The sequence below is a fragment of the Haliotis asinina genome, chromosome 2 (assembly GCF_037392515.1).
Source record: "Haliotis asinina isolate JCU_RB_2024 chromosome 2, JCU_Hal_asi_v2, whole genome shotgun sequence".
Lineage (NCBI taxonomy): Eukaryota > Metazoa > Mollusca > Gastropoda > Lepetellida > Haliotidae > Haliotis > Haliotis asinina.
The window spans coordinates 63756855-63822333 of record NC_090281.1 but is presented as its reverse complement, the minus strand read 5'-3'; the positions used below and the strand labels follow the sequence as shown (position 1 = coordinate 63822333).

General features: G+C 38.6%; 1 protein-coding gene across 2 annotated transcripts; it reads left to right on the top strand.

Moving 5' to 3' along the window:
* The first annotated feature begins 11105 nt into the window (after window positions 1-11105).
* Window positions 11106-64602, top strand: LOC137274118 (cubilin-like). Of its 2 annotated transcripts, none has more exons than XM_067807120.1 (20): window positions 11106-11375; window positions 15281-15359; window positions 15577-15710; window positions 15901-16050; window positions 16541-16625; window positions 16882-17024; window positions 18738-18884; window positions 19323-19404; window positions 19616-19737; window positions 23310-23453; window positions 23741-23828; window positions 24158-24279; window positions 24661-24846; window positions 26301-26403; window positions 27005-27126; window positions 27289-27441; window positions 29152-29227; window positions 30270-30394; window positions 30781-30939; window positions 31624-32543. In XM_067807120.1, exons 1-20 carry the CDS (start codon window positions 11273-11275, stop codon window positions 32013-32015), a joined length of 2715 nt encoding a protein of 904 aa, XP_067663221.1. In that variant the 5' UTR covers window positions 11106-11272; the 3' UTR covers window positions 32016-32543. The 2 variants fall into 2 exon arrangements, with proteins under 2 accessions (XP_067663221.1, XP_067663222.1); XM_067807121.1 differs by lacking the exons at window positions 30270-30394; window positions 30781-30939; window positions 31624-32543 and adding exons at window positions 59403-59527; window positions 60136-60294; window positions 61534-64602 and having other exon boundaries at window positions 11176-11375.
* The last annotated feature ends 877 nt before the right edge of the window (window positions 64603-65479 follow it).

Sequence of the window (65479 nt, the reverse complement as noted above, 5' to 3'; positions counted from 1 at the left end):
ATATAGAGGTGCAAAAGAATTAACGTATCAGCTATGTTCACAACACACTGAAATATTGAAATTTATTGACGACGCTAGGTGTTCGCAGAAAGGGCAAACATGTCCTCGCAAAAATTGCCCCAAAATGAAAATGTCAAAGTCGAGTAATGTAGGTGTTCTAACTGTTAACATATTGATATTATATGCTCCTGCTCCGAGTTATACACAATTTGTTGACTTCCATCATAACTTTTGTTGGGTTTTTTTGTTTGTTTGTTTGTTTTTGTTGTTGTTTTGTCGTTTTTTGTTTTGTTTTGTTTTTTCTGTCTTTTTTGTTTGTTTGTTTGTTTGTTTTGGAATAGGTCACTAAATCTATTTACGTTTCCATATGAATACAAGGGTAACGCTATTTCCAGGACATTATCATTTGCAGAAGCCCGAGGTCTATCAGAGTCTGTGCAACTGACAATACCCTGAACTAACCGTTACCGTTATTATGGCTAATACCGATAAGCTTTTGAGGAAATAAAAAAGCACACAACGGCATCGGTTTTGAAGCAATAACAACAATCGACGGAGGTCACTGAGGTCACCTTTCACAAATATGGAAACGTCATAGAGTGAAACAGGTGAAGTCACTACTAAGAGTGACAGCATTCGACTTTCACATTTACACATACTACCAACCGTCATTTGTTCAGTGCTAAACAACCTTGTGAGTTCCAGTCGATATTTTCATTGTTGTGTGTTGTAATTTATAGTACAATTGTTATGGTTGGCACAGGCATTAAAGTGGATAACTGCTCAGGTATATGTGACGAATGTGAGTCAGAAATATTGAATCAAGTTCAAACAAGGTACATCTAGAACTGATCTACTTATGACGTCGCCCAACAACAGACTTGATAATGATCCGTCGCCACAGATTTTGCGGGCATTATCAAGTGGCCCGCTCCTTTGGTGACAACGCGAGGGCGTTTTAATGATAAATCTGTCCATTCTGGCAATAACAGAAGTTCGTCTGTGTGGTACGAAGTTGATCAGTGGGGTAGATGCATCAGAGCGCAAATAAGCAGAAAGCGTGATTCTCATCATTTCAGGACACAAAACGGTAAAAAACGTCTGTTTGTATGCCATATATTTGATATCGTTTGACCACTGAAATTGATATATGGCGTTTTAGAATACTCTCACAACACTGTTTCACACGGCTCACAGTACATTTGCAGAGCATGGTTTCGATAATATGTTCTTTGTACAACGAACACGAGTGCCCGGTCGTGATATTGCTGGAATATTGCTAAAAGCTAAAACCAAACCCACTCTCCCACTCCATATCCACAAACGTTTATGCCACATAGGCAATTGAATACATCCTCGAATTCATCTAAACTGTCTACGAATGATACCAGCACTTAACCAGGTGAAGATGCAGCTTCGCAACAACCATTTGCTGATTCAAACGATGCAGGGATGGTAGCAGCTACCGCTCGAAATATCACAGTAACATAACCAGAAAGGGCACCTGCACCTGGTCCTGACTATCAAGCCTCTGAACAATCAGCAACAGACACAAAAATCAATCCCGAAACACACTGAAGGAGGCCACAGGAGGCGTTGTGCGCACAGGATTTCGAAGAGGTAAGAAATAAAAAAAACATTATTTTAAAAACGACGAGATACCAACGCTGGAACGGATTGATTTACGTGCGTGTATGCGAGTATCCATAACGATTTCTCACGCTCGTGACGAAATACACTGAAACAATTCGGCATTAAAATGCATTAATGTACAACACCATCGAACGTACGCGTGCTTTAGGCATGTGTTCAGTTTCATGGCATTATAATTCAGGCTGTCGAGGTCTAACGTATCCGAATGTGCAGGAAAAATCTGTCATTCCTTTCAAAACATGAATACCATAACAACGCGTTCTTGCACTCTTATCCTAACAATACCCTTAACTGTGAAACTCTGTCACTAATGCATACGTCTATGAGGTTTGTGATTTATAATGAGTGCTCGTGCGTTCCACAAAGATGGCAAACGTATAACACCTGGACACTTATGGCTGCGCTCACCATGTCGGTGTCGTGTCATACAACTGAAATACTGCTAAAATGGCTTTACTTTAAACAACTTCGATCACTTTGCCCTCTCACTTTCGGTTGAAAAGATTTAATCGTTGTGTTTACAAACAAAACTTTGTCTATTTTTTTGTTCTTGAATTCGCCGTCTGTAAGTACATGTGATATTTCATAATTTACATTTTATTGCAGATACTAACGAATACCAGTTTCTAAATTCTTAGGGGGATTCAAATGCTAAAAACAATCAACACTATTGGACATAACGTGTCGTCTGATTCCCCATATCCCAAATTACAACTTCACATTACATACTTAGAGCCGGTGATTTACCCTGCATACCTTTATCATCTAAAACATATAATGATTGTTGTCTGATCCAATCAAATTCATTTCTAACATCTACAAACGGAAATGAAAAAAACGGTGCTTTGACTTTTCAAAACGTTTGACAAAACGGTTGTAAAATAAAAACTCATATTATCTTCTGTTGAGCACTTATTCATAAACCATTAGCCCCTGAAGACCCGGTGGATCTGGTTGGTCTTCCAATGCTTGTCGTATGGGGACGACTTAGGTTATTGGGTGGTTTAGGCTCGCTGTGGTTGGCACATGTCACCGTATTCCAGTTACGTATATTGAAGCTCCTGATGTCAGTCCCCGGATTGTGTAGTTCAGACTTGATTGTTTACTGATCGCCATCATATAGCTGGGCTACTGCGTAATCCGGTGTCAACAAAAACAAACAAAACCCGAAGCCGTGATGATTGTAACTCTTTTAACTTCATGATATAGACTACAAGTCAGTGAATATTCTCAATGAAAATTTAGAAGCGAGGAAATTTCCAGCCAGAACATGCAGCTGCGAAATGTAAACAGAAGTGAGCTTCAAGTTTGCAGAGGAAGACATCGTTGCATATTCATTATCACTTTTGTGTTGGCTATTGGCCGAAACAAGTGTATTTTATCACAAAATGCAACTCATCCATGCAGATCAATGCATTGGTCGGGAATAAATAACACCTTTATCACATGGAATATTTGTATTTTTAAACATCATATATGCTAGTTCTGTGACAATGGGTTTTGAATTAACAATTCTAACCCACACAAGCAGGTGATTCATATAATGAGCATCGATCTTTACAGATGGGTTATGACACTGCCATGCTTGACCGTCTTGCTAAAGAGAGATAATTACATTTGATGTTTCCGAACAACCATAACCAACAAAAGAGACAAATCTGCATGTTCCTTTGTCCGTTCGTTCGTTAACATACCCAGTGTAACGCAGTATCCGAACTCGCACAACTACCCGAACTCGCACCCCTATGTTATCAAACGGCAGTAATCAGTTATAGGGAAAACCTGTATGACTCACAAACCAAGCATTGCGCAATTTCCCAGAATATGTGCACTAACATAATACGTCACACTTACAGAGATTTTCTTTACCTTGCCCTTCCTCCTTTGTTACCAGTTAATCCTGTTTCTATGTATCCTGGTACCAGTTATACTCTATGGTAATGAAATTCAGTAGAGTACAACCCCTCAAGAAACGAGTATATAGTACAACATATAGATATTAGCAACAATGACTGAATCATGTCTGTGCTGACCCACAAAATACCACTGTTTACCATTTTAGATGCGTGTTTCCTTTGTCAGGTGTCTTTAGCGGCTATCATCTTGACGTCGATGTAGGTCACGTCCGTATACGCGTATTGCAGTCTATTAAATGTTCTTTTCATTGGAGCCTTCCCTGACCAATAGTGTGCACGTAAAGGAAGTACTTAAACAAGTTGTAGAGCTATATTGTGAGATGATTTACTAATGTCGACTTTGCATGAGAGCTCTCGACGTCGGCAGGATGTCATTATGAACATACCTTGTTTCGTTGGAATATGTGTGTTGTTTTATGGACCGCTGGTCTCAGGTGTATTCATTCTGGCATACATTCAATATCTTACCTGACAACATCGATTATTTTTCTTTTGGTCAAACTTCGATGTCTTGTCAATCGAAATACTATAGGATCTACATATAGTATACAAAACTGCACCTACGACAATTACAAGTGACAGAATTTTTAAATGATAGACAGACAAGGCACATGTATTTTACATTTGAGACTGTCCCAGGAAATATATCATATATGGTAGCTTTCTTTGTTCAATGACAAACAAGAGAGTGGAGCAACGGCCTGTCGCCTATCTCAACAGGATGGCGGTCACGATATTGCGCAATGTTAACGCCTTGCTGGTGTCGGTGAAGAAAAGCGATAACTATCCGCCACCGGAATTTTGCTTCATTCGTTTGTTTAACCTGTAAGTCACCGGTATTGGTATGTGCGATATGTTATGCGCTAAGGCGTCCGGTCCGTCGAGCAAGTTATTCATACAATTTCTCTGTATTAGACACAAATGGAAAAAAAAACATACTGCAGAACAATGATTTCACGAGGAGAAAACGTCATGATTTAGGACAGATAATTTGTTTTCTTAAATTATACTTTTTTAAAAGAAGGGAATCTGAAGTGTAAATTTAGATGGAAAAAATAAGCGTTAACAATTTTTTCAAAGGTGCAATCTGTTGAACGCATCATCACTTCTCGTAGTCACCACCGTAACCACACTGCTGGGGATGCACGGGCAGAACGTAGTTACTGTATCATTGTCACGGTTTTCCACAAATCACTGTAGACCGTTATTCTGACACTTATCTTGCATCAAACATTTTTAGTGTTTTCTTCTGGTCGGGTGTTGTTTTTTCGAAAATGAAAATCATGCACATGCAAATCTCACGTTGTATACCAATTATCCTTCAAGAAAGATCACTGTACAACAACTATGGTCATAAGGAAGTGCGAGTAGTGATACACTCACAAAACATTCACTGTCATCAACACTGAATGACTGATACATCTCCCATTTTTGTTCAACCGTAAAGGACAAGGTATGATAGAGGCCCTTATTGGCCCACAACATGTCATGATTATCAAAATTTTACATGTTAATTTTAGCATAAAAAGGGCTAAATTAATTGTTGACGTTACCTCCAATAGCATTTTTATGTTTTTAGTGTTGTTAGTTTTCCTCTTTTGAAGACTTCAAAGTTGACATATTTTACAATATCTTCTAGAAACCTACATTTTCTGATTTTCAGAGTGATAGAAAAGTGTGAGCAAAAGCGTGACCCATCCCAATTTTTTCACCACATATGAAGCGAGTAAAATAGAATGTACACCTAAAAAATTGTAGTGGGTCACGCTTTTGCTCACATCAAAATCTTTAAAAAAGTACATTTTTTCGGTTTATGAAATTGCCCCATACAACATCTAAAAAAATAAACATTGACATAAACTAACATCATTAAAAACAATCCATCACATTTACACATCTGTGCCATGATAGATTATATTTTGAATGGTTTTGTGCTCTAAAATACACATATCAAACATCGTTATTAAAATTTTCAATATCATAAGGCACTCACAAGGCAGATTTATGAGAGGTAAACGTTGGTGTTTGGTTGTTGGTCTCTGCTAGAAAAGTAAGAAGATGTCAGCAGATTTTCAAAATATGATCAAGCAGTACTGTAAAGGTGAAAATGTTTGTTATTATGTAAGAATTTGATCATAGTTTTTCTGTCATCTGTGTATCTAACACCTTATGTCACCTGCCACTGTCAAAATAACACTCATTCAACAGGATTGCCATGTATAAACATATGCATTTTCCAAGAACTTATGTACCTTGATGTTTCCAATGACATATTAGATTTCATTTAACCAAAATGACTACACTTAACTGTATGAGAAGGATGTTTTAGCTAGAATAAGAACATTGTATCAAGGTCTAGCAGGTGATGAACTCAAGCAGACGTCAAGTCATACATAGTTGTAAAGTGTAATATATAAGCTTAAATTCACACAGGAAGGCAAAGGAATATGTAGCCTAATGGGTGCAATAGTGGACTATAGGTTTCTTTTGTTATAAGACATGCAGGTTCAAATCCATGTAACTTTTCTTTCTTTTTTTCAAAGTTTGTTTATCAAGCCTACAATGTTTAACTAAACTGTTTCACGTCAAATCCAAATATTGTATTTTTTTTCTTAAGTTTGGTAATCTATGTTACAACACTGGTGAAACAAGCTTTAATTAACATCATGTAAATCTTTTCTTAAGACACTGACCATTCACCTTTTCAAGTCGGTCTAGTTGCCTTTGTTCCCAATATTTTAAATTCATATTTTATACATTTTGATCTACTTTAGGTTTATACACTTTTGAATACTGCGGTTCTTGAGAGTGAATCAGATACTGAGATTGATGACTGTGTGAATGAAGAGTAATAGTGGATGTTTTATATCTTTAAAGTGGATAAGTAGTGAATAATTACTCTGTGAAGTCTTTTGAATACTGACATTACCATGTGCATGGTGTTAATATGAACCTGCACTGACAATGAAATTTCACCCGAAATGGGCCCCTTTGAGGTCAAGACCTGTGATTTTTAGTGCAACATGGTTGGCTATTGTAATAACATATGATGATTGAGATGGTAACTGTATATTTGCTAAAACTGGTTGTAAATGCTGACTTGTACCACTTATTTGTTAGAATGAAGCTGTGCCCAAAATGAAGCTTCACCCAAAACAGGCCCCTGTGATTCTTAGTGCAACACGATTGGTATCATGCTTACATGTTGTACAATGGACCCATTGATTACATTTGCAAAGATTGCTCTGAATAATGACTGAGTTTTGGGGACACAATTTGCCAGTAATTGAATTAACAATGTTTTGCAACCCTAATTGGGCCCCTTGAAGTTCAAACATTATGACTGACATTGACATGTTTTTCAGCATGACTACCTGTCGTAAAACTGCTGTAATATGTATGTAAATAAAATAACAGTTGTAAATAAGCCATTATGACACACTGATATTTCAGACTTCTTGTTATTTTTCATGGGAACTGATAAAACCCATTTTGGGCCCCTATGCAGAAAAATTACAGCTCAGAACATATAAAATATAGCGTTTTTATGCAAAGCTAGCTTGTCTCTAGACAAATAACATGTTTTCAGCCAATTCTGTTAGTGGGCCAAAAACCACCCTTATCATACCTTGTCCTTTAGTATGAAGTTCTACTTTTGTTAAGAGTACGGAAAAGACAGCAATAGAATTTTCTCAAAGAAGAAATGAAATTATCGGAATTTCAGCTAGACTGATATTGTTATAGTGTTTGATCATGCTATATTTGTATGTGAAAAGCGTTGTATAATATGCGATTAAATACAGCATTGTCAACATCGTGCACAATTTAGGCATAGCCAAAAACAAACTGGAAATGAATGTGTCTCAGTTTAGTGGATCAATGCCTCAGAGGTCCGTTTTCTGTTTACCCAGTCCAAACCGTGAAGAATATGATAGGAATCACCCATTTCTACTGTTTAGACTCTCGGTGTAGTTGTCGCTCAGGTAACAAATTATTAAGGACAATCCCCAAATACTAGTACAACATTCTTAAACTCTGTCAGAAACAGATATAAACAAGAATTCATAAACAGTCTGTGTATACTCACCCTTTTATATATGTCAGAATGTGCAGGACCAAACCGTCAAAGATCTGTAGTCCCTAAACCGCCACGCCTAGATATGCCGGTCTATATCAGTAAGCACGCCTACTCGGCCTACTGGACTAACGCCTGTCTCGTCCATAATTTGGGGGTAAAGTAATGTCATGATAGTCTTACGTGGAAACTGCCAATTATACATTTGTAATACAATTTGCCAGATGGCCGCAAGTATCCAGATTACCATTATGTTTGATTTATGAAATATTTATGGCCAGATCCTATTTTCTCACCAGTTGCTAAGACAATGTATACAGTTGGAGACATATATCGCAACAACTATTATCTTAACCTTCATGTAGCCATTCGTAAATAAGTTTCAAGGTTTTCTTTTTTATGATTACTAGTATTTTGATCCATCCGGTACACCATATATTTGTTTTAGATTTCAATGTGCTATGACCAAAGATGAGCACCAATGGTATCCGTCATTGTGCAAATATCAAAAGTTTTCACTAAACTGCTCCTGTAGCTCAGGAACTTGAACAATCGAGTGATTATGTTTATGATAGCAAATATGGGTCTGCTCGAATGCACGAATAATTTGTCGTGAAGTGCATGTAATTTTTGTATCAGTGAAGCAATACATAAATGTCAAATATGACCAACACTATAGGAAAAGCTTGATGCGTGTCTTTAGTTTGATTTCATGGCATTATAATTTGTGCGGTCGAAATCTAACATTTCCGATGACTAAGAACAGGCTGTAATCAGTTTCAAAACAAACATACAGCATATGATAACTCCATGTCCTAGCACTCTAACCCTAACACATCTTCTAAACGGTGAAAGTCTATCATTACTCAAAAAATCAATGCGGCTTGTGTGTTTTACACGTACATGTGCGAGTGCTTGTGCGTTTGACGAAGGTGACATTCTCGAATCAAATTCATCTCGAAAATCTATGAACACAAATGAAGAACGGTGTCTTCATTTCACAAAAGAATTTTGGGAGGAGATTAAAAAATGAATTAAATAGTATTTGCTGTCGAGCATTTATTCATACATTATAAGCACCTGAAGATATGGTGTGGAATTATTCTTCAGCAGCCCATGCTTGTCGTGAGACAGGACTAAGGAGATCGGGTTATCAGGCTCGATGACTTGGTTGACAAATATCAGACACTTAATCCGCTGTCAAAAATCAAAAAAAGCAAAACCTAAACCCTTTATGATCGATAGAATTGTCATATCACATTAACTTTATTGTATACGGTGCAATAACAATTAAAAAGATAGCAAATAGTAATGAACATATCAAAACATTTCCAGTCAGAACATACAGCTGCAAAATGTAAACAAAGTTGCAGATTCCTCATCAGCTCTGTCTTGGCTATTGGACTAAACAACAGTATTTGATCACAAATAGGGAGCTCACCCGCTCCCCGCTAACCGCTCCCAGTTTGACGATGCTTTGATTGAACATCAGAACTGAAAAATACTCACGGAAAAGCACAGATGCGCTAAAGAAGAGACGCCGTTTTTATGAAGCGAGTGAGTGAGTTAATATTTAACGTCACATCGGCGGCATTGCAGCCATATCGTGACGAGAACATTCTTGAAAAAAGGACTTGATGTATATGGTAAAAAGCCTGTCGACGACGGACAGTAAAAGAACTAGAATATCACAATAAGAAGTAAAACTAGCGTGAAAAGTTAAACCTAATATCACTATTCAGACAATACAATATAAAAACAGGCTACAGATCGCCAACAACCGAAGGTAGATCACCATACTAGAGGCCCTTTTATGAAGGGATTATGTAGTTATACCATTGTGTCTTTGATGCCATCCAAACAAAGCTTGTGCATGATAACATTGCAATTCCTCTCTCTCTCTCTCTACAGAACCAGGATTGTCTATTTGTCTATCAGTGTGTATACCAGGCCACACAATGTGATGATAAAATAAGTATGTAGACTTATGATAGGAATTATATCCAATATTAATTTCAGCAGATTATCATGGCTGTTCGTTTGCTGTTTATCAAATCTGTAAATTTTAATAATACGTTCCCCACATGGATACAGTGTTTGAAATTATTCATGTCGAAATATTGTCAAAACCGATACAAAACTTATTCACTCACTCTAATATGTGTTTTGGGTCAATGACGATGAGAGAGGTAATGTAAATGTCGCGCTGACAGATAGGGACAAAACAGAACACTCAAGTACGAATTCCCATGAACTTGTTGCTGTTTTTATGCAAATGCCTATTATATTATATTGTATTGAGACAGTTTGGTGATTTGTCTGTAAACTACTTATAAGCCACAAATCAGTAATTAAAATTGTAATCATTGTGCCCTAACGAATTCCGTCAAGTCAAGCATTGTCCTAAGAACGTTTGTTAATGAAACTGTCTATCTACTTGTCATGGGGAAAACTGCTCAATGCAAGTAACACAGAACGAACGAAAAACATAAACATGCTCAAATTTATCCGTGTGCATGAATTTAACTTCTTACAAGATAGAAAATGCAACGAAGATATTCAGTTATTTTTATTTCACATTGTATTTTCAAAGCTGTGGACGATTTTACACACATACATTGATAACTATATACAGATACACTGCTAAATGTCTCCACACGAATTCAATCATTCATTGGTTCATTTCACACGTAACAGTAAGCAAATACCATATCTACATAACATAACTTTAAACCAGCAATTTAGCATGCAATTAATTACATACGGACGCTACGAATAAGGGAAAACATCAGTCTGAACTGTGACAGGTATCAGATTAGCAGTTCCCTTTTAACGTTCTCTCTATACACAAAATTACCGTATGCAACCCACAAGCGAATTGTTGACAATGCAGCGTACACAGTTCAACCCTTATCTTATGTTGACAAACTTGAAAGACGTTGGAGCGTGATCTTAACATACAACGCAGGCACGTTTGTTTTCTGACACCCTGTATTCAATCTCACTGGCAACGGGTTTTAAATTACCAAATCAGTAATAGACACAATGAGCATCGATCTTTGCAGGTGAGTGACAATGACGTGCATTAAACATTCTGCCGCTTAACAATCTGTTTGAGCTTGTGGGTATCTAGCTAAAGACCTGGGACTATTTTCGAAGCTCTCGTAGCGCTAAGATAGTCGTGACATACTTTAGCATTAACTTACCACTGTCTAGGCTCTAAGAGAGCTTCGAAAATCTATTCCAAGGTGTGACAGGGATCTCAGCTAGCACCACAATAGAAAGAAAACAGAGCGTATCATACATTGAGTTTCTTTGCCCTGTCCTTTCTCTTTTGTCATAAATCCGGTTATCAGCAAGCACAAGCCCTTACAAAACATGTAGTTATTACAAAATACAAATATGAGCAACACAGAGTGATTCATGTTGACAAAGTCTGTGCTGACCCACCTAACAATATCATTTCGTTATCTCATAGAACTGTTTGCTTTGTGGGACGCCCTTGGTAACTGCCACCGTGACGTCGATGTAGGTCACATCCGTATAAGTGTGTTGCAGTCTATTCAAGTTCTTTTCACTGAAGCTTTACCAGTCCAGGTTCACAGTTACATTGAGGGGTTATCAATTAATGACAGGTTTTCGTGTGAGCTCTCGACGGCAGCAGGATGTCATTATGAACATACCTTGTTTCGTTGGAATATGTGTGTTATTGTATGGGACGCTGGTCTCAGGTGAGTGTGATATGTAATGGTTCTAACATATATTTTATATATCATGTGACAACTTGCCAAAATGTATGTTAACCATTTCGCACATATTGCAACAATAATCGCTTTCGTTCCTCAGGTCAAACTACATTGAAATATCGATCGAATTATTGTTAGTTCTATATTTAGCATAACAAACTACACCTACGGTCAGTACAGGTGATTTAAGTTTGACAGACAAGGCACATGTGTTATAACCTTTAGACCTTCCTGGTAAATGTATTATATTTAGTAATTTCATTTCTTCAATAGCTCATTTGTAAACTACAAATTGGAGAAACTGCATAGCGGCTATCAAAACAAGATGGCGGACTCAATATTGCGAAATGTTAACGCACAGGGCTGATAGTGCTTCAGTCAGTGAGGATATATTTGTAGCCGCTGATTGGAAATAAAGTTGGAATTAAATAACTATATGTGTGCGTAATTATATCATATCATACAGTTTGTGAGCAGGTGAATAAAATCATAAAGTCTGGCTGACAACGCCATTAACATAGAGTTTGATGGTACTGACTAATGCTATCTTTGGGTTTGACAATTCGTCCGTCGTTGTATAAAATGCGTTACATAAAAACACAACACATGTAAAACCAAACAGGAAAAGTATATGTTTGATGTGAGTGGTCCGACGTCGAAGAGGTTAACATTCTGTTTGGGCAGTCTAGTCCATGAATAATCTGATATATGTGGTCCGAAAGGCGGTAATAGTTAAGCACTTTCCCGAGGTACAGAATTACAGTCGGTCAGAAATTAAGTTAAGTTTTACGACACGTTTAGCTTTACTCCAGCAACACCACGTTGTTCACATGTGGAGAATCGAACCCGGGCCTGTGGAGTGACGAGAGGACGCTTCAATCACAAGCTACCCCACCAAATGTCAGAAGCAAATGTTAACTTATTTTTTAATAAATTTACTATGTGTATTTAAACATCCTGTAATATATCATAAATGCCATTTATTTTCAAGTGTTTCACTGAAGGTGCTAGCACGAGATATATATACATGGAGTAATGTTTCGCAACATGGAGTAATGTATCGCAACACCTATTATTTTATCCTACATACATTCATTCATAATCCTACCCTATTTTTTTTTGTATGATAATATTGATCCATCGAGGACACCATAGACTTCGTTTGGGGCATCACTGTCAAATGAGAGCATCATGTGTTTCTGTATTCAGCTAAATTTAAATATACTACAGAGTTAAAATCATTCATGCATTTGAATTTGATGCAAAGTTCATGTGCAATTACTGGACTTTTAGGTGAATATAATTATATATCCATTGCGTAGCAATGCTTAAGCTGAACAGTTGTTTTGCATACATACCGATATGTCTAAACATGTATGTAAAGTTTAGTTCAGAACATTATGTAAGTATGCTGCAATTTTGAACACAGAACCTTTCCTTTAAAAAAACATGGCAGGAAAATATTTATATGAAATTATAAACTAGATAAATGGAGCCGTTTGCCTTCAAAAATCAAGAATTTGCATCTGAGAGCATGTAATTTTTAAAGTTCACGAGGACCGTGGGCCGAATTATTAAGAAACGTTAGGATTGTGCATCCCTTTTCATTCGCGTCAAGTGGCGTGTTAGAAAGAGAGCGGTTTACACATAGTCAACAGAAAGGTCCTCAAGCGCCTAAATGGGGCGGGTACAGAGCCGGAGCGTGTATTCATTGCTGGAGTGATAGTGCACGTGAAGTCTTTGAAGGGCATTTAGAAGTGAAATGCATAAGAATGAAGATTTTATGGATATCAACTTTTTTATATGAGAACACAACGTTTCGGAGTTAATGCTTACTCCTTCATCAGGTGATGACGTTGTGTTCTCATATAAAGAAGTTGATATCCATAAAATCTTCATTCTTAGTGTTTCATTGGTTTTATTTTACACGAACGCCGTATCTTTCAGAAACGGTTTAGTATTTTAGGCAACATCCAACTAAGTAATACTATTTTTTCACTTGATAAAGACGACTTGAAGAATGAGCTCCTATTCAGGGTTAAACCCTTATGTGCTGAGGTGTGAGGGTTTATGTCCTTGGAAAGCGTACAACAACTCAGCTACCGCTACTTTGACGAAGTGAACGTCGATCCCAGCTGTTATTCTAACCCGGTTTTGTGTATGGCTATAACAGCTCTAGTCATTTATTCCTTTCATCCAGCCGGTTATGGTTTTATAGAAATTCCAAGAACTCATGGACATGATATTTCACTTGGGTGACAACGCTGAACCTTTGTATTTTATTTTTCGTTGCATAATACAAGTAGACCATTATGATACGAGTTATGCCACGACGATGTCTGGGAAAGCTGACCAACTTCAACTGATGGTCATACTCACAGTTTTCGGAGTATATGAAATTATTTCCATGGCATACTTTCTGCTGACATGTACGGGACCCCAACACTGTTCGGACACTGTAAAATATACCGTCTTTTGTATGAAATAATACTCAACTATTTTGTCCATTACTGAACTATTTTCGAAAGCTGTTTACCACGATGGAATTAGGTAATCAACAGCATGTATGGATACTCTGTGTAAACCTATGCGTACGGAAGCGACCTAGTACCACAGCCTGGTTTTTTTTATCTCCTAATTAGGACTTATTATCTCCTAATTAGTACACAGTATCTCCTAATCACGACTTAGTATCTCTTAATTAGGGCATAGTATCTCCTAATTAGGACTTAATATCTCCTAATTAGGACTTAGTATCTCCTAATCAATGCTTAGTATCTCCTAATTAGGACTCATTAGTTTAGAGGTTTGTACTGGATCGGAGCAGGATGGTCGCCTTCTTTGTCTCAACCGTGATTGGAGCAGCGTTTTGAATTGGCATTGGTTTTCATTTGCCTGCGTCATCACTGTATGCGGATTCTTGAGAAGCATTTAGAAGTTGGTGAATATAAAAAGACGAGTATATTGATGACAACGTGTTTTTATTGTCTAACGAAACGTTTCTGGACTATTTCTTGCTCATTCTTCGGGTGATAGAGACAGGAGTACAAGATCTAGACATATTATATATATCAGTATCTACAGGAAGAAGATAAGTAAATGTATATACAAACAAAACACAGAGGACAGATCAAATGCAGTTATGAAAACAATGATAACACGGATTAAGTGAAGCAGTTAACAGATGTGTACAGAGCAGAGTGATGTACAGATAATTAGATTTACAGGGAAATAGGAAATATTGTAAACCAAAAGTTACTGTGTTCTGTAATCTGATTGGTTGAAAAGCATCGGTGTTAGATTCCCTGAAACTGAAAGACTATTCACCGCGTATTGACACGTAAACAATTGTTTTGTTGTGTCATCAACAGTAGTGACGTCATTCAAATCATATTGTGACGTAAAGTTAGAATGACGTCACAAATGAGCAACTCCAGATGCTACAATGAGAACCAGCTGAAACGGCCAGCTGATGACACTTCACTGCTGTGTCCGTATTCGATGTAAACGAGTTCAGACACTAAAACCCCTTTGGTTTACTTTTGTGTTTACAATGTCGATAAATATCATGTGGTGGCCAATTTCCGGGTGTTATTGAGTATTTGACGCCGTCGGTTCCAAATGCATTCCTGTGCTTCAAATACTCAATAACACCCGGAAATTGGCCAACACATGATGTTTATCTCCTAATTAAGTCCTAATTAGGAGATAAAAAAATTCAATTGGACGTTTCCGTATATACGTCATACAATACCATGTCAGCAGTTTCATTACTCCGGTAAGAATGACCTGTCGCTTAAATGTCATTGTCCCTAAGTTATAATGTTCATTGTTTCAAGTTTATGAAGAGAAGCCATTTGCAAACACACCATACAATGAACGTTTTACAGGTGCGTGTGATGTCACACTCCATGCTCAGAGGGAACCGCTGAATTTCACATCTCCTAACTACCCAAGCAACTACCGAAAGTATGTGGGAATGATTTGTTCACCAGTAGAATGCTCATGAATAGTCCAAAAGTTCATGTCTGTTGTTGAATGCTTATTGTAGTACGTGACTGTATATTTATCCTTGACATGTAAGCAATGCAGAATTAATATAATGAACTGATATTTGACATAGGTGTTTATGTCTTTAGGCTTACACATGACATTTCCTTCAGTTCCAAATATCATTATTTTACAGCAATGAAAACTGTTATTGGGACATCTATCCTGCAACAAGAGGCTACAAGGTTGTGCTCGAAATGGTGTATTCCAGAATCGGATACTCCTCTACCTGTGCAGATGACGTCCTTATCATAGACGTCATAAATAATGGTAAAGTAGTTGGGCTGAAAACCCCATTTTCATAATGATGTTATGATATAAATATTATTGATTTCTGTTCCCCCAAAAATAATTAATGAGATCACTGTGGCGCATCAAACGAGATTGACAAACAAGATTACTAATACGGATACACATTTCACATTTTTATCAAATCATTTCTGTCATTTTGTCTAACCAGGAAATCAAACTAAAGATTCTTCGCGTAGAATCTGTGGAGAAAGCAGATGGAATATTCTCATCCAAGTTGACCAGCATTTCCATGTAGTGTTCAGGACCAATGGCAGCGGAACCAGAAGTGGTTTTCTAATTCGATACTATGAGAAAATTGGTGAGTATAGACACGAACCTGGCTATGAGGCAGTATTCTAACAACTTAACTGCATATAACATTAATCTCTAAATTAGAAACATGGTCGTTTTCTCCATTTCCCCTTGACAAGACACTTATATCGGCTTGAATCAGAAGGTTATAACAGATGTGGTCAGGTAAATGTAACTGGGTGTTAATGTTTTGAGACGCTTGAAGTTGGTCAAAATCACGGATCAGTAAACACTGGTCTTAATCAAAACATTTGAAACACTCAGGAAGCCAAAATGACTACTTCATGCAGATCTCTCAAACATTGTTCAAAATGAAGCAGTTCTTGCAATGGTGGCGTATTTCCTCCGTTTACTGAATATTCAGCTGCGTTACTTCACGAAATGCAACATGCATGATTATCACCTGGATCTTTCAAAATCAGTACAAATTACAAAGTTGCCCATAATGATCTTCATGAATCGTACGGGCGATACCAATTGTTCTTTGTCACAACCAGGTGCCGGCAGCTGTGGTGTACCTCTCGTTGCAACTTCTGTTGGCAAGACATTTAACTCGCCTGGATACCCAAACACCTACTTCCTGTGAGTAACTTAATTACTTTATCAGCTAAAAGAAGTACTTGAGTTTCTTGGGTTTGTTGTCTAGCGTGTAATTTTGCATAAAGCAAATGAGTGGGTGTATTTGATTGATCACTATGCTTTCAACAACGTTTTACTTCATGCCTAGTTACGCATGCACATTTGTAAACAGCCATACGTTTGTATGTCTTTCGCATCATCCGGCAAGCATATTTGGATCTTTTGTATAGCGCTTCAAAATGAATGTGTATGTTGGCAGGCGTCAGACTTGTACCTGGACAATTACTACAGAACATCAAAACCAAACCATTCAATTGGTTACAGTGGATTCGGTACTTCAGAGCAGCTCCTCTGGCGGAATTTGTAACAGGGATTATGTCACTGTATACAACGGTCAATACGGTAAGTTGTGACGTGTAAAGCTGAAAAATTGCCGTGACAAATGTATAACAAATCCCCTATGAACCGACAAAATATAACACTGACAAGTCTAACATTTTCAATATTATGTATTGACCAAAAAAGCAAGATACAAACATTTACAATAGAGGTTTCTAGTACAATGTAGCTGAGTGAAATTGAAAGTAATGGGTCAAAAATATGATATCAACGGACCAAAGTCTTGGTTCGAGAGTGAGAAACAGTTACACTGAATGTAACACGCCGATGTTGGATGTAGGTCAATGTTGACTACATTGACTAATGTAGAATAGGCCGAATGATGACAATTCCGGTAAATCAGTGTACAATGTATACACCAGCCTTCTGGATGCACAGTCACTGATTCTTGAGCATTACAGCGAAGTATCAAACAGTCAAAAACACATACTGGTATGCAGAAGAGCGCCTACGTTGAGGCAACTATAAAGCGCTATCTTAAATAGAGTCCCTCTAAAATACTAATATGTGATACGAAATGTGACCCATAATAACTATCAATCAAAACTCTATATATTGTGATCCAGTAATAATTATCACTTAATCAGTATTAAAACAAATTACAGAAAATAGACTCTCGTAAGCTGTTCATTATGTCAAAGACAGTCACGATGACTTCCTGACTTCAGAAATAATATACATGAGGATAACGACATTCTACAGACTCAAGCAAAAGGCTATTTAGTTCGTGTCTTTGCAAAGTTCTCCGTTCAATAACTGTGTACCAGCATGAATTGGATAGTGGAAATATCTTTTAACACATGTGGGAATCAGCTTTGCGGTTTTGCTTGTGTGCCGCTTCATTTCCCTGAGGCCATAATACGTCGATGACAGGGAAGAATATCTCATCTCAGAGGATGATTTTGGCCGAGTTTGTGCAACCCTGTTGAGGACTTCGCATGACTTCGCATGACTTCGCAAACGTACATCTATTTCATCCTAGACATTTTCAGCGCGTGACGCGTCAGAGGATCTTGCGAGCCATAGTAGCGCATATAGATTCCTCTGACAAACGCGTGGTGTGTCCTTATCGTGTTGAAAAACCAGGCCAAATCCGTTCTGTTTTAAACCCGAAAAGGGGTTATTTACATAATCTACTGTGGGTACAATAACGTCTTGTCCTCCCAAACACTGCCTTTCTCGAAAACAAGGCCTGATGTAACGCTCACGGGTCCTGTCGTACGCTCGGTGAAGAAGTAGATATAACATTGGTATACGGAGGCTTCATACACTTGCTCCCCTCTCCAAGTGCTGTCTGCTCTAACATATACGTCGATGTCGATGTCGATGTCGATGTCGATGTCGATGTCGATGTCGATGTTGATGTTGATGTCGATGTTCTAGCGTCAGCTTGCACGGATGCTGTAGACGTGTCTACATGCCTGCTACCAGGTATTGCACGGGGTGTAACGTTTCTTCCACCATTTTAACACACACTTTCCACTCGTTGGTTCAAATTCAAACATTCATTAACATGAAAACAAACAATTTTATCAATAAAAAGATTTCCTGCCATAATTCCAATGGTTTCTGTAAACAATTGGACATGTTGATATGAAAACACGCTGACATTTGGAAAAGGCGTGGTTGTTGGTCTCCATCAGCTTTAAAGATGGCATTCAGAATTCGGAGAATCATCATTTCTGACATTGCTGATAGTATAATGTTCTATTATAGGTACTACAGGATCCTACCAGCTCGGAACTTTCTGTGGGAACGAAAGACCTGTATTTAACAGCGGTGTCAACAGCTTGAGAGTTAAGCTACGAACTGATTCTTCGCAAATCTACAAAGGCTTCAAAATGCTATATAAGGCTGTTCCGGGTGTGTATACAGTAAACTTACAGCTATTCGGAAAGATGATAATTATTAATGTTCCTATTTGATGATAAAATATCTCACGTGAAATCTCACGTAGGAGTGAGTGAGTGAGTTTAGTTTTACGCCGCACTCAGCAATATTCCAGCTATATGGCGGCGGTCTGTAAATAATCGAGTCTGGACCAGACAATCCAGTGATCAACAACATGAGCATCGATCTGCGCAATTGGGAACCGATGACATGCGTCAACCAAGTCAGCGAGCCTGACCACCCGATCCCGTTAGTCGCCTCTTACGACAAGCTGAGTCGCCTCTCACGTAGGACGTGGTGTACCTACTTTATATTTCACACACACGCACACACACGCACACACACACAAGATCATCTTATCCTTGAGCAGCGAACAGAAGTTGCATAATTGCTACTCTTCTTCATTATCAGCAACAACGTGCAACGTCACGCTTCCCGCAGTTAACAGTCCAATGATGATTATCTCCCCTGGCTATCCAAACAACTACGCGAAGTGAGTAAAGAGATTTTACAATAGTTTGATGTAAATTAATGCATGATTCAGGCCGGTTTACGACAGATCAAAAGATGTATACCCATCTAGATAGACACTCTTCGCCTTGACAATAATATCACCAAATGAAAATATGCTTGTATTGCGTTTAACTAATATGGATGAACTTGTGTTTTTGTTTTGGCACTTGTGTTTTTCGTTTTCCTTACAGTGGACTGGACTGTCAGTGGACTATTAATGCACCGATAGGTAGAACCGTCACGGTGAAACTTTTGTCTCTTGATTTGGAAAATGTGCCATCGTGCGTGAATGATTATCTGCTGTTTAGAGATGGTAAGTAAAGCTTCTGATGCATGTTGTGTTCCTCAGGGAACCGAGTGAAGCAGTAGCTAGAGTTCTTGACTTTCATGTGGTAACAAAGAAAGATGTAATCTTGGTAATATTCATGATCTGTAGTTTTTACCTATACTCACCAAAACAGATGATAAGATGATAGATGATAATCTCACATGAATTTTTTTTCAAACGTCATTTTTATAATTTCACCATCGTGTTGCTGCAGAAAGAATGCAGAGCACTTTTGAGGAATAGTAAGCAACCCGTTCTGCTTTTAGAGGGTCATTGGTATTTTTAGCTATCATCGTGATTCACTGATGTATTGAAACATTGACTTTGGACGTCTTCCACTGCTTGTCACCTCAGTGTTCAACAGAGTTTATGACAAAATAGTGCTTCATGTGACATCAGCAAACCAGTTTAGATGGGACTCAAAGTGGTAGACCCTTGATTACCATACCTACGCGGGATAGGTACATCAAGGTTCGTTATTTGCGCGATCCAACTGTCACAGCAACTGTTTGACCCTGTTTTGGACATGTGCTGCGACGCCTACATCGATATCGACGGGTCCAGTAGTACAGTAGCGTTTGATTGTGAAGCGTATGGTTCAATAACAATTTCTGCTTCAGTGGCATAATGGAAGTGTCCGTGTATGTCGACGTCGAAATGAATGTTTCATCCAGAATTGTCTCACCTAGGTTGACTGATATGGTGGTGTTGAGTGTCATACTGTGGGAAACCACATCCCACACACAGGAGAAATCTAACTTTGTGCGCCTTCATGGCAATTCAAATGATTTTCCACACCGAGTCGAAATCTCCAGGATTCACACGGTTCCAATTACTGACCGTCAGAGGGAGTTGTCCCGGCAAGTAAATTCCAGGTCTCATACAGCACACGCTACTATTCAGTATCTTCTGATTGAGAGAATTACAGAATCCCATGACCACAACCTCATAGGGCATTTTGGGGGTGACCTCGGCCCATGTGTACGTAAACGTTAACCGGCCCTCTAAATGTTAGATCTGATTCAGTTCTTGCAGGCATAGCAAAAGGATTGGGCCAATGAGTGAAGTGTAACGTCACTTTGGCCATATATCACCATATCGTGACAAAATCAAGGTACATATTAATACTGATCAAAGACAAACCTGTCAATAAAGGATAAGTAAAACAACTATAACATCACAGACATAAATGTAAAACTAGTACTAGTAATATAACCTAAAACGTTTTACTATGCATGACGAGACAACACAGAGACAAGCACTAGATCGCCAACGACTGAAGATAGATCACCATACTAGGAACCATGGGGACTTAAGTACTTTTGCTGCCTACGTAGACAGGTGACCCTCCTTTCCATAAGGGCTCATAATGATCACAATAAGTAGTGAAAGCAACGTCCAACTTACGGAATGCTTTGCATGTTAACAGATCATTGTGCATTTGGCTGCAACTGATCCACTATTCCACTATAAAGGTAGACGATATTAAATTCATGGAATTATATCATACGTTTCTTCATTGGGATGTAAAGTTTTGACATGTTGTAAGAAACTTAATATATTTCCCGAATGTGGGTTCCAATGAGACTTAAATGTCCCCCAGCGCAGGGAGAAGAATTGGTTTTAATAGGTGTGCTGCGTTGTGTCCATAACGCATGCGCGGTGAATAGGTTCTCGGAGCTTGAACAGTATGCATGCCGAGACTATGAGGTCGTGAGCAGTTGTCTAATCTTGGTTGTGTACACAAACAAGTAAATAATCTGCTCGTTACATAAAACAATGTTTTAATTGTGGTAAGCAGATTCTGTCACAGAGAAAACTCAATGTCTGGTTTATTGACACCTATATGTCTACCTGCCTGCCTGTCTGCTATAGACAATATGCAATACACAGCTTCAATCATTGACCACATGCAATTTGATCTTAACACCTATCAGGCTACACACCATAAACAAAATAAATTGATTTATGACTCGTGCACCCCAGTACTGTCTCTACCACATTATGTAATTAGGCAAATATACATAGAAGTGGCATTTTTGTATGTCTGTGGGTTGTAAACAAACTATATCCATTTTTTTAAGAAGACTGGATCTGACGGAAACTGGTGCAAACTCTTGTCAGTTTCAAGTCCTGGTTTGTACTTGGACGAATGACAGTAATTCACCATCTCTACTGAAATGATTTTTGATTGGATTGAATGCAAATTCAGAGAACATGCATTTCCAAAACCCAACATCTCTATTTACATTCTTTATGGATAACAACTTCTTCTAGTATAAATGACTTTGTTTGACAACAGTATATGAATCCATACTGAAACGGCGCATCAAGCACATTAAATGAAGTTGTTATCCATAAAGAATCTTACTTTCTTGTGACTCGCCATACTTCTAAAATGCCCATCAAACAGATCATCTTTCTGTACACACAATGAGCCCTCAGCGTATCAGCAAATGAACCAGCCAATCGGAAGCCGTCGTTACACTTGAGTGCACCCCTACCCGCTATGACTGGGTTCGGTCTCCCGCAGGCTTCGTTTCGAGGAAAGTTAGCCCAAGTACAAAATATTGCACTTTCGTATCGCGACTGTACGCTTATAATTTTGTTTATTGTTCTTTTCACAAGCGGCAATGTATATTATATATTATATGAACAAGTGATAATTGTGTTTTAAATATGTTTGATTTTTTGGTTGCATGTGACCTTTATAATTTGTTTATTTATCTAAGCATTCACAGGGTTGGGCAAGTCGAAGTGTATAAGAGAATAGAACAAAGCAGTTTCACCAGGTTGTTGAAATATTCCCTATTACAGTTAATGATAGAGGGGTAATTTGTTAGATTATAAAATTGTGTGAGATCCTTCTGTATGAACTGAAATGTTGGTGGGTAGTTATTCTTGCTAAAGCTGAAAATGATTCCTTTCGACAGGATGATGACAAAGCTTGAAGACCCAAGGGTTGTTATTTTTTTATAGATAACCAAACAGAACATCCTCTTTGGATATTTTTACCGAACTTTGTAGTTTGTACGATATCTAACTTTCTAGGTCTCTCCAGATGGAGCTCACTTTGTTACATTCCCAGAATAAATGTATGACGTCTTCCATTTCCTTAGAACAGTTATTGCATTTTGTGCTGTCCACCTAACCTATCTTTGTGAGAAGGCAGTTAGTTGGCAATATATGATGTAAGATTTGATATTGGAACCATTCCAGTTAGGTCACTTTCGTACAACTAAGTGGGATAAAATTGCAAACTTGTGTTTATATTATATAAATCAAGTAGTCGTGGAAGGTTCAACTGTAAATAACGATGGTGGTATAGTGAACGACAAAGTATTTTATATCTAACTGTAATAACTGCAATAACTGTGCCATTTGGTTATGCTTCACACAAACGGTTGCCTTCAAGAATTATATACGTCACTTAATTCGTTTCATATTCGAAAGAATGTTGCTTGATTGTACTCTGGAGACACCGAGTAAATGTACAAATACAACAACATTCACTAGTTAATGAAAGATGCATATTAATTAATACATTTACGTTTAAGGTACGACAACGAATGCTCGCCAACTGGCAAAGATTTGTGAACAAAGGTCTACTCCCATCGTCAGCTCCAGTAACCATATGACCATCATGTTTCACTCAGACAGTTCTCTCACAGGAGGAGGATTTCGTTTGCAGTACACATCTGGTAATAGCCTTTTCGCTTTTACGAAAGTGACTGAAGTCCAGGTCTTGTTCCTGTCTTCACTGGGAAAATACACATTCCTGCTGATCAGAATGACCTAATATGTTTACGACCACAGAGACCTGTTTTACACAGTTCCCACAAACGAGGAACGTTTAACTTATATGTGTTCCCCAGAATATACTTCACTTACTCTAACGGTTGATGATATTTATCTCACCCGGTCCCAAACTGTTTAAATTTTTATTATTATGTCTATTTTTCACGCGGCTGGTTTTATCCTGTTACAGCTATCTACTGTGGATTACCAGACCTTTCCGCCTCTTCTATTACATGGAAGTACATGACCTCTCTTGGCTATCCTTCGAACTATAAGAAGTAGGTGCCTACTCTCTTGACTAATGAATAAAGGTTAACCAGTTGGTTAATATTAGCAAATAACACGTGGTAAACAACATCACACACTTTACCGCTTCGCGGCACTGCACACGAGTTGAACAACGACTTAACACTGCAAATGTGACTTTGATGCTAGCACTAAATACGAGAGAGGTGTCACAATGTACGTACCTTGTAGGTGACTTATCAATCGTATGATAGAAGTCTTACTTTGAAGAACTGAACAATAATTTTTGAGTGTTAAAGATTCTACACTTGAACATATTATTTGTTTATAATATCTATATCTATACCAATTCTCCTTTCAGCAACCTCAACTGCGAGTGGAAAATTACAGCGCCATATTATTATAAGATTAAAGTTGAAATTGTATATATGTCGTTGGAATATTCGTCACTTTGTTCAAGTGACTATCTTGCCTTCAGAGATGGTAAGTTCGTACAGACGTTCCTCAGACAAACATAATCATCGGGCATGGTCTTCGTACTGTATTAGTTTTTAGTTACCTCAGGACAATGCCTGAATAGTTACGCTTGATCATAAATCCAAAATATGCGAATGTACCATCGAATCATATCAAACGGGGTTTTGTTTCATTGTTTGTTGGTTTGTTTGCTTGTGTGTTTGGGTTTGGGGGATTTTTTTATGCAGCTTTTATTATTTGTAAGAACTTGGTACTTTATGCATGATGATCGGCACATAATTTGTTTTATCACAATTACACCAAATATATGTTCTATTAGCACCAGTTACATTGGAATACTACCACGCATATGGATATGGGGCTGACTGAGCAAATATCTTTTTCAAGGTCCATCGTATTGGTCTCGTCAGTTGGCCAAATATTGCGGAGTTCACAGCAACAAGCAGATCGTCAGCACGGGCCCCTACATGACCATCACCTTCCACACCAACAGCTATGTCACCAGACCAGGTTTCAATCTGAAATTCAAAGCTGGAAATTTTCCTACAACAATAGCAACAACAACAACCACAGGTACAATAATTGTGTTTTGGTGATGAAACCATTTATCATTTCGGTGTAAGACGACTGAAACGTGCAAGAGACTGAGCCCTTGACGGGGGTAAGGGGAGCTGCCGTTAGTGGTTAGGGGTATTTGATGGTACCTGGGGATGACGTTGACGATAGATGCATCCAACATACAATATATCCCTTGTTCATGAAATTCGCACGTTACACACGTTAAATATACGCGGAGAGACAGGGCACACTCAGTTATGCAGGTGAAGGAAATCTACAAAAGAAAATCTGTCGATCTTCAGTCAACATGAATTGTATCTCGTATGATCTTTCCTATCTATGCTTCTAATACTATGTAGACTTACATGCTCAATCCATTTATTTGTCTTTTCTGCTAAAACCTACTCTACAGTTTATAACTCTGAATTCCCCAACCAACTGTCAAGACTAGTGAGTGAGTTACGATTTAACGCCACATCGGCAATATTTCAGCCATGTTGTGATGAGAACATTTATTTGCATTAAATGGTAGCCCATGGTAATGTATCAAACAGCTGTCATCGACGGGCAGTAAAACCGAATAGAATATCACAATATCAAGTGAGTGAGTTAATATCTAACGTCACATAGGCAATATTTCAGCCATATCGTGACGAGAACATTTAATACTGAAAGTGAATATATATATATGATATAACCTGTCTGCAAAGAACAGTAAAACAACTAGAATATCACAGTTACAATTTAAAACTAATATGTGGAAAAAAACTAATATCACTACTTGGACAAAACAATATAGAATACGGGCTATATATCACCAACAACTGAAGGTAATTCACCATACTAGGGACCATGGGGACTTACAGTACATTTGCACAACATTAAGACTGAAATTAAACTAGCATATATCTCTAACGTAACTCTTCAAATTAGGACAATAAATAAAGGAAAGGACTGAGAATCGATAACAACTGAAAGTAGACTACCACTCTAAGGACCATGGGCCTTACAGTACTTTGGCTACTTATATGGACCTTGCCTGGGTACATATCATCACTTCAGCCACTGCCGATTGTACTTAGAGCTAGATGTGATATAACAACAAATATTCTACGATTAAAAAGTGTGTAGAACTAAATAGGTTATGAAAGTTTGGGGACTTACGTACCATCTCAGGAGGACAATATTTTTACAGTACTTTAATCCCCTTCGAGTATACAGCCACTATAAATCGAAGTTACTAATCTGATCGACCAATCATTAAAATATATCTATATACAGAACATATTAATCAAAATTCATAAATGAAATCAATTTCACTTTGAAAACCAACAATTAAAGTGAGAACTAACAGTGTTACAGAGATCCTTAACTGTTTTTTAAAAAACCCAGAAAAATACTTATCCCATGTGATGGAGAATTCATCCTGTCTGGACTAGTACTCACAGCTTCCAGTTTGTATTTTTCAGAGAGACCGCATGCTTCTAATTGCGGTAGTTCAATGCTCAGCGCCAGCCAGTTCTCTTGGAGGTATTTGTCATCCCCTGGGTACCCCTATTACAACTACAACAAGTAAGTAGATATATGCATCAACTTTGTTGATAGGCTGGAATTTTCTATTGGCAAGTTAATACACTGACTCCTGTTCTGACAGACAGAACTCAGATAGGCATAGCTATAGTTACGAAACTGTATAATATTTGTCACCATCCGTAGTGAGGAACGGTGCAGCTGCAGGGTTTTATATTATGAATCTTGCCAAATTCAGGGCGTTGAGATTATAGATCAGGAGTGAGTGAGTGTTACTTTTAAAGTCGCATCGGCAATATTGCAGCCATATCATGACTAAGGTAATACGTTAACAATATTTGATATTAAAGTATAAAATCGACAAAGGACAACAAATTTAAACATCGAGAAGCTGAAATATGACATCTAAAGCTTTTGGCATAAAACATAAAACAGTGTAAAAGCAGTCAGTCAGTCTATAGATCACCAAGAACGAAAGGTAGATCGCCATGCTAGTGATCATGGGGATAATAATCAGGAAGAGCTCAGTGTTGATTTAGAGTGGTGGGGACAAAAGGAAAGCTTCTCTGTGTTGTTTTTCAACTTACTGCCGTCCTCACACAGTGTTATATTCCATCAAATTCTAACATCTCCTTCTTCTTAGCAATATTTACTGCCAGTGGACAATCTCTGCCCCTGTTGGATACAAAGTAAAGGTTGAAGTTCAGACTATGTCTTTGGAATACGATTCGTCCTGTTCTAGAGACTACGTGCTCTTCAGAGATGGTAAGTACAGAGTTCCATTCTACAAAAGTACTAAACTATACTTTTAGTCACATGTTCCTCAGAACTGAATTGGTTTTCAATTATCACTGGTCCGTAACCAGTATTCTTAGTTTGAAGTATCTCTTTTAACCGACAACGCAATAATTCTTTGTACTTTTCAAGGTTCATCGTCCTACGGCACTAGGTTGGGTAAATACTGTGATGACGTCTCCGGCTACATCGTCAGCTCCAGCAACGCCATGACCATCACTTTCCGCACCGACAGTTCAGTCACAGACAGGGGATTTTCTCTGAAATACATTGCGCGGACGCAAGGTGCTTCATTTTATATTAATGTGTATGCGTTTCCTCTTTCATGAAAACACGTATTGAAACACACGTTTCCCCAACATTGTTTTCAAATCACTTGAAGAGAAAACCCGCTGAAACATTTTTTGTGTGTGTTTTGGTTAATGTTTAAGTTGATAATATACATGATGTTTGCCCTTGAGTAAATAGGCCTTGTTTGTGTCTACACCTTTTTTATGTCCTCGTGAAATGAAATCGGCAAAGGAATATACTAACTCCACCAAGGCAGAATAACATAGTGGACTAATCATGCGTTTAATATACATGACGACCCACATACATTAATATTCCACACAGAGAGAAAGACACACACGCACGCAAGCACACACGCACACACATACACGCACACATTCAGACACCTGTGCTAAACCGTTTTTGGGGAATTGGAGTTTATTATGTTCATAAAAATTATATTATATTCTTATGTCTATAAGACAGGGGGCAAGAACTGCGTCCAATAATACCTGGTATTATGTATGTGTATGTCACTAAGGTGTCGGCTAGTTTGCTGTATATATGCTCGAAATACTGCAATTATAACGAACCAAAACCAATATTAGGCACCCAAATACAGTATTGGCATTGGTTATATATAGTTAAACCTGCTGTATGGCTCACACTGAAAATGCATCACCATTATATATACATACAAAAGTAGTTGATATGCTTCAGAGTGATGTTATCTTCATGGAATGCCTAGGAAAGTGATAACTGTAATGTTATATATTATATCAAAGATTCCACCACGTCAAAGAATATAACTATTGCTTCTTCTAAGAGGGTACGTATTTCCAAATATATTTAGACATTTCACCTTTTTAATCGTAGAATATGTGTATTTGTATTTATGGATAGATATGTCTAAATTGCTAACAACTGGAGGATGATATAAATCAAGCTGGGGCCCATGCAGGAAGCGAATGTACTGAATGTATTGTGATCATTATGAGCCCTTACAATTGCTCTAGTTGTCTCGGCATGAACTGATTATATTTTTAATTCGACCTTATGGAAAGGAGGGTCACCTGTCTACGTTGGTAGCAAAAGTATTTGAAGTCTCCATGGTCCCTAGTATGGTCATCTACCTTCAGTTGTTGGTAATCTATTGCCCATTTTTATATTGTCTTGCCTGAATTTACAATCCAATTTTAGAGATAGATGCTAGCTTTACTTCTCAAATACTGTGATAGTCTAGTTCGTTTTACTGTCTTTCGTCCACAGGTTTTTATATTGCATGAATTTATGATGAATTTACTTGTTTTAGTCACGATATGGCTGAAAAATGTCCGGCGTGACAATACATTCTAACTCAATCACTCAGTCACTCACTCATTGTTTATGTGTAAAAGGAAATAGTAATCCCTGATATATGTATTCATAATGAAAGGTTCCCATTTAGTGCCTCAAAAAACTTTCACGTGTCTCTCAGAGCATCGTCATCATCAGAGAGGGTTGGATTCGTAGCCTTGTGTAGCCTTGGGTAGCCAAAGACACGGGTTCGGTTGCCCACATTGAATAATGGGTGAAGAACATATCTGGTGTATTTTACCGCGATATTGCTGAAATATTGCTCAAGGCAGCTGTGACAGAACTTCATTCATTCATCGTCATATAAACGTCACATGAACCCAGTGTTGCAGAAGTGTTTAATATCAAACGTATACCTCTTTGTTTCAGCGTGTGGCGACGATGATACGATCAGCTATGAGACAAAATATATTGAATCACCGAATTATCCTCTGTCATACCCCGAGTAAGTATAAGGGACACTTACAGTTTCATTCGTACCACGAGGAGATGAACGAAACACATAAATAATAAATTAAATACATTTTATTTGGATAACGAATAAGGCTAAACAAAAAATCGAACTGTTTCTGGGGCATCGGCGCGTCATTTGTATTGGTGAGCGTAATAATTTTTTATTGTCACTAAAAAATAATTTTGAATTATTTTGAATCACCCCGATCATTCATTTGTCCATTTTATGAATGAGTGTGTGTAAGAACGACTGTGACTGATTCTACAAGTCATTAACAGGTGGTAAACTTTCCAAGCCGTAGTTCTGAGAGAGAGAAAATAACAATGTGTTCCTCCCTCGTCCCATTTTGTTTTATGTTTTTTGGGGTTTTTTGGTTTTTTTTGCTCGTTTTGTTTTGTTTTGGGTTTTTTGTTTGTTTCTTTCTTTCTTTTAAAGTCTTACCGCCCTAGTCACTTTTGAAACAAATGTACCCGAGAATCATTTGATTTTTTATGCAACCTAATATATGATACACTGTACATACAATGCTTCCGTCAAAAACAGTGATAATAGACGAAGCAGCTTCTTCGAGGGGCATCTAAAAGTCGCAGCTGAATGTAAGCGTAACAATGAACATCTCTATTAATACAGAAGTTGTTCGTACAAAAAGTGCTGTTGTCCTTAATTGCTAAAAAATACAGGCGAATCAGATGCTTGATTCGCATTCAGAACGTGAAAGCTATATTTTACATTGTATGTATTGCTTGCTATGTATGATTTGCATAACCACGAATGGTATAGTTTTGGAACTTCTTTGATATCTAAAACACGACGTTTCTGGTGTACATCAGAGGGAGCCCAGAAACGCACCTAAGCACTGTGAATTCGTATGACCTGTATGAAGCATAATGTAATCGCAATGCCTGTGATGTTGAGTAAAACATATAGTAGATTAGAGTCATGCTATATTTAGGCTCTACGCTTGTGCCGACGTTTTCTTATCTTTTTCTGTACATTCAGAACACATGGCTGATACCAATGTCTAATTATTTAGCGATGCGGACTGTGAGTGGACAATCAGCACATCCATTGACGGATATGTCATCCACGTTGAAGCGGTCTTTTTCAACCTTGAATACGACAGCACGTGTTCCTATGATTATGTACAGCTCTATGATGGTAATGGCTTATGATTAATCATGGTTACCCTACACGATTAGTTACGGTTATCCTAGAGATGGTTAAAAGAAACAGATGCCTCCGCCCTCTTCATCAAACTACAAAACCTCCGAGACCTGTGTGACATTTACCGTGACACGGACATTATATCCACGTTGACGAAGCACACTAGACGCACGCCCTACGTCAAAGCGTCATTTGGATTCATCATTGTGATGTCCGATTGTCGAGATTTTATACTTTATCATAATTTTAGTTGATGTTGACATAACCATAAATAAGAACAAAAAAGGCTTAAAGAAATATATCTCCTAACAAACGTTTGCAACATTAGCTGATCGATTGTTTAAGTATCATGATCTTCTCATGTGATATTCTGTCAATAGTGACGAGTTTTGAAAGCTCGATCGGTCGATGGTGTGGAACAGATGGACCAAATAGACAGACAACGGGGCAGACAATAAAGGTTAAATTCCATTCCGATGGTTCGACTTCCCGCTCGGGATTTAAGTTGTCCTTCACGGCCGGCGAACCAACATATAGCTGTACGTGTTTCAGTTTTATTCGTTCATTGTGTTTCAGTTTTATTCATTCATTTCAGGATACATTGCATCGGTTAAGAGAATAAGATCCATCCATGGTCATCTATGTTAGCTTAAGTTACACTTTGACTGACGCAAGCAATAACATTCTATTTATCTCGTAAAAGACGATGTTTGTAAAACAGTTCACACACCATATATGTACATGTAAATAGATACAGAATATGTTGAAACGGCGGTTGACAAGTGAGGTGGACAAGGGCATGCTCGGTCATGTTGATCAAAGCGACCTATCGCCCTGATCATGTTTACTGGACCAGTGTTCGTTAGCCTCAAATTGCATTAAGCTCACACGTTTTGACATGACTGAAATGGCTTCAAGGCATTTAGGTAGCCTAGTGGATATAGCGTTCGCTCGATTCCTCGCAGTGTGTGAAACACATCTAGTTTGCCCACCTTGATATTGCTGGAATATTCCTAAAAGTGGCGTTCAGTTTGCACCAACTTAAAGCAGTCTTAAAGCAAGAATATGCCAGAATATTAAGCCAAGGATTTAGCTGTTGTGAGTGTCGTTTCATCGTAATATCAACTTTAGTTAGACCTAAGTACGATGTGCAATATTCACTTTGACTTAATTTGAATGGGTTTATTTATTTTACTCTGTTCATTCTTTTTTTAAAAATTCAGCTGCCGCGGCCCTGAACATCGGAGCCATAGTAGGAGGTGTGTTTGGCGGTATCACAGTTGTGGGTATTGCAACCTGCTGTTGCTGTGGACTTTGTTCCAGGAAGAAATCCAGCCCCAACGACCAACGACAGAGGAACAGACCACGTGAAGGCACAGTCTCCTTCATCAATGTACCACAATGCTACCCACAAACTCCGCCTACTGCACCTACTGCTCCTGCTGTTCTGCCGTTTATGTCTGCTCCACCTCCTTCTTACAATGATGTCGTGAAGGATGATCCCCCACCGTACTGCCAGGCAGTTCCACTATCAGACATACAGCCTGTCGTGACGTCATCCCCTAGCGGTGCATCCGAATATCAAGGGATAGATAACCCAGCAGGACCCAGTTGAATGACAGTTTCACATGACGTACATATCTGTTTTACTAGTGTACAGTCATGCTGTGCCTTTACCCATATTTTTTTTTCTTATTTGTATTTATAGTTCACTCCCGTTGTTTCAGGTTCAGGTTTCTTTTAATCAAATCTGTTTCCGAATATCAACATGAAGTGAATTTTTTAAAATGCTGATTCACTTGACTACTTACGGGTGTCTCCTTTTGCAACAGGAAGATCTTTCACCGACAGATCGCTTTCCCAAACAATATGAAAATTGTGAATAGAAACCACACAAACTACGAGGACTTATACCTTACAATATACCCTTGGATGGTGTATATTTCCATACTTTGTTTTGAAGTTTGTTTGGTTTGGTCTTGTTAGGTTTGAGTTAGCTCTGTCCCTTTTTGTCTTTTCGTCTTTTTTCCTCTATTTTATGTTATTATGACTGTTATTACCATTTGACTTGGGGTGGGGGTGGGATCTGCAATTTGTATTCCAATGATGTTGCTAAAACTGGCATAAACAGATATTCATTAAATCATTTGCTCTTCTCATTGGAAGACACGTGGTCTGATTTATCTCCCTTGGCTAGCAAATACAGTTGACAAATCGCTCTCCAAAAAATATTAAGTTTGTCTGTCTGAACTCCACCAAACACCACAACGATCGGGGAATCAACAGAATGGGAGTTCCTACAGACGTTTAGCGTGTGAAAATTGAACGATTCATGACTCGAAAAATGTACGAGACAGATTGATAGACTGCAGCCCTTCAAGCCCACTTCACAATGGACGCCTGGTATGGATATGAGGTATAGACTGTTGTTGTGTAGGTGCCTTACTACTTGTAGTAACCTCTTTAGCTACACTTATAGCATCACATGTTGAGAGAAATGCTTCATCTGTGATTCCGCCACCAACATTGTGTGAAGATTTGTGAGATATTTACTGCCAGGTCAACTGATTTGTTTACAAATCGAAAACCGGACAATGTGACAATATTTCTCCTATCCACATCGAAATTTGTCCCAACCATGCTACATAGAGCGGGCGATGTTGAATCTAATCCATTGCCCGCACCGACTACGAAAGATCTAGATGATTTGAGAAAATATATCATTAGTGAAATTGTGAGCCAAAGCAAGGAAGATAGACTGTCCAAAGGTATAAATTCGGTGAAAGATGACATTAGATCCATCAAAGCAGAAATAAATGATCTAAAAACTGTTGTTACAACGTACAAGGATCAACAAGATTTGATACAAATTGATGTGGACGCTCTTTCGGAAAAGTTTGATAATCTGGAAGCTATTTTGAAAGATTAGAAGCTCGAAGTTAAGATCAGGAAGAACATAGCCGGCGTAACAGCATCGTTATATATTGGGTGCCAGAGTCTCACAAGGAAACATACACCCAGAGCAAGGAGAAAGTGCTGGATATACTCATCCGTGCTAGAGAGGTAAAACAATTACAGCGGATATCGAGAGGGCCCATAGATTATCCTTTTCCCAACATGACAAGGTTCGATCTATTATCGTGCGGATGTGTCATTGGGAGGATAAATGGCACTCCGCGAAGATGAGGGAGGTGCTACGTGAGCAGGGGTACGACCTAACGAGACATCAGCGTCGTGAACTACAACGACGACGAGCAGACACCGGGTTTTATTACAAGGGTAATAAACTCATGAGCGAACCCAGGGAGAGAACCAACCAGGAGGACCAGTCTCCATACCCAGACAAGACGAGAGATAACAGACAGCGGCGGAGACGCCCGGGTCCCAGGTCGGATACCCACCCCCTAGGCACAGGGCAGAACAGATAGCGCTCAGGCTAGGGTGATTTTACGGGTCATCAAACTACTTGTGATAATGATGACATTGATGTAACTGACATTCACAAAGACGTTAACTTCATTTTCTGGAACATTGCAAGTCTTTTAAACAAGATACAAGATACAGAGTTTATTCGACAATTTGATATAATTGCTGTCACCGAAACCTGGTCCTCAGACAATGAAACTGGTCTTCTGTTGACAGACTACGATGTTAGAAACAGTGAGTGAGTGAGTGAGTTTAGTTTTACGCCGCACTCAGCAATATTCCAGCTATATGGCGGCGGTCTGTAAATAATCGAGTCTGGACCAGACAATCCAGTGATCAACAACATGAGCATCGATCTGCGCAATTGGGAACCGATGACATGTGTCAACCAAGTCAGCGAGTCTGACCACCCGATCCCGTTAGTCGCCTCTTACGACAAGCTGAGTCGCCTTTTATGGCAAGCATGGGTTGCTGAAGGCCTATTCTATCCCCGGACCTTCACGGGTCTGTTAGAAACAAACCTGCAGAAAAGAGTTCTGTTTCTGGTAGACATTCTGGTAGGATAATGGTGTTTATGTGGAAACATTTGGCAAAGTATATTCTATGGTCAAAAATCACCAAAAAACTGTGTTTTCATTAACTTTGATAAAGCACCTTTTAAATTTGACAATAATATGTTACATGCATGTGCTTATAACCACCCAGATGGATCCACGTTTTATAACAAAACAGGTTTACTCGGTAAAAATGGTATCAATATATTTCAAGATAATTTACTTGATATAATTTCTAATCTGCAAGATGTACATATTTTGTGCGGAGGGGATTTTAATGCACGAAATGGTACAGATGCTGCCTTTGTTGAAGATGATAATATTGAATATAAAGAAGAGGACAAAAACATAATGTATGATTTCCTGTTTGATTACGTCAGCATTGAGAGATTTCCTAGTAATAAAGTCGTAAATAATTTCGGCAGATGTCTCCTAAATTTATATTGAATATTCATATCCTCAATGGTCGATGTGGATCTGATGCCGAATGTGGTGATTTTACCTATATAGGTGTTTAGGGCACGAGCGTTGTAGATTACACCATAGGATCCGCCGCACTGTTTGACAGCGTGCTTGAACTTCTCTATTCCCTCCCGTACAGAATCTTACCATCTCCCGATCACTTTGGTTCTACGAGCGCTTCGTTCATGTAACACGCCCAAAAGACAGGGAAATGATGTATTTTAATATATTTGGGAACATGACAAAGTAGAGCAATTTAAGCACAAATTACTCTTAGATAATATACAATCCTTCCTCCTTGAATCTTCTGATTCACCACTTACTGATATTGACAAAAGTATATTGATTTGATGACAGAAGCTCTTTGCTCAGCTGCTAGCGATATGATAAGGACAATTCATACCAGTAAACATTAAACTTCTTGGCATGACGCAGAATGTAAAAAATGAAAGCAGAGCGTTGTAGATATTTAAACAAATTTAGGAGATATAAAGACTTAGAGTCATTGGAATATTACCACCGAAGTAGAAACGAATATAATGCTCTCTGTAGACAAAAGCGAAAAGAATATTACGAGACCAAACAGCAGAAATTAGAAAATAGTATAAGTGATTCTAAATTTTTTTGGTCCATGTTGAAAAAAATTGAATAAAAAATCTAATCCAAGAAATTATATAGAAATAGAGGACTGGTACAGTCATTTCAGTAACTTGGTTGCAGCCTCTGATGACAGTGAATTACGTGACCAGTCTGACACTGTAGAAGAAAGTTCTGATATTTTTTTTTGTTGAAACTTTGGCAGACGACTTACTTGATTCGCCTATTACTAAAGAGGAAATACTCCATAGCATTACAAAATCAAAAGTTAATAAAATCCTCTGGATTAGATTTTACTATACCAGAATGTTTCAAACAATCAACAGATCTACTACTGCCACACGTTGAGTTGATATTTAATACCATTTTAGAAAGGGTGTACTTTCCCAAGTCATGGTCCATTGGCATAATAGTTCCTATCTATAAAGGGGGTGACCCGAATAATCCCGAAAATTATAGTGGCATAACGTTGTCGAGCATATTTAGTAAACTATTTACATCCATTATAAACAGAAGACTAGTTGAATGGGCAGATACTTTAGACAAGATATCACAATAGCAGGCTGGCCCCAGGAAGGGTTACACCACGATTGACAATGTATTCGTTTTATATTCTATTATTATGAAATATCTTAGCCAAAAAGAACAAACATTCTTTTTTGTTGACTTCTCAAAGGCTTTTGATACACTTGATAGAAATAATTCATGGAGTCTCCTAAACAGACAAGGTGTCAGTTTCAAAATGGGGAAACCACAATATCAATGAATTATCTGGTACCTCTGTAAGCCATTTAGGAGTGGGACAAGGTTGTATACTGAGCCCTGTTCTATTTACCTTTTTAATAAATGAGCTGGCAATTCAAATTCAAGAAAATTGTTCTAACGGTATCCAGTTGCATCCAGATATTATTCAAATATTTCTTTTATTGTTTGCGGACGATATAATATTATTTTCTAGTACAATTAAAGGTCTTCTACGTGAAATTAACGAATTAGAGAACTGGAAACTATCAGTTAACCAGAAAAAACTAAAATTGTTGTATTCAAAAATGGAGGTAAATTAGCTAAAAATGAAAAATGGTTGTACAGCGGGGTCAGATTAGAAACAACTACGTCATATAAGTACCTGGTTGTACATTTTACACAACACATCTCATGGACACTTCATACATCACAAGCATCCTTGCAAAGCAAAGAAAATATTTATCGGCATCCTGTAAAAATATACGTGTTTTAGGTGACTTGTCATACAAATCATTCTTCAAAATATTCGATTCAAAAATAAATCCAATTTTATTATATGGTGCTGAAGTATTGGGCTTTAAAGAATTTTATGCTATCGAAAAAGGTCACTTATATGCTTGTAAGAAATTTCTTGGAGTTAAGTTATCAACAACAAATTGTATGGCGTATGGAGAATGTGGAAGGTATCCGTTATATATAGAATCAAATATGAAGATTGCCAGATATTGGTTAAGAAAGTTAGCAATGCCTTCCTATAGACTACCAAGTAAATGTTATGATATTATGAGACTATATGATAGTCACTAGAAAGAAAACTGGGTAACTCACAAAAAATATTTGTTATCTTCGATGGCTTTGGCGATGTGTGACAAAAACAAGCTGTAGAATCGCAATCTCCTTTTATTATTGCAGTTACGGAAAGACGTAAAGATATATATATAATATATATATTTGAAAATTGGTCAACTTCTCTCATTATCAAGTAATGTTTCTACTACAAATTTGAGAACGGGTACAATATATAAAGAACACGATCTCTTTGATTTTAACAGTAAGAAAACATAAAACCTCACTGTTGCTCCGCACACAGTCTTTATTGAAACTGGAAGATATCAAGGAATTAACAAAAAGATACGAATATAAAATATGTCAAATGTGTAACGTAAACTGTATTTTTATGTGTCTGTCCAGTATATTTACCTTTACGTAAAACATATGTGAATAAATACTATTATGTACATCCCGAAACATTTAAATTTATATCACTTATGAATTCGAACAATGCTAGTATGAGAACCTTAGAAAATTTGTCCATCTATGTAAAGTATGTAATCATAGAAACAGTGTATTGCTACCCACAGATGATTGATATAAAAATGTAAATTTTTGTTAGTACTATAGGCCTGTGGCCTTTGAGTATTAAATAAAGACTGATTGATTGATTGATTTACTCACAAAGTGTTGTGTATGTTGACAAAGTCACGATGAAGTGTATGAATTGCTTATCACTACAATGTAAGACGGGTATGTCACATGCTGCAACAAATCACACCACTATTGTTTAAGATACAGAGAATTTAGATGAAAATAACTGTTATTGTTGGAGCAGCGATAGCTGGTGATTCTGAATCAGTATATGTGTCAGCGTCGACAACCACGAGCACATATGGCATATATCGGATACGCAACTACACAGTTTCTCGTATTCATTTCATCTGTCCAAAACTGATACCAGCACTTTACCGGGTGAAGGATACAGCCTCACAACAACCATTTGCTGATTCTAACGGAGCAGGGATCGAGATGGTAACATTATCTATCAAAGTGTCACAGTAGCACAACCAGGCAGCACCACCTGGTGCTGATCATGACATCAAACGATCATGACATCAAACGTCAGCAACTGAGAGCACGGTATCAGTTCCCGATGCACCCGTTGTTGATAAATCAGTACATATGAGAACTGTCACATCTGACGCATGACCTTACGTGTAACAAGGACAGCTGGAAAGACACTACGGAAGACTACAAGGGCATGTGACATGACTCTAGAGACAAAGGTTACAGCTGTATCAGAGACCACATATGCTGACACGACCATAAAGGAGACAACGATCAGTGCTCAGGCGACAGGAGATCACAACTCCTGACAATAAAGTAAAATAGACCGCAACTCCTGATGTCCAATACAGAACTCAAGTTACACAAACAACATTGATCTGTTTTGCATGATGGGTTATCATGTATCGATTTTCATGTATCGTTTCACAAGACGACAAAGAAGAACGACTTCACCATGATCGTGACACCAAAGGTTGCAGACCTTTCCTGGATGGGATTCATATTCACGCAACATTTTCCTTCAACGGAAATATGTGTTTTGTGATGGTAGGGGTAGTTACCAGTACAGGAGGCCTAAATTGCAGGTCTGGATGGCACTATAATCTCTATGACATAACGACATGCATTTTCCCCACACAGGAGACATACCGACCATTGTATCATGCCACTGTCACGGATATTATCTATAAAACTCAGGTTTGATTTCAAAATGATGTACTATTCTATTGTGATGCCACTTGAGATCCCCGTCAGAGCTGGTCTTTATCAAGATTGTCACAAGATGAGACTAAAATGTTGTTAATTTCGGCAAAATGCTTGATGCATTTCATCGTCACTCACTTGCAAAGATCGATGTTCATTATATCTATCACGACTCCGCAACGTATGAATGCAACTCCCGATAGTCGACCTTGTGATATTATCGATATATTGTCAAAACTGATGCAGCTCAGGACCAGTTAACTCACACAAACAAGTTCTCAGGCGACTGCGTTTTGTGATAGTGAAAACCTGTATCAGACATAATACCAAGCCTTGCTAAATGCAAGTTGTATTTCTGTTATTAGTGCTAACTTCCTGATCGCAGAATCATATTTGTGAATCTATTTCATAATCTCTCGCAAACCAAACATTGCTCATATTCCTGAAATATATGCATTACCATATTACGTCACTATGACAGTGAAATTCCTTAGCCTCTCCCTTCCTAATTTGTTTTCAGTGAATCCCGTTAGAATAAATCCTGTCATCAGTTATGAAGGCAAAGATATCCGATAAAAAACTGTTACAGTAAGAAGCAGCCTGCCCGCCTTATCACTACATCCGCATGCGTGTGTTGCCCGGGTTCCAAAGTACATTATGGGGTGGTATAATAGTGTCAGTCTTTCTTGAGAGTTTTCGAAGAAGACAGGACGCCATTATGAATATATCTTGTTTCGTTGGAATATGTGTGTTGTTGTATGAACCGCTGGTCTCAGGTGAGTGTGAAATGTATGCTTTCTGACATTTATTTTATATCCAATCGGACAACTTGTCAGAAACGTATATGTTCAACATTGTACTCGTCAACATTAAAATGGAGAAACGACATGTTGTCTACAAGATGGCGGACGCAATACTGCGTCGTACAAAGTTACAGGGCTGATCGCCCTAAGGTCGGTGAATATAGCCATGTGAAATACATAAGTGTATGTGCGTGTAATAATATCATAATTATCATATGATACAATTATTGACAACTGAATATAAACTATATAAAGTCTAGTTGAATACGCCAATAAACTGTAGTTGGATGATACTGACTAATGTCATCTTTGGGTGTGAAAATCACTTCCTTGTTGTATAAAATGGGATAGAAGAAGAATAGTTTATTTCTGTGTCAAGTCGTTTCAAATTCCATACATCCATAAAACACATGTAACAACCGAGCCTCCTAGGGCCTAAAAGACACCGCAGTTAAAACGTTATTTCACACTGAAAACATATCCTGTCCCCTTCAAATTTTATTCGGTTAGGCACACTTACTTACCAGACATACTCATTTGTCAGACACATCAGCTCCCTCAGCCAGGCATTAATTCACCCAAGCATCGAGCATACACACCTGCTCATATTAAATGACCATTTCAGAAAGACACTCCAACTCACTCAAACAAACATACCGACTTACTTCAGCAGATACACCAACTCACTCCGACAGTTACAAGACTTGCTCAAACAGACATAGTGACTCTTTCAAACAGTCACACCAGCACACTCGAACGGACTCATCAACTTACTAACAGACGTTGACACCCTCACACTCTGACTCGCTGTACATACCGACTCACTCCGACAGACACACTGGCTCAATAGAATAACACACCGACCCTCACTAACAGATATGCCGACACACTCAGGGATACACACCAACTCTCTCAGCCAGCCACCCCGGCTTGCTCATACGGATCTACGAACCACCTCTAACAGACACACGGACTCACTCAGGCACACTGATTTACTTGAACAAACGCACAGATTTATCCCAATATTCATAATACTTTACACAATTTATAATCGCAGAGTTGTTACGTTTAAAAGATTAGAAATATCAGAGATATCTTACAAAGCTAACCGTCTCTTGTGGTACATCTGTTGTATGCACCGGGCCAGCCCATATTGTATTTCTTCAGTGTTCATATGTCAGATTAATTTAGCCTGGTTGTCCAGCTTTGTAAAAGAGACTGTGATTTTGTTGGCGCTATCAACTTCATATCAGGCGAGTTTTATTGCACAGTCCGTTTATATCATGATCAGCTGATCGGGGCCGACTACATTGGGGTCATTTGACATTTTCTTCTGGGTTGACAACGTTATCATTGAAATCAACTAATAGTTTAACAACAGGTTTAAATTTAAACTCCATACTATGATGACCCTGTATGGGTACAGAGGGGTATTGTGACATCTCTCCTATTTGACTATGTATCTTTGTGAGTGCCATTCCCTTGCCTGTTTATTCTCCCAACACATCAAACTGCGAAACGATTGAATACAAGTGAAACACTGTTTAATCCAACTCAGGTCAATATTGGTTTACGTAATGCTATATCATCCTGGCCATCTGCATGATGTTATAAGTATGTTTCTTAAGTCGCTAGCTTATTCTAGCAAAAAGTGGATTTCATCTTTAACTTGACTTTTATCACATGAAGTACACAGACTATCATTTAGTATCTTCCTCTTTGAATATTGAGAGACAGGTTTCCACACCTCAGTAATGCTACAAATCTTCTTTGTTGTCTTGAAATGGGCATTCTAACATATGCTGACGTAGATATTTCCTGTTTAAACAGTCTATAGGTTCTTTAATAAATTACCATTTAACTTGTTATTACTGTCATTAAATAAATCTTCGTTCCCATTCTCCCTATCCCACATATCTAACACATCTAACGCACTGCTGAGGAAGGTGGATCTACTTGTTGATACACAACAATCGATTACATCATGCTTTCCATGAATCTGAACTTTCTTCACAAGTTCTGTAGCTTTATAGCCCCATGAAGACTTTCTTCTGGATGACCATTTATGAACAACAGCAGGTAAAGCATCACTATGAGCTGTGGCGGTTTTATGAAATTGTCTCAGTACTTCAATCCTGACTTTCGAGAATGCACTTGTCCATCCCGTCTCACCTCTGACAGCTACGTGAGAACTGTTTTTCCTCACTTCCAAGAAACATCTAATGGCCTTATTTTGTATATTATTGATTACCTTGTACATATTCATACCCCAGACAGTAGCACTGAAACTAAGCATAGGCTGCACATAGCTGTCAAACAGCTAGGTATAAACAGAGTGGCTGAACATCCTATGTAGAATCTCAACGCAGGTATCATTCTTTGCAACCTCTACTTGAATATTGTCAGTTCCTAGGGCCTTGTTCATTTTCATTGATTTTATAGTATCTGAAACCTCTACTGTACTTATTGGTCTATATAGGTCTTCTGCTTCAGTTAAAGTCACCTTCTGCTGCATATTATGTAAGTCCTGTGGGTGATCGACTTGCTGGTTGTCTATAGTTAAGGCAGGGTTTAACAAAGCAGAAAAATCATTTTTCCATCTGTCCATCACAAGTTTATGGTCAGTTATAATTTTATCTCCTTCTGTGGCTATTTCCTCAGGTATCATGATTTTCCTTTCAATTTCAATCCCTAATTTCCCAATATCTTTTAAAAATGTACTTGGTTTAGATAAGGAATCTGTGTTTTTTATCTGTTTTTCTCTTTGGTGAGTCCTTTTATATTTGCGATGTAGCTTGTCAAATTCTTTCCTTGCTAGACTCTACATATTCCTTAGTTCTCCTTTTTGTAGATTTTGACCCTATATCCTTAGTCCATCTCTTCTCATTAGCACACACATTGTCCCACTTTATTTGGAGCTCTTCACACCAGTATGATTTCGCTCTTGGTTTCCTTGCCTTTTTGTCCCGATTGATATGAATCACTGAGTTTCATGTCCATTTCTTCTTTACTGGCTGACAACAGTCATGATACATTTCATTCAAGCCTGTCTGATTCAAACTTGTCTGTTCAATTTGTGAGATCCGGTTCTTTAATACATTCATATTTTCATTGTTGAGGAGGAAATCAAAGGGGATATCTTCAACATTATGCTTCATAATATATTTTGCAGGTTTTCTGGTGTTTTCTGTATCATTACTTGTATGTATTAAAAAATCTTCTGTTTCCCAAATTAAAACTGAGTGGTCTGGCAACGTTGGTGGTGGCTCTAGACCAGCTTTATTGATTAGTTCACTGGTTCTATGTACTGTAAGGTTCTTCAGATGTTGACACTGCTCATATGGGGTTAAAACATAGTCCACTACAGATTTTCCTTGTGTACTCAAATATGTGTAGTCTTGAGTACCAACACGACAATTTAACATACATAAACTTGAGATTGTCATAAAATCTACAAGTGATTCACCGTTAGTGTTCATTACATTGTCAATAACCTCTCTTAGTTTCAAGCTGTCTATTCCTTCAATGATATCTTGTACATCTCCACATCTAGAGTTAAAATCTCCACAAATGTATATCATTCCCATGTTTGATAGAAATAAAACTGCTCAAAGTGATCATTCAGAAAATGTTCGGTATCTATCATCCAACTAGTTCCATTTGGGGGCAGGTAAACAATTCACATGTACATGTCTGGTTTATTGTTCCTACATATCTGTATCCACAAACTTCCTTCTGAGTTAAGGTCACTCTGACTCTTAGCATGTGGATATAAGTCCTTTTTCACCAAAAATCCTACTCCACCAGATCCCCTTTTGGCACGGACATGTAAACTTTGCTCTGTCTATCCTATCCATTCATATCTTTCGAGTTCAACTATGTCTGTGTTTTTTAAAAATGTTTCACATAGTCCAATAATATCACAATCAAGAAAGTTGACAGCATCACATTTACAGTGAAAAGCATCAATATTTTTCATGTTTTTCTTAAAACCTCTGACAATCTGTTCTGGAGTTCCAAGCTGGCAGACTATGTGGCCTGGATTTCTGCTCTCACGGTGTTTTCTGACAGAGCGTTTATATCTCACTGCTTCTACACCATCTAATTGTAACGAGGTGACTAGCAGGTCCTCAGTAGAGCTCTTCATCTCTTGAGATGTTTCATTTTGTGATGTTTCCTTTAGTCCCTGGATCACAATGGAGCATGAGTCAGCTTTCTGAGATACTACACCCTTTTGTACTATTTCAGCATATGTTTGATCTAATTTATTCACCTTTGACACCAACCTGGAAAAATCTTTCTGAAATTCATCCTTGACCTTCCTCACTTCTGTCTCTGTTGTAGTTGTGATTAAGGACTTGAGATTATTTTCCAGGTTGGTTTCTAATTCCGACATTCGTTTTGTGTGTGATGACACTACACCCCTTAATTCACTCGCTAGGCCTGTCACTGCTTCGAGCATGATAATGTCATTTTGCCTACATACCTTGTGCCTTGTGACTGGTTGTGTGTTCACCATTCGCAATAGTGGGTTCTCAGCATGCACTTCTGCTTCGATATGAATACCATGTTCCACAAGTTGCATGTTTTATCAACAAAAATGATTTTAGCTTTCTTATATACACCAACTGTAGTGTCAGACTCTTCTGTAACTTCCCCATAGTGTAACCTTTTCCGTCCCCCTATCTCCGTAGCCTCAGTGTTTGTGACACATGTTACTTTACTGGGGGCCGCCATTACTTTTTCAGCAGAGTTTGATGTGATGCTCATTCTCGTCCTGTGCACGCCTCTGAATGGTTTAATTCGAGCTTTACTATGTTGTATTATACAGTACAAACTGTTTGCGACTTACTGCACCACATCTTGCCTCTACACAACGCTTCATCGTTCAAAATTTTTCCTCCAAGCTTGCACTCGCTGCATCTCAAACCAGTGGAGGTAACTCTCTTATTTCTAGTAAGAAATAAATTGCAAACAGTGTGCATGCTCTAAGCGTCGCCACAGCAAAACTGGAAAATAATATGTTAGATTTTAGTGGCCCAAGGACTAAGCGTTAACACACCCAACACTGCAAACAAGCCCACTAAGTAACACCCAAACCGGCAAGGCCTAAGCCTAAGGTATAGCTCTTATCAAAGGCGGCCTTCCCGTTCGGATATAATCTCATAAAACCAACCAACGTTAAAATTTCAAACATAACGTCAAAACAAGTGAAACTAGTACCATCCAAGGCCTCCTTAATGAAAATTACACGAACTGGATGGGTCAAGAAGCTCCAAAGAACTTATATGAAGACCACTCCAGTATGCATAGATGTATGAAACATTTTATCATGACAATGAAAACAAACAACACAAACGATGTCAAATGAAAGTAGATGTTATGACATGTAGCTATAACACGGATCTTCACGTATAGAGCGCTCTAGTTTTCTTAAACAGGTGAAGTACGTTTCTGGTGAAGAGGGCATATGCTTGCCCTACACCAGTCAAGAACATAAAAGAGGTCAGATTCCTTAATGTCGGAAAATAATAATTTATTCATATTGCATTCCATTGCAAACTGCAGCTTTATCATATTATTATATATAGACAACATGATATGACACTTCCAGACCAAAATGGTTATAGCTCGATTAACTTCATCTGTTAGTTATTCAATGCAAATGCGACAATGTGAATCATGCTCAGTTAAATCCAGGTTAATGTCAAATGAAAAGATAATTTGTTTCCCCGCGTTTACCAATTGTTTATAATTGCATTACTGATTCTGCTTCACGAGGAAAATGAGTGAATTAGTGAGTTAATATTTAACGTCACATCGGCAGTATTTTCAGTATTCTCGTGATGAGAACATTTAACAATGAAAAGGACTACATGTTTGTAAAACCTGTCGGCGAAGGACAGTAAAACACCTAGAATATCACAATTAGCATTAAATCTAGCGTGGAAAGTTAAAACTGATATCATTTTATGGACAATACAACATAAAAACAGGCTATAGATCGCCAACAACAGAAGGTAGATCCGCACACTAGGGACCATGGGGACTTTGCTATCTGCATGGATCCGACGAAAATGACGTCCGGTAAAATAAATGTTCATTGGTCATAGTCGATTGGCTGGTGGAGGTACCCATGCGCCCATGTCTACCAGCTGTTGAAGGATGTCTCCGTCAATCCTCTTCGGCTGCATGACATCAGTCTCGATTGTCCATTCATGACCATAGACCTGGAATATGTGTTTGCCTCCATATCAACACCTGATTATTCACCCGATTCAGGAAGGTAGAGATTCTCCATTCCAAGAACATGGGAACTGATACTAAAACAATCAGAACTTTTTATGACTTACAGAGTTTTACATAGAGAAAAGAAGAAGCTCGGGTATATAATTGTCAATAAGTCTGTAGACTGAGGGAAAGAATAATGTGAGAAGATGGTCATGAAGAAAATGCTTTAGCTTCTTATTTGCGTCCATGCTGCAGCGGGGACGCTAAAGGGCCATTGACGAGAAAGACACCGCCAAACCTCTCAACTGCTGAGCATTAACCTTTCATATCGCATCTGATCACAGTCCACAAAGCAATGCAAGAATGCCTCATCCAAGGAGAAAAGGGTACAAGAGAAGTTGGCGAACAGTATGTCATCACCACCTTCGAAATCGGAGTCTGCATGAAAGTGTATCCATTTATTTATTGGTTTAGACCAACCTGAAACATGACAAGAGGTGCCACAGTTGCCTGTTGTAAGCCATCCCGCGACCAGTAACCTTGTTCATTGATGTTTGCTACCTTGTTGACACAGTTTTTCCAAGTTTCAGTCATGATTTAGTCAAGATAATCCCTAATCAAAACATCTATGTTACGTAATCTAAAAGTTTGATCTGGCAACATTTCCTTTGACAATAGCCCATATCATTTCAATTCGGTTATGGTCACGGTGATAGGGTGGAAGTCGCAGACATTTGTGACCCTTAGTGTTTATGTAACTGTCAACTTTGTAGAAAGATTCACCTTCGTGGGATCTCATATAGCTGAGGCTTCGTTGCCTTTGAAGGACGTGTGATCTGAATTTTGTCGAGCCATGATATCGTGTCATCTTTTCCACTGTTCAATATCAGGTTCCTGCATGCTGTGGTATGGGGCATTGTCCATTACGATGAAAGACTTCTCTGGTAGAGCTAGTACCAATTAGTTTTAACCGAATCGAGGAAATCCGCACCATTCATCTCGGAATGGTTATCTGTGGACATTGTCCTGAATACCAAGTCGCAACCTGGGAGAAAGCCTTTGCTGGAGCAGCTAGCATGGAGAATGATTAGTCTCTGTCCTTTCCCTAGAGGCAGCTTTCTACGGGACTCCTTATCACCCCCACCAGGTACCCACTGGCTGCTGGCGCTGTGCAAGGCATTGACCCAAGTACACTTGCTCGAACCTTTCCTCACACTTTTTCTTTATCATCCTGAGAAAATGATTTCTCAAGCGAACGATATCAGGGCACACACAGGGTGTTAACCTCTTCTCCCCACAAATGTTCTTGTAACGATACCCAAAAGAGTGTAGTGCAAGAGTGTGTTCTTTAATACTTTGGGGTTGTGTTCTTGATTCAAATGCTATTTAAATATTTCCAGCGACATGTATTTGCTTTCAGAATAGATCCCTATATAAGCCATATAATATGAGCCATATAATCACCAATGACGCGAATCACCATTAGTTATTCATTTATGTACACAATATACAAACAATCTCTGCTGTATCCCTCCTTACTTTGCACGATGAAATAATCCACAAGTATAGCCCTACTGTAAATGCATCATGCATGTGATTCGACCCCTTCCACAGTAGATGCCCACAGGTACCTTAAATACTTCGATTAGAAAGAAAATAAAATGTAAATTAATGTTCCTACTGCCTCTCATGTTTTTGAGAAATCTTCTGTCTATTTATGCTGGTCATAGCTTCATAAGCTCGACATGTCAATACTGAAAATGAACTCCCATTCTCAGCCTGGAGTAAGTGGATTGCTCTGAATATGTGAGTGAGTTTGGCTTAGCACCACTTTCATCAGCATTCATCCTTCAGTTCTGTCACGGCTTGTCACGGTATATAAGATGAAATCCATCATGACAGGTTTCTGGTACGCACAGTGGACTCCATGGCGACGCCTCACAAAACTGAGCTAACCAGGATTTCGCCGCCATGTCTAGGTAATAGGCAGAAAAACACGAGATCGTGAGATCGCGACATGGTCAAGTGTGCAATCACGCGTTCTCGCGTTCTTATGTTTATAAAGATCGGTACATAGAAGAGTAAGGGCAACTGGTACAAACAAACGAGAAAACGAGATCGCGAGATCACAAGATTTGTCTTAAGAGATAGTTACCTGGAACTGTGTGGGCCATGGGCACAAAAGCACGAGACCGCGCGATCCCGGAATGTCGCGATCTCGCGTTGTCGCATTCTCGCGTTTTTATAAATGATTACGTGCATGATAGAAGGTATAGTTTCATGGGAATCAAAGGATAGTTATTATAACTTTTTATTAATACATACATAGTAAATCAAATCCTGATATTAATCACTGAACACAACAGGTATAAATATGCTAATGATAAACCAAATAAAAGTCAGCACTCGGAATATCATTTAACTAGTAGTAGTTCGTGTTTGGTACTATTTTCTCTGCCATATAACTATGATATGTGTCATCAATCTTCTATATTTGTCTGTACCGTGGCTGAACTTCATTGTAGTGGTTATAATTATGTATATATGTCACCTTATTTCCTTGAGAAAGAGTACATTTGACCAGTGTGTGGCACTTTCACGAGGTTATTGCATGCGTTGACTGTCCGGGTACTGGATGTGTGGAGACAGTCGCCTGTCACCCACAGGATAGGTTTCTTTGTACAATATCTATAGTGTATTCTAATTCAGGTTAGTATTCAACACAGCTTCTGACTGGTCAGTGCTATGATAATGTACTGTGGCTGACGAATTAGTGACGTAACTAAATTAAAGGCCTGTAACCACCTGTACACTTCCCCAGTCCGTCTAACACAGTATAGTTATCCCCTGTTTTCACCATTATGCCACATGTTAATACAAGGGTAACGCTACTTTTCAGGGCATTATCATTTGCAAAGGCCAAAGGTCCCGACGAAGGAGCGCAGTTAGAAAGGACCGAGGGCTCCTGCAAATGATAATGCTCTGAAAAATAGCGTTACCGTAATTATAGCTAAAATGAGTATAATTTTTAATGAAAAAAAGAACAGAAACAACGGCCTCGGTTTAGATGCATTTACTGCTAACAACAAACGACGGAGGTCAATGACACACATTTTACAAATATAGACACGCTATAGAACAACACAGATGAGGTCACTGTTTTCAGTGCTCAACATACGTTAGCCTTCCAGTCGATATTTTTATTACTGTTTGTTGTAATTTATGTTACAATTGTGATTGGTTGGCACAAGCAAGAAAATGCATGCTGGCACAGGTGCATGTGACGAATGTGAGCCAGATCTATTGTCAATGATGTGATCAAGTTCAAACGAGCCGTAGGTGACTTCAACTTCAACAGCTGAGCTACTTATGACGTCACCTAACAACGGGCTTGATAACGGCCCGTCGTCAAGCATTTTGCAGCTACATTGGCCCGCTCATTTCTGATGATGAACAGCGAGCGTTTTGATAATAATTCTATTTCAGCTATAAAACTCCTTATGCAACATTCATTTTGTTGATCACTGTAAACATGTAATCATGTAAGTGACCTGTGTTATATTGCATGTCATAATACATGTATATGCCCCCTGGTTATTACGATGACATGTTCATCAGATGTGATTTAATGTTATGTACATCGTGTACATCATTGTTATTACAGGGTGTGTTCTTCCCGAAATATATTGGAAATAAACAGGAATCTCACTCATAACCCGTAGTCTGTGGTTAATAACACACTGGAACTCACTGTATCATGGCTGCCACAGGAACAAATTATCTATTTACAAATCGGTTAGCAAATCTAATTCGTTTAAAATGCAATAACTAAATGAGGACTAGTGTTGTTTAAAAGATCCTTCAAATTTCTTGAGTTTAAATACGTATCCCTTGTGATAGTATGTTGTCAATACCCGATGTAACTCAGGACCAGTAAACTCACAAAGCGACTGCTATTAGTGATAGCGAAAACCTGTATCAAGCATAATATCAAGCCTTGCTGAATGCACGTTTAATTTCAGATAATAGTGCTAACGCATGAATCTTATTTCTGAATCTATTTCATGATCTCTCGCAAGCCAAACATTCCTCCTTTTCCTGACATATGTGCGTTACCGTATTACGTCACTATGGCAGTGATTTTCCTTGGTCTTGCCCCTCCTCATTTGCTTTCAGTGAATCCCATTAGCATAAATCTCTTTATCAGTTATCACGGCACAGATATCCAGTAAAGCAAGTAGCATCTATAGATGGCCTGTGCTGACCTCATCTGATAACCTCATGACCTAGACTTACGTCACATCCGGGTTGAGAGCATGATAGGGTGTACACAAAGGAATTGTTTTAACGGGTTCTAAAGCTACATTGATGATCCACTAATGTCAATCTTGCATGAGAGTTCTCGACGAAGACAGGACGCCATTATGAACATACCTTGTTTCGTTGGAATATGTGTGTTGTTGTATGGACCGCTGGTCTCAGGTGAGTGTGAACTGTATTCTTATCTGACATATATTTTATATCCTATCTGACAACTTACCAAAAACGTATTTGTTCAATATTGCACTCGTCAACATGAAAATGGAGAAGTTGCATGTTACCTACAATACAAACTGACGGACACAATATTGCGTCATAGGAGTTACGATTACATTCTTCTAGAAGCAGGTTTAGTCACAACACGGCGTTTAAGCTCAGTGCTATCAGACGATAACTATGTCCCTGCTATTAGTTGTCACAACACCCTGCTTGAAGCACTTGAGTGTTTACTGCAGCTTCTTGACACCCGAGTCCTCTTCCAAGCCTACCTCTGGAGTCCAAAGACCATTTTTAGGTCCTCACCGTCACCATCACTAGCGAAGCGGTGAAGGAAACCCAACAGGACGAGGCCATATTCAGATACTTGAGAGAAAATCTGCACTGCCTCAACAGTGCACGAGATAGGGAACCAGGTAAAACAGCTGAAGTCATACATGGACCATGTCTTGACGACGGTTAGAATACTTCAGGTAGTGAAGACCAATGACTTTTATGCCAATGCTGAATGCCTTGGCTTGATATCCGACGAGTAAATCTATGTAAAATAAATGACTTTCTTTTCTATGCTCATTGCAAACACACCCCGGTGCTACAGAACTGTTGAAACGTGGGACCAAAAGTGTAGCAGAATACCTGCAGGTGGCGCACAGTACGGCGAACATGTTGCAGCCATTGACCTTTGTCTGTGACAGAGACTGCTTATCACAATCCACATACTCGTCTATGCTTCCACAGAGTTCACTCTCACTTCGCCAGAGTCTAACACAAAGGTCTTGTTAAAACAATATTGCACTAGGGTCAGGTGGAGATGCGAGCTAATTAGCATTAGCCACCTGAGCGTTAGCCTTTGTTCAAGGACTTACTACAATGCGACAATACAATGCGACACATGTACGATGCATGCTAGTGTATGTGCGTTTGTTTGTAATTTTAAAATTTGGTTTCAACATTTCAACATTTCTGATATATTTTTCAGAAACTAGATCTACAAAAAGGCAAGAAGCTTATATTAATGCCTCTCCAGACAAAATTACATGTATGCGACTTGCCTTTCAAACATGATTACAAAAGTACACGATACCATGAAGATCATTAAGCATACAATATACATGATCTATACATCAAAACTACTTTTAGTTTCTACAAAGAGCCAGATGAAAACTTAAGACTGATTAAATCTTCTTGAAGTGGTAATAAACCTGTGTATAGATTTGATAATATCACGATTTATAGATCTAGGTAATTCTAGGCTACCATACAGAGCATCATTTATGTTACATCCATGTTTGAGATAAAATGAACCGTTTCTTGTAGCCTCATAGTTGGGACGTATGAAAATATGATAAAGGGTGTCCTCGAAGGCAGCACCCTAAGTAATCTATTTACTTTAGGGGCATTCTGATGAGAGTCTGCAGTGGATTGTTTGACAGAACCTGCTTCCAATGTCGATATCAAACCCACGTTATGATGTAATCACAGGCTTGAATTCACTTCGTGATTGTATAGGTATGAGTTTTTTGAGTAAATAATTCCAAAGTTCAGTAGTACTGGGGGAACGATTTTTCTTGATAATCGGTATATATAACTCCTTCAATAATTTGTCAATGGTGAAACGTTATCAATACAGAATTGAACTAGAGGTCACCAATTGAGCATTTCCTCAGATCGTGTCAAATATTCAGCGTGTTTTTGTTTGGTTGGTTGGTTTTGTTGTTGTAGTTGTTGTTGTTGTTGTTTGTTTGTTTGGTTTGTTTTTGTTTTTTATCGCGTTTTTTGTCAACTTTAAAGGTGTTAGAATATGCGAAGCTGTGCTTTGCGTTGCATGTGACCTTTAACTTAAAGATTTTGAATTATCTGGCTGAGCATCCAGGCGAATGACCTATCTGTCCTCACCTGAATACTATTATACGGCATTTACCATAACCTGATCCCATCCAACCCCTCTTGGTCATCACAAATCGAAATTTTAATTTCTTAGTGACTGTGAATTATTTTCATAATGTTTATTATTCCCCTTGGCTGTCGTTATACTATTACAGCTTCCGTGTGTGGATTATCACAACTTTCCGCGTCTTCTGTCACATGGAAGAACTTGACCTCTCCTGCCTATCCTTCGAACTATGACAAGTAGGTGCCAACTTTCTTGAAAAGTGAATAAAGGTTAGCCAGTTACTTTGTAGCAGTGCACAGGTGACAAATAACAAATAACACGAGGTAAACAGTACTGTACACGTGTTGAGCAACGATTTAGGACTGTAAACGTAACTTTGATGCTGGCACTTAACAGGAGACAAGTTAGTGTCAAACGTCCTTCACAAACACTGATTATCTGATTATCCTTTGAATATGATAAATTTTAATTACAGCAAATGCCGTTGATAAGCTAAATGCCTTATGTGCACAAAACATGTACAGTTGTGATTGCACGCATATATGGGCTTTAATATTTTTTTTAAAAAATATCATCATTGAAGGACCTATTTTATATACGTTTGTATAATACTAGTTCATCTCTACAAATTATATTTTCAGCAATTTAAACTGCGACTGGAGACTTAGAGCACCCGCTGGATATGACATTAAGGTGGAAATTATATATTTGTCTCTGGAACATTCGCTACTTTGTTTAAGGGACTATCTGGTCATCAAAGACGGTAAGTTCATAGCACAAAAGTAAACAAATTCCTTAGGTTGATTATAATCACCGTGGTCTTCGTCCCAAATTTGTTTCTTGCTACGTCTGAGACAAAAACTGAGACAGAGACTTTATTTTTAATCATAAATCCAAACGAATTTCAATATGGGCAATGGGAAAGACCGTCAGATCAAACTAAACTGTTTTCGATGATGTTGAATTTTTTTATTATTTGAAATAACTTTGGGACTGCATGTGTGATAACTAGCATGTGTATTTTATCATAGTTATTCAAAATATGTTCCATGCTGCATTTGAATACCGGCATGCATCTGTATATGGATCAGAACCTTTAACACTAAATGTGTAAATATCTCTCCTCAAGGTTCATCTTTTCGGGCTCCTCAGTTGGGTAAATATTGCGGTGATCTCTCTTATGAAAAAGTCAACAGCTCCAGCAACTACCTCAAAATCACCTTCCACACCGACGACTCTGTTACGGGACCAGGTTTTAGACTGAAATACAAAGCTGAAAAAATTCTAACAACACCAACAACCGCCACAGGTAAAATAATTGTGTTTGGGTGATCACCCTTTCATCAAATCGTTGTGAGAAAGCTGTCCTTAGTGGTTGGGAGTGTTAAAGAGTGCTTGGGGTTGGCACTGATGAGACAGACACAACTTCGAACTACTATGGAAGCTGTCTAAACCGGCACTCATAGGGACTGACAACATAATCCGGATTGTAGAGCTGATGATAAATGTACATGCCACGGACTGGGACTGAGATTTTATTCTGGTGTTGGCAAGTTGCCGGATTGGGCAGATGTCGTTTTTCAAAGCTTCCACTGTATGTCCCTTGTTCAGTAAATGCGGACAAAATTGCACTCTCTAACCACACGTTCACGGTTAGTGTTGCGAAACAAAATTGAAATACTGTTTAAATAAAAACACAGGGCATAATTAATTTTGCAGGTGTAGGGGGTCTACAGAAAAAAATATATCGATCATCAATCAAATATGTATATTGCATGATCTTTCCCAGCTATTCTGCATTTACACTAACATAACCAACAGCTATATCCTCCTATACTGTTCATAATACTGAAACCAATAACCAACTGACGCCGATTTTGTGACTAAAGTATCCATCGCTTTTAATTTTGTTTATACAGGGAGACCACGTGTTTCTAACTGTGGGAGTTCATTGCTCAGCGCCAGTACATACTCATGGAGATCTCTGTCATCTCCTGGGTACCCATACTACAACTACGACAAGTAAGGACATCTTGATTATACAGTTACTCCTTCGATCAAAAAAACCTTCCTCTTCCTGTATCTTCACAACGCCATAACGCGATGACTTCAGATTATCCAGACTTACCCATTAAGGCATCATGGTATACATACCCGTACGCATGAGAATGGATGCTATTTATCACCTTCCCTGGTTCGCAATGTTACAAAGGCAATATATATCAAGCCTTGCCCTTTTCATAGTTTGGGGGTGTTGGTATTATTGATACGTATCAGTAAGAGCACTCCAAATATTGCTTTAGAGTGGTGTGGGAAAACTTGTGGTCATGCTGCAAACTTCGGCGTTTAGTTCTGTAAGCTGACTTGTTGCCTTCACAGTGTTATATACTACCCACAAAAAGTATAGGAACACCTACATTTATAGGTATAACATGACGTGTTTTGTTCTAAAGGATTTTAATAAGAAATGTAGCATCAACGTCAAAAATAAATTCAGTGATAAAACAGGAGCATGGCATCAGCGGGACGGCAGCACGACAAGTGGACATGGCACAGGAGTCAAACCGTAAAGTCGTAACATCAGTAACGCATATGTTCACCTGCCTAACAGCCACATTCTTCACATCTTCGTCTGATGTACCGCACCAGTGTACAAGGAATGACCTGTGAGATGGCTTGCCACTCTCTCTGCAGCCATTGGACCAGAGGGTGGAGATGAGGTGAAAATGCGGGCAACTGCATGGAAGTCACGCTGTTTTGGTAGAGGAAATCTCTTACAGTGGGGTCAGGCGTTGTCATCTAGCAGCACTGCGCATGGGTCAATATTGTTCAATGCCGGAAGGACAAGGGGACCCAAAATCTCATCACGATACCTGATACCGTTCAGGTTACCCTGCACATGGTAAACAGGAGTTCGGCTGTTCAGACCGAAACCCCCCCACACCAATACGGAGCCATCACCAAATCGGTCACACGGTGACGTCCTGATGACCCGTATTCTTCCGTCCTGCACGCTGAATCTTGACTCATCTCTGAAGACCATTGTTGCTGGTTCCACCTCAAATGAGCTCTAGCCCAGGCAAGTGACGTTGAGAGAGTTGGTGTCACGAGGCAGGCTGTCTATATCTCAGATGAGCAGCTCAGAGAAGGTTCCTTACAGTCGATATGCTCACTTTAGCGTTTGTCTCAGGCCTGATAGAGTGCGGTTACGAAGGGTATGACGCACGAGGTAACTATCTTCAACGTTTGTCGTCACTCTAAGCTTTTCGGAACAAGGTCGGTTTGAACCCTGCTAGTTGCGTTGAACTGTTCTTGAAGCCTGTGGGTGATGGACGTGGCCAATTGCAGACGGCGGGCAACATTCTTTATTGATGAGCCATCTTGGAGCCAGGCAATGGCTCTGCTTCGGTCGTGTATACTCAGTGGTCGTCATAGTTTGAAGTGATGTCAGCGGATAGGATGCTTATGACGGCTTTTTGGCACATGCAAGAAAACGTGTTTGCCGTGGTTATGCAGTGAATTGTGTTTCATTTGCTGTCATGTAATGCAGGGAAGATGTGTTTTGTTGATACACATTTTCGGACAGGTTTTGGTTATGTTGCATGGCTCCAAAACGCAGCAAGCTGTAATGTCACAAGACCAAAACGAATATGAACATTGATTGCAAACGTGTTCCTACATTGTTGAATTTGAATTTGCGGTGTATATACCCATAGTTAATAATTATTGTTTATCCTACTAAACAATTTCAGGGTGTTCCCATAATTTTTGTGGGTAGTTTCTAAACATTTCATGTCTTTCTTAAAAGCGACGTATATTGCAAATGGACAATATCAGCACCTGCTGGATATAAAGTAAAGGTTAAAGTTCAAACTATGTCTATGGAGCAAGATTCATCCTGTTCTACAGACTACGTGCTCTTCAGAGATGGTAAGTACAATGTTCCTTCTAACAGAAGTGAGTGAGTTAATATTTAGCGCCATATCGGCAATATTGCAGCCATATATTGACGACAAGACTTTAATTTCTGTCCATAGTAAAATCAATAACCCGAGAACGTAAAAACCTGTCATCGAAGGACATCAAAATCAGTACACTAATAACAGATATAAAAATAAAAAGAGCATATGAAACTAAACATTGTAATTAAAGAAGGCAATACAATACAATACAAAACACGGACTATAGATCGCCAACAACTGAAGGCACATCATCACACTAGGGACCTCAACAGAAGTACTTCAGTATATCAATTATTTTTCTTTCGAATTGAATTGGTTTACAATTATCAAAGCCAAGAGTTTTTTTACGAATGATTCACCTGATGGAGAAGTAAGAATATACTTGGAAACGTCGTGACTCTTCACGATAAAGTTGTCATCCACACAAAAAATCTTGGCTTTATGTGTATCACTTCTAAATCCCCTTCAAAGACTTTTCACAATTATCACTGGTCAGTAATAACATTTAGTGTTTCCAGGCCCCACTAAGTAATTGAAGGAATTGCATCTCAAATGTAAACAAACGCAGCCCACTCGTGAAACAATTGCAGCGAGATTTTTCTGTCGCGAGCGGAAACTCACGCAACAAAACATGTCGTCTTTGGAAGAAGCACCCGTCTCGGTGAGTTTTGTTTTTAGTCCCCTCTATTACATTTTTATACTTATCCATCTTTGACCACCCGTGTTGAATGCGTTTAGGTATGAGATGTTGTCGGGGCAATAGCTCATATTTTTAGGAAAAGGTTGTCACTGCAGAAGAGTGTCACAAGTCATGCCTCTGGTGGTTGTTTACATCTCAACATGGAAGTCGTGCCGATGCTTACGAACGTGCGCTAGATATAAGATCATTTTTTTTGTAAAATGTGTTTAAATTTGTCAATTGCACTTCATAGGAAGAAATATTTTGGCTCATAAACTTCATGGCGCACGTTCATGATGTTCGTAATCATCCAGGGGCATGACTTGTGACACTCTTCTGCAGTGACAATCTTTTCCTAAGAATATAAGCTATTGCCCCGACAACACCCCATACCTAAACGCATTCAACACGGGTGGTCAAAGATGGATAAGTATAAAAATGTAATAGAGGGGACAGAAAAATCTCCGAAGATGGCCGAGCGTGTTTCCAGTATTACCTACATTGCTTTCGATAGGGACGATGTGTTTCTATTATTACCGCTAAACTACCGATATCGCTATAATTGTTTCACGAGTGGGCTGCGTTTGCTTACATTTGAGATGCAATTCCTTCAAATTTGGTGTGATTCCTTCAATTACTTAGTGGGGCCTGGTTTCTACCATGCGTAGCTCTTTTATCTCTTTTAACCGGCAACGTAAGGTAAACAGTATTCTTAGTCCGAATGATTCTTTGTATTTTCCAAGGTTCCACGTCTTATGCCTCCCAGTTGGGTAAATACTGTAGTGGCGTCCTCGGGTACATCGTCAGTTCCCGCAACGCCATGACCATCACTTTCCGCACTGACAGTTCTGTCACAGACGAGGGATTTTCTCTGAAATACATTGCCCTGACAAAAGGTGCCTAATTTCATATTGATGTTTATGCGTTTCGTCTTTAGTGAACTAACATATTTCTACACATTTCTTCCCAACATTTCTTTCAAATCGTTTGATGGATCTTTATACAGGACAACCTATAGCAATATTCCACAGAGTCGTCAGTATGTCAACATCTCCGGAAAACTTGAACTTGAATTGCTGTAAAGCATTTTTTGGAAGATTATTGTGTGTAAAAATAATTTAATTGGTTGTACCAATATTCTTTCATTTTAAAGACGGGGGCAAGATTTGCATTTACATTAGATTAGCATTGTGATGTCATTAATTTCATGACTTCGTAACATTATGAGGGCATTGTACAAAATCTACTGTCAAAACGACAAGGAGATGTTATATGATCTCACACAAGCGCTATCTGCCGAGGAACACGGTTTTGGATCATACAGTTTTAATGCAATGCTAAAAATGATATTGGACATGGTATGTTGTTTTAGAAAATCAAACATCTAATTCTCTGAATAAACACATCGATATATCAAACTACGTCAATATATATGCGAAATAAAACCCTGTCAATTTGCGAAAGGAAAACGTAAACCTGATATATGCATTTATTAAGGAAGGTTCATATACCATCCCATTTTGTAGACCTTTCAACAGTGAACTTACCCGTGTCTCCTAGAACATTATCTGGGGGAAGCGGTGATATGACTTTGTGGTTTAAGCATTTACGGGTTCGATTCTACTCGGAGTGAAGCCCATTTCTGGTATTCCTTGCCGAACTTTTGCTAAAAGCGGCTTCAATGCATGCCTGCTTACCATTACATAAAGTCATCACTAACAGCTGCAGGTTGCCAAACTGTTTGATGTTACAAATTACCTACCTTGTTTCAGGGTGTGGCGAAGATTATACGATAAGCTACGACACGAAAGTTATTGAATCACCGAAATATCCTCTATCCTATCCCAGGTAAGTACACGGCACACCTTTAGGATAAACACAGAATATTTCATTAACACATTATATGCTATTATATGCCATCACCTCAAAAGCAATATGAACCTTTTCTTTGTCTCCATATGCACAAAAACAGTTTGCACATCAGTGTGGGGATTTATACCCCAAGGAACAAAAAGAAACACACAAGCAACCCTTACAATGTACTTGAACAATGAACAATATATGTGGCATATCACACATTTCATAAATGAAACAAAACAATCGGATCCATTAAAACGACTTCTTTGACAGGTAATTGTCGGAGCAGTAAGGATGTATAGCAATTCATTAATGAACGACTTTTATGTTAATATAGAATTTTGGTGGTTAGTATTTTAGTCTTAGAACGCCGAGAGGCAATATGAGGCCTATTTGCGCCCACAAAAAGATGTTCATCTCTTAAATCTTGTCCTTCCTTAAATTACATGAGGCAATCCAGACCAAGGATTGTGGTATGATGTGTATCAGGGGATTTCATTATAATTCCAGCCAGTGAGTTGCCTCAGCACGATGAGTTCATGTAAGCTGTATTAAGTATATATTATAGCAATGCCTCTGATGTTGAGCTATGAAAACAATGGTCGTCAGCCCATGCTATAACTTGTTCCAACATATATGCTGAATTTTTCATATTGTCACATGCATGTACATGAGGAACACATGGCTAATACTAATGTCCATTTCAATTTTAGCAATGCGGACTGTGAGTGGATGATCAGTACATTCATTGACGGATATGTAATCCATGTTGAAGTAAACTATTTCGACCTTGAGTACGACAGCACGTGTTCCTTTGATTATGTACAGCTCTATGATGGTAATTACTTCCGATTTAATCATGGGTATTCTAGAAATTGGTAAAATAGAAAGTTGCCTTAAGAGAATTTTGAGCTATGTCCTTTTAACCGAAGTCGAAAACGTCATCGACCTGAGTGACTTCGAGTATTCTCTCGCTGTTATGAGGAAATGCTGTCTAGGAAGTGCCCAATAGACAGACGTCTTGTGTAGCAGCAATGCCATTATGTTAATTAATCAATTATTGTGGTCTGTCATGTGGCATTATCGAGATTTTATTTATACTGCTTGTGATTGTTAAAGTTGATGGAACTGAGGAACTCTAGTAAACACGTCATCCCCAAATAAGAACAACTTCAATATTTTTCAAAGTAATGTAGCTTCTAACACATTACCTAGTGTGATAGTTAAATTATCATGGTCTCTAGATTTTATTTATACTTTTTGTGATTGTTATAGTTCATGGAATTGAGAAACTCTAGTGAAGTAAACAGGTCATCCCCAAATAAGAACAATTTCAATATTTTTCAAAGAAATGTATCGCCTAACAAATATTTATAACATTATTTGGTGTGATAGTTAAATTATCATGATCTCCTCATCCTATGATATGTTATTTTCTGTTAATAGTTACAAGTTTTGAAACTTCGATCGGTCGATGGTGTGGAACAGATGGACCAAATACCCAGACTACGGGGCAGACAATGAAGGTTAAATTCCACTCTGATGGTTCGACTTCCCTCACGGGATTTAAGTTGTCCTTTACAGCCGATGAACCTACATCTGGAGGTATGTGTTTCAGTTTTATTCGTTCATTTGATATTACGCTGGAGTAGTCCTTTTGTTGGATTCGATTCCGGATTCCCCACAAAGATCGAAAATTAAATCTCGTTTTCCCTCCTTGGTATTGCTAAAAGTGGCGTGCATCCCACACAATTTTAAACAATTTTAACCCAAACATACATACACACTGTTCCATCGTGCCAAAATATTAAGTAACGGGTTTAGCGAGTGTAATTGTCGTTCATCGCAATTGTCCATTGACCTATGTCAGTTCAGAGTGACCAGACAGTGCACAATTGGTTATTGGCTGCTTTTTGCGATAAGACGTCAACGTCACGTCGTTCCCTTGATCAACGTCAACCGTTGATCTTTGGAGCATGACAATGCTTGACCTCGCGTTGCACTTGTTTGACAGGACATCATCCAGCAAAACAATTTTCAGGAGTTACTTTGGCCTACATGACCACTCGATTTGTCCCTCGCTGAACATCTGTACTCTTGAACATGGATCATCTTGATCGACGCGAGCGCCATCTCAATGACAAGCACTTCCCACAGCATTTTACCAGGATTCAAAACATTCCTCTTGACAGCATTCTGCATCCAATTTCTTCTATGGGTCACTTCTGTCAAGCTGTTACCGATGCTCACCAAATGCTCACATCTGTGGTTTTACCAAAATACTCTCTGGATAACCATATTTGGGAAATTTTAAAGTGATGATGTTACTGTAATTGAGCAATGATGTCATGTTTGAATCAGTTACATGCACGCAGTAAGAACACTCCAAAACAGCATGTTAAGGTTCTTATTTGTTTTTAAGACTACAGCTACAACACCACAGTAACCAATAACGTTGCTATATCACACATGATCTCAAAACATTTCGCTTTAATATCAAAACAGTTCTTATCAGACTGCTTGTTACAATATCTACGTGCTCATTATAGGGGATTAAGATCTAAGGGAATACATCCTAAATTTGATTGGGGTGTTTGTCCTTGCCATTCGGTTTTGGTTAGGTGTTGTTGTTTGTTTCTTTCTTGCCTTTTTCACTTTCATTTTCATTTGCACGAAGATCGGTGCCATATTTGGAGGTGTACTTGGCAGTATTACAATTGGAAATACTTACCAATACTTCCATGTGTAGTTAGACGTACGTAAGATCTGCAATAGTTACAAAAGTCTTTGGATTTGATTTGGCTTTTATGTTGTATTCTTTGGCACTGTTTCCTTATTTTTCAGCTGTCGCGATCCTGAACATCGGAGCCATAGTAGGAGGTGTATTTGGCGCTTTGACGGTTGTGGGTATTGCAACCTGCTGTTGCTGTGGACTTCGTTCCAGGACGGACTGCCTTTGTAAAAACCAACAGCAGAGGGGCATCTCACGAGATCCCGATGTCTCCGTCATCAACGTCCCCAGCTACCGGCAAACTCCGCGTACTGCTCCTACTCCAACAGCTCTGCCGATCCTATTTCCACCACCACCACCCTCTTACAATGATGTAACGAAGGATGATCCCCCACCTTATTGTCAGGCGGTTCCACTATCAGACATGAAGCCTGTTGTGACGTCATCCCCTAGCGGTGCATCCGAATATCAAGGGATAGACAACCCAGCAGGACCCAGCTGAGTTTCACATGCATATGGCGTACAGTTTGGGGGCGGATTACATAGCTGGATCATTCCATACCATATTCGTTTTGGAAATTTGGTTTTTGCTGATTATTTAATATTCAAAATATAAAGTACTTCATCATTAAGGCATATTTTTAAAAAATGATTCACTTGACATATTTCAAATTGCATTTTCGCATTTTGACGTGGGATCTTTTAAATGTAGCTCTGGCAAGATGTCTTCGTGATGTAATGTAGGCAGTAGTGGAATGTCTCCAATGTTTAAGGATTTTTTTAAATTTTCTGAAACGAAAATTACCAAATATGTCTTATGTTGATTGTTGACCTTTAAATATCCAAGAAACAGATTACACGACGTGCAAGTAAATGTCATTGATCATTTACCGACTGTTCGCTTTTCAATAAACATTGTTGCAACTATTGTTAACTGTCAATAGATAACCATACAATGGCCCTTAGGCAAAACTCCCTCAGAAAATTTCATTCGATGTGTCATTTCCCATACCAAGCAATGTCATCATGAAATATGTCGAGTTGGAAGTATATCCAATATGTCATGAAACACCAAATGTATGCAATGCCCCAATAAGCCTTCAGGAACTGCATAGGAATTAGGACCAATTTAAATGAAGTATAATTATTAGTACACGATTTTCAAACATAAATCTTTCTGTCTCCAAGAATCTTATATTAAAAAGACACCTACATCTGACTTGTACAATCCTCATCATTCAGTTTCACCCCTGGGCGGCAAAGCAGCCGGAGAATCCTCTATCTTAGTGAGGCAGAGCATAATATATAAGCCCTCTTCAGCCTACTACTAATCTTTAAGCTGTTGCAGTCCGACTATCTTTACACATCGCATTTGCTGTATGCTCTTTATATATCCCTCCATCTTCAATCCTGCTGAAATGTGAACTTCAATCTCTATATGACCAGCTCCCTCCACTCTTGTAAAACCTTGCCTCAAGTAATATTAGGTTGCAGTACAGAGGATCTCTTCCTTCACCTGCCGAATGACTGGTGTGACGCACACGGTGGTGTGGAGTGACATTCATATCCTCCAGAACTTGATATCTATTAGATATTTGTACAGGATCCCGCTCACCTTTCGGTACTCCATCTGATTTTCTCTGAATAGTTGACAGATTTGTTGACAATGGTTAGTACAGGTGATAGTGAACGGAATTGTTGACTCGATGGTGAGTTTGTTTGTGTAGATGCTACATTTAGCGTTTCACGAACTATTCACCCATGTGATATCTGTCTGGCATTCCACTGATTTAACCGTCTTAATAGGTTGACGTCTAACAACAGTAGAGTACGATACATCTGCATCTGGAGTGTTGGCAGATGTTTCGAAACTTTTAGCCTCTGCAACAGGGATATTCTTTTCAGATTTTTATTTAACGTTTTGATCTAGTAGGTTCCACACTATTCAGGATCTTGAAGTAACGTGGTAACCAGAACTATTAACACATTTTGGGCACTTGGGTCTGTCTAAAGTGACATTTCTTGCCGTTGATACATGACTCGGTACCATAAACAAACTTATGACATGAGTAAAACCGCAGTGGGTTGGGTATGTTCCTGTCTACACCGATATTACAGTAGCCTGATTTGATAGATGGTGGTGGAACTGCAACAGAAGAGGTTAACAGATAAGACTTAGCATTCAGCTTAACAATCTGACTGCTGTGGCTGCTTGGAAAACGTTTTACAAACTTTTACACCCTGGTTGTTCAATTCATAAGATATCTCTTCCTCAGACATCTCTGCAAGACAACGTTCTCTATTTCCGACAATGTCCTTGGAGCTATTGAGAATATATAGATATATAGATAAATGTAGACTATTATTTCTTGGCAAGCTGTGTAACAACAAGTGTAATTCTTCATTCAAAGATATTTTCTGTGTACATCTAGCTACCTTTCAAACTAGAACAGCTGCCTCACATAGCATATGTGATACACTTATTCAAACCAGTTTAAAATTCAACCTCTTCAGTTATCTTAGTGACTATCTAGATTTTGGAAGGTTTCCATGTAAATCGTCATGGCGAAGAAAAATTATAAGTTGTATAAATGAATCTGAAACTGAACGATGGGTTTCTCAAGTGTGTGTGAGACAAGACATGAATAGATATCGCCTGACCCACAATTTCTTTGGTATACATAGATTGCATTGTTTGATGTATTTCTACCCACAATTTAAAGATATATTACTGTTTTGTGTACAAATCAGCTCAAGGGGAAAATTCTCAAAATACTGCGAACTGCAAAAGATACTGTAATGATTATGACTGCCACATAATTCTGCACTGTGAACACTATATGAACAACAGAAACAACTTCTTTTCAAAACTCATATATCTCCTTGATGTGGATGTTTATATACAAATAGAACTACTATCTGAAAATGAAATGTTGTCACTGTTTTCTGGGGGTGAACTACCAATAACTAACGATATTGATGAAATGTCATGGAGATGCATGATTGTCCTCTTCTGTAAATACTTATATTCATTGCTTCCCTCTCTAAACCTTACATTCTAGACCTTTCACTATATGAACGTATTGTAGACATATTGCTGTGATAATGTTGCTGTAAATATTTTATGTATATGTTTACAATGATCTTCGGACTGCAGTCTGGAGGAAATATAGACATTCATTCATTCATTAATTCGTTTCAATGGGCCATTCACCTGCAGAAGAAATCACCAAACATCAAGACCAAGATTTGCTATTTAAGACGGTGTCATCATCAGACGATGTACTATCGTCTAAAATACGTTTGAGTTGTTTCGGGGATATCATGGTAAGTTAGTAAAGGTTCATCATCCCATCTTCCCACCTTCCACGAAGACAGTGTTATTTGCCAGCGGGTTTAAGTAGCAGTACCAAGGAAGTATCAATTCAGTGTGAATAGATATACCAGGTTGACCCATAAGCCATCGCCTTCTGGACATGAAAACTCTAGGTAGTTACGTTTTGACCTATGTAGAATCAAGATATACAATGCAGGTCTAAATGTGATTTGATCAAGACCACGTGGGAAACACATGAAAATATCCATTTTGTGCAAGAACAAGTAGCATGCAGAGGACATGACCAAGTTGTGTGTTTTGCAAAGGAACACTATTCCTGGAACCGCAACCACCAGACTTCCGTCTTCGACCGACAGCGAGCCGTAACCGACCGTGAACAGAGTAGTAGGCCAAATATACTTTCGGGGACACAACGTGGGTTTGAAGAGCTCTTAACGTTACCCAGCACCCACCACGAGGAGGTTGCTCTTCACTTTGTAAGTGGATGACGAAGACGTGCATCAAACATTCTGCCGAAAAATCTATTCGTCTAATCTTGTGCCAGTCTTGATCTGATAGATATCCCAACTGGCACCACAAAGAAAAGAACAGATAGTATCCTTTCACAACCAAAGACTGAGCACCTATGAGATGTTTTGACGATGATACGATGACCGATGACATGTGTCAACCAAGTCAGCAAGTCTGACCACCCGATCTCGTTAGTCGCCTCTCACGACAAA

Excerpts from the sequence above, each read along its gene's own strand:
- LOC137274118 (XM_067807120.1), top strand. The coding sequence starts at position 11,273 with ATGACAGGTTTTCGTGTGAGCTCTCGACGGCAGCAGGATGTCATTATG. Across the intron at positions 16,626-16,881 it reads TACCCAAACACCTACTTCCT|GCGTCAGACTTGTACCTGGA; the intron begins GTGAGTAACTTA and ends GTATGTTGGCAG. Across the intron at positions 23,829-24,157 it reads TATCCTTCGAACTATAAGAA|CAACCTCAACTGCGAGTGGA; the intron begins GTAGGTGCCTAC and ends TTCTCCTTTCAG.